The 72,089-nt window shown below is 38.5% G+C and overlaps 1 long non-coding RNA gene and 1 pseudogene across 1 annotated transcript in view; both read right to left on the bottom strand.

Annotated features, from left to right (window-relative positions):
* Positions 1-34,382: 34,382 nt before the first annotated feature.
* Positions 34,383-40,966, bottom strand: LOC102389516 (annotated as a pseudogene).
* Positions 40,967-71,427: 30,461 nt separating this feature from the next.
* LOC123330739 overlaps positions 71,428-72,089 on the bottom strand; it is a 4,103-nt gene continuing 3,441 nt past the window's right edge. Inside the window, exon 2 of the long non-coding RNA XR_006546830.2 lies at positions 71,428-71,809. This is a non-coding gene — a long non-coding RNA (uncharacterized LOC123330739). The remainder of the gene's footprint in view (positions 71,810-72,089) is intronic.

Genomic DNA, 72,089 nt, shown 5'->3' with positions numbered 1-72,089 from the left:
TTGTACCACTGTTGGAAGATCTTTCTACCTGTTGACTTTGAGGACATAAATAACCTAATGATCTTTCCTTCTTACACACAGTGAGTCTGCCAGATGGAGAAGTAAAATTTCTCATGGTATGGCTAACCTACACTTTGGGATTGTTGTTGGGGTTTTAAAGTCATATTTAAAGTGCATGTGTTTTTATTTCAGTGGAAGATATTGACAGAATACTTATTTTATCTTTTCAATGTGTTTCTCAGTATGAAGTCAGTGTTCATAATACACTTGTCAATGGTGTGTCTGCCCTTGAGGAGGTCTACTGCCTACATCCATGATACACTAAAAATGTAAGTGTTGGTTGCTCAGTCATGTCCGACTCTTTGTGACCACATGGACTGTAGCCCGCCAGGCTCCTCTGTCCATGGGATTCTCCAGGCAAGAATACTGGAGTGGGTTGCCATTTCCTTCTCCAGGGGATCTTCCTGACCCAGGGATCAAACCCAGGCCACCTGCATTGCAGGCCAATTCTTTACCTTCTGAGCTACTAAGGAAGTGTTACTGGAGCAAACTACAAGGGAAGAGTGAAATCAGCATTGAAATATCAAATGATGTGAATCATATAAGCATGTCTGTCTGTTCCCAGGGTCCCGTCACAACACTGGGATCAAAAGGCACTGACTACATGGTCAGAGTTTTACTCCCTTTAGTCTCTTTTATTAAACAAAACGAAGAATTAAATTATGTGTGTGAGAGTGAAGCCAGAAAAAGATGTCAGTACAATAGGACAAAGATGCTGAAGGAAAAATAAAGTGTAAATAGGGGTGATACCTTAATTTTTATCAAACAAATTGAAATCATGTTTTTGGTCTATGATCTACTGGAAGAATGTTTTCTATTGAGCCATTTGTAAGTCACTCCCATAAGTCTACCCAGATCACTGCTTGCTGCCATTCCCATTGCCTCCAGTAGTCCCTGTTCAAGCTCTTTAATGTAAAAAGACATGCAGAATGCAGCCAGGCAAGATTAAAGGTCTTCCCTGACGAGGAATAAAGAGGAATTACACAATTTACAAGAGAAGAGAGATAATAAAGGAGTGAGTCTATAGAAATACTTTGATGAATTATATAGAGGCAATTTTCTGACATTAGCAATGTAGAGCAGAAGACAATGTTTCTGATATATAGATGCAAATTCATCATCCAGACTCCATTAAAGAGAACTACAAAAGATGAGTTGATTTGAGCATTGCTTACAAGAGCTATTGGGTGATGTTAGCAGGCCCCTACCATGAAACTTGGACACTGTAATAAGTGAAGGCTCATAAATAGCAAGAAACTATATAATTCAGCCACCTGGATATATGACTGTAATGCCAATCCCGGGGTTTGACATTACATGTAAAAGTGCATATTTCACAAATATTACCCCTGACCACTGAATAATCTTGTACTACAGTGAAAGGCAGTAATTGTGTCTTTTAAAAAATGGTCATTGAAAACTTTCCTTTAAGACGCTGTGAGTCTCCTCCTCCCATTCATAGTCAACTTGAGAAAAATAATAATTCTAGATAGAAATTATATTCTTCAGTTGTCATGCCAATGATTTAATAGAATAACTGTAAGAATGCTTTCTTTTCTTTATTTCACTTTTAGTAGCAGAAAAAAAGGGGGGGTGCTGGGGGCTTCCCAGGGGGCTCAGACAGTAAAGAATCTGCCTCCAATGCAGGAGACCCAAGTTATGAGAAGAGATCCTTCTTCTAGGTAGAGATGTTTATTTTTTGAGTCATACCCTTTCCTTCTTCCAATTCCACCTGTGTTGCAATCATTTTGACGCTTGTCTATTTTTATAAAACAAAAGCACATGAGTCTGGGCAAGGCCATCAGATGTAGTCATTTTTTTCTGCATAGCAGGTTGAAAACTGTGTGTCTTAATTAGGTAAGTTGTTAACTTGTAAATTTTGTAAACTGATATATGTATACATATATTATATTTAAGTTGCTTACAGATGGAAACAGGGGCTTCCCTGGCTCAGATCACCAGGTAAAGAATCTATCTGCAATGCAGGAGACCCAGTTTCGATTCCTGGGTAGAGAAGATCCCCTGAAGACGGGAATGGCTACCCACTCCAGTATTCTTGCTTTGAGCATTCATGGACCGAAGGGCTTGGTGGGCTACAGTCCATGGGGTTGAAAGAGTTGGATGTGACTGAGTGACTAAGCATGAACGCACACATTTTATATTACCTTTTGCTTATCCTTGTTTATCCACTCATCCACTGATGGGCACTTGGGTTGCTTCTACAATTTGTCTACTGTGAATAATTATGTTAATAAAATTGGCATCCACATGTGCCTTTGTTTGAAATTCTTTTGGTTATATGCCCAGAAATGAAACTGCTGGATAATAGAGTAATTTTAATCTCTAACTTTTGAGGGACTGCCATGCTGTTTTTCATAGTGGTTTCACCATTTTATATTACAACCAGCAATGCACAGTGGTTCCAGTTTCTCTACAACTTTACCGATGCTGCTTCTTATTATCTGGGATTGTTTTCGTATTTGCTTGTTTTGCTAATAGTCACCCTAACAAGATATATGTGAAGCAGCGACTTCTTTTGGTTTTAATTTGCATTGCCCTCATGCTTAGTGATATTAAATATCTTTTCTTATGTTTTTTGTCCATTTGTATCTCTTCTGTGGAGAAATGTCTATCTAAGCCTTTTGCCCACAAAGATCAACTTAAAATGGACCAAAGACTTAAATGTAAGAGCTAAAATTCTAATACTCTTAGAAGAAAACATAAAAGAAAAGAGCTTCATCACATTAGATTTGGCAATGATTTTTTGGATATGATACCAAAGGCACAAGCCACAGAAGAAAAGTAGGCAAATTGACTTCACCAAACTGTAAAACTTTTGGGCATCAAAGGACACAACCAACAGAGTTAAAAGAATCATCCACAGAATGGGAGAAAATGTGTGCAAAACTCATATCTGAAAAAGAATTGAAATCCAGAATATACAGAGAACTCCTAAAACTCAACAATAAAATTTTAAATGTTGGACCAAGGGTAATCATGAGAGTATTTGAATATTATCCTTCATAGCAGCTATCATTTTTAAATTTTTTTTTTTTTTACTAAATTTGTGCTAGAAGCCTGAACTGGTGGGGTCTAAATTTTGAAGGGCAGAAGTATTGAAGGCATGCTAGAGTAAAAAACTTCATTTCCTTTGAGTTTTTTCCCAACATTTTCTTTCGACTATTACATATTAGAAGATAAATGAAACATTTATGACATGTTTATGGAATGAAACATATCTGCATATAGAAGTAGATCAGGCACTTGTTATTAGCAAAATGTATTGGGAAGTTAGAGCAAATAATTAAGAAGAAAAGCAGACAATGCCAGACAAAAGCTTCTGAAGGCCGGGAGCTATTTTAACTGGTGGTGGTGTGGTAGGATGGGACTGAAATCTTGATTCCTAGTCACTTGCTCTTGCGGTCACTATGACTGAAGACTGTCAAACTGTAACCAAAGGGATCGATCAGGAAAGGGGGAAGGAGAAAATTAGCCCAACCGTGGATGGAAATTACTGCCCAACTTTGGATGGACATTGCTACTCAACTTTATAGGACAGCAGGGAAGGGAGCTCACTGGGAGTGAGAGCTGGCGTAAGGAGAATGGTAAATCATGTGAGAACAACGCTGACACGTGTGTGGTTCTGCATTCAGCAAGATGGCCTCAGATCTGCATAGGATTACCTCCAATCTTATCATGATCGAACTGTAAAAAGACAGCCCTAGTCACATACCTACCCTTTTCCACATCTGTATTTTTAATCCAACGCATTGCTCTCACCCCCTTCCTACTAAAGGAAACCTAGTGAATTTCTTCTACACAAGCAGCACTTGCTCATCTGTTAAGCTAAGGGGTGTCCAAATGGTATTATCTATTGAGTGAATTGTTAAGCAAGATTGCAAGGGAAATTAACGAAGCACTGGAAAACCTGAAACTTAGAGGAATAATCTCCTTCCTCCATGAAAAGGGGTAACAGGATGTAATGTGGTTGACAGATCAAGCATGTTCACACTTTGATCCTCTATCTTGTGGCTTCTTTTCCAGTTTGAATCCTAGAAAAGTGGCATATGGTAACTTCTACAAATAAAAATGTATTGCCTGTAGAATTAACTATGTGGGCATAATAAGAAATAGCTAGAATTTCAGAAATATGCCATATATTTTCTTATTTTATGTATAGGAAATTAAGAATGTTAAATATTTATTTAATACTGGTAATAATTTAACCTTTTAATGTTTAAACCAAATGTCCATTCAAATGAGTTAATGAAAGGTTCAAAAATGTCTTATTCTTTCTTTATTACGTTTGAGTTATTCATAACCAAGGTTAGCATGAAATGACATAAGCATCCAATCTTTTTAAAATAATTCCCGTGATGACGCTTGTGATTATTCTCTCATAACAAGAAAACTCAAGGCTGTGCTGGTGCAAAAGATGTGACCTTTTTTTTTTCCAAGAAGGAATAACGAAGATGCGAGTTTCCTTGTGGAAGAAGATTCTTTTTGCCACCAAGCTGATTTTAATTTCCTGTTCCAAAGAGGCTAGATTGTCAATGTGACACTTTAATCAGCCAGCAATGTGACTGGGAAACACCGACTTCACAATCGATGTCAATGTATTTCATGTCTTCTCAACACTGCTTAGTCATTTCACTTCAGAAGTGCTCGAGGAGGGTCAATACATTTCATTAGTTTGTTTCATCTAAAAGCAAGCACAACATGAGAACTTTGATTATATTATAAGAATTGCCTTAATGTGACACCGATTCCTTGATTGTGCAATACCAGACATACAAGGGCTGGAGGGTAACCAAATTATCCTTCACCGAAACATTTATTTAGCCTACACCAGTCAAACGTGCTGCAGATGAAAGAAGAAAAGAGGAATCCAACTCAATTTACATAGTAGAGATGAGATTACATTGTCATAAATGCATTATAAAATAGGATCACGCAGAATAACTTGGAAGAATGTCAGGGAAAAGTATCAATTCTTTTCCACTGTCTAACTGTGGTAGTAAAAATGCTTATGACTCTAAAATTTAGTAGTTATTTTAACTGTATTGCCATATAATTAACATTTTTTTCTCAATGGAATTTATAAGTTCATGACTATGAAGTAAAAAAAAAAAAAAGTGAATGTGTTAGTCTATTCTAATTCTTTCCTTTAGAAATCTTCAATGGTACTTTAATCCCACAACTCTTCTCTAACTTACTTTTCCTCCTGACCACTTACTAAGGTGAAAAGATTACCACCTTTATATTTTTTTTAATGAAATGGATCTTAGGAAACATCTATTCATTTTGACTTTTATTATATATGATTTGGTACAAAGCTTCTTGTGGCTTGCTTTGTTTCATTTCTTCATTTGAGGCAACAGTATACTGTATATACTGTATACAGTATATACAGTTCTGAAGAACTGTCAATAAGAACATTTCTTTTTTACAAGTCGATTTCTGAATATAAGTTTCCTATCTGCTGAAATCGTCTGCTGTTAGTGAAGTCACCAGAGTTGTGCACTCTATGTCCCTTTCTAATTTTTGTTGCTTAGATTTGAATCCTTTACCCCAAAACCTTTCCTTGAAGTTTGCCATGTTAGCAATTCCTTGTTTTAAATTATTATGTGAGAGAGCATTTAACCAAAACTTTTGGTGCACCCTACCACTGAGTATCTTTTCTAGGACCTCTGAGTCTTCAGGAGTATATATAATTTTATAAATCTGAAATCACATTTTTCTTACTATCTTCATTCTATTTCTTGGGAAAAAATTGTATAATATATTCAATTTTTTCTTTATATAAATCAAGTGGTATTATTGACCTGTCATGAGTGTTATTTCTCCAAAATCTTAAAATAAATGCATTTTATATTGCACTGACCAATGCACTAGCATTAAAAACACAATTTTAAAGAAATCATACATCACTAATTTATTTTTCTACATTCATTTTATTTCATAAATGAAATCAGCATTCTTTTTTGGCCAGGAAATAAAGATTATGTAAAAGTGATAGTTTATGCAGTAATATAGTATACTCTTCCAAAAATATATTTATGAATTTTAAAATCCATTATGAAAAAGTAATTTGTACTATTGCTTGCTATTAGTCACTAAGTCATGCGTGACTCTTTGGAACCCCATGGACTGCAACACACCAGGCTTCTCTGTCCTTCACCATCTCCTGGAGTTTGCTCAAACTTATGTCCACTGAGTCAGTGATGCTATTCAACCATCTCATCCTGGGTCACTCCCTTCTCTTCCTGCCTTCAATCTTTCCCATCATCTTTTCCAGTGAGTCAGCTCTTTGCTTCAGGTGGCCAAAGTACTGGAGCTTCAGCATAAATCCTTCCAATGAATATTCAGGGTTGTTTTCCTTTAGCAATGACTGGTTTGATCTCTTTGCTGCCCAAGGGACTCTCAAGAGTATTTTCTAGCACCACAATTCAAAAGCATCAATTTTTCAGTGCTCAGGCTTCTTTATGGTCCAACTCTCACATCTACACATGATCACAGGAAAAACCATAGCTTTGATATAAAGACTTTTGTTAGCAAAGTAAAGTCTCTGCTTTTTAATATGCTGTTTAGGTTTGTCATAGTTTTTCTTCCAGGTTGCAAATTTCTTTCAATGTCATGGCTGCAGTCACTATCTGTAGTGATTTTGGAGCCCAAGAAAATAAAATCTGTCACTGTTTCCATTTTTTCCCCACTTATTTGTTATCAAGTGTTGGGACCAGATGCCATATACTATTACTACTGACCATTATCTCCACTATATCACAGTTTGAAAATATATACAGCTTGATACTGGTCACAATCTAAGATGACAAAAAAATGTATATTTTTAGCATAGATTCTGGTGAAGATCTGTGTCAGTCAACAAACAAAGACTGAGAACATTGATACTGTTTTAGAACTGAGGACAAAGGGAATGGAAAGTGCCCATTAAATGGAGAAGGCATGTAAAGTTTAAAAATAAAATAAAATTTAAAAAAATAAAAATAAAAAAACAAAGCAGGCAGCTCCATATAATGAATGGGTCAGTTTATTATACAGTAATTTATTCACAGGATAGGATTGAGATTGGGTGGGCAGTGATCTGGAAGCATTCAAAGCTGCAGTCCATATGCTGAAGGAGCCAGTCGGACAATTTTATAGTTAACCTAGGGTATGGAGGTAGGTTCTCGGACATGCGTAAGATATGATTTATGAATGGATTACTAGTATCATGGATGTCAAGAATATATCAGGCAAAGTTTTTGTCATTGTTTGGAGACTAACAGAAAATAAAGGCTACCTGGTCTTCAGTTCAGTCGCTCAGTCGTGTCTGACTCTTTGTGACCCCAAGAACTGCAGCACGTCAGGCCTCCCTGTCCATCACCAACTCCCACAGTTCACCCAAACCCATGTCCGTTGAGTCGGTGATGCCATCCAACCATCTCATCCTCTGTCATCCTCTTCTCCTCCTGCCCTCAATCTTTCCCAGCATCAGGGGCTTTTCCAATGAATCAGCTCTTTGCATGAGGTGGCCAAAGTATTGGAGTTTCAGCTTCAACATCAGTCCTTCCAATGAACACCTAGGACTGATCTCCTTTAGGATGGACTGGTTGGTTCTCTTTGCAATTCAAGGGACTCTCAAGAGTCTTCTCCAACACCATAGTTCAAAAGCATCAATTCTTCAGGGCTTAGCTTTCTTTATAGTCCAACTCTCACATCCATACATAAACACTGGAAAAACCATAGCCTTGACTAGACAGACCTTTGTTGACAAAGTAATGTCTCTGCTTTTGAATATGCTATCTAGGTTGGTCATAACTTTCCTTCCAAGGAGTAAACGTCTTTTAATTTCATGGCTGCAATCACCATCTGCAGTGATTTTGGAGCCCAGAAAAATAAAGTCTGACACTGTTTCCTCTGTTTCTCCATCTATTTCCCACGAAGTGATGGGACTGGATGCTATGATGTTAGTTTTCTGCATGTTGAGTTTTAAGCCAACATTTTCACTGCAGAGGCTCTTTAGTTCTTCTTCACTTTCTGCCATAAGGGTGGTGTCATCTGCATATCTGAGGTTATTGATATTTCTCCGGGCAATCTTGATTCCAGCTTGTACTTCCTCCAGCCCAGTGTTTCTCCTGATGTACTCTGAATAGAAGCTAAATAAGCAGGATGACAATATACAGCCTTGATGTACTCCTTTTCCAATTTGGAACCAGTCTGTTGTTCCATGTCCAGTTCTAACTGTTGCTTCCTGACCTGCATATAGGTTTCTCAAGAGGCAGGTCAGGTGGTCTGGTATTCCCATCTCTTTCAGAATTTTCCACAGTTTATTGTGATCCACACAGTCAAAGGCTTTGGCATAGTCAATAAAGCAGAAATAAATGTTTTTCTGGAACTCTCTTGCTTTTTTGATGATCCACCAGATGTTGACAATTTGATCTCTGGTTCCTCTGCCTGGTCTGAATGATTATTAAATAAATCTATTAACTACAAAGTCCTTGATGATAGAGAATTATTTCACTGCATAGTACACTTCCACGTAGGGTCAGATGAAGGACAAGAGGAACTGTCAGTGGCCAAGATGGCCTCAGTTATGCTACCGGCCATACAGATACAAAAAGAGATAATGTCTGTCTTATACACGGGGCACAGAGGGTATCTACTTACTTTTGGATGCTTGGTGCCTGGCAATACGGTGGAGTCTCTGTGAGTTCTAATGTCTTGGCTTTGAGTGACAAAACATTTAACCAAAACTCATGTAAAAGTTATCCTGGAGAAAGGATAGGCTATCCACTGTGGTATTCTTGGACTTCCCTGGTGGCTCAGATGGTAAAGATTCTACCCACAGTGTGGGAGATGGGGTTCTATCCTGGGTTGGGAAGACCTCCTGGAGGAGGGCATGGCAACCCACTCCAGTATTCTTGTCTGGAAAATTCCCATGGACAGAGGAGCCTGCTGGGCTACAGTCCATGTGATCACAAAGAGTCGGTCATGACTGAGCGACTAAGCACAGCATGTAAAGGTAAAAGCTATTCTTCACACATAGAAAGAAATCTGGAGGTTAGTGGACTGGATGTGGGACTGTGGCTCAAATACATCTTTTCCCCTTTGACCTATCGACCCTCAGCCATGCTGTCCATAACCTCATCATGTCAATAATTCAAGGCGGCTTCAATTATTTTAGCCTTACACAGCCATGTTCCGATGGAAGACGATCAACATGGGGCTCCCTCATGCACACCACCCCTTCTTTTTGGAAAGATACTTTCCCTAAACTCCCCTGGTGGACATTCATGTATAAGAACTGTGTCACATAACTAACCTTCTCACCAAGGGAAGATGGAGGGGGAGTAGTTATAAATGTCTGCTTCTATAATGAGATATAGGAAAAGGAAGATGGTCACAAAATAGATAATCAATACTGTGTTCTACAGCATGAGGGATATTCATCAGTAATAAGCAATAAGTAATAAAGTTTAGATCTAAGAAGAAAACTATAATTCTCAGTTCATTATAAAGTTTGGGGAACTGATTTTTATAATTTCAAATAAAAAAATAATATTAATTTTTAAAGGTTGAATTTAAGGTACAGATAATTAAATGGGATAAATGAGTTCTATAAAACAAAAAGAACTTCTTTTTCTTAATGTATAATTTTATTTTATTTTTAAACTTCACAAAATTGTATTAGTTTTGCCAAATATCAAAATGAATCTGCCACAGGTATACATAAATGCTATGCCAACTTTGAAAAGGATGAGACAAATCTCTAGATTCTTGTAAGGAACTCTCTGAAATATACCTTTATGGTTAAGCAAACATATGTACACAAATATATTACTGAAAACTGTAAAGTGCTTGCCAGCATAAAATATGCACACACAGCAAATATACCCACAGACAATTTATGCTTGCAAATGCATTGAAAGTCCCTCAAAAGTTACTAAATAAATTTGTAACAGTGCTTGAATCTAGAAACCTTTGATGCCTAGGGATTAAGGAGAGAAAGAGACTAATTTTTTGATAAATAGTTTTTTCATCTTTTGAATTTTATTCCACATTGATATCTGTTACTTATTAATGCATTTTATTTATTGTTATACACAGGTATGTATCTGTGTTTATCTGTGCTGGGCTCAGTCACGTCTGACTCTTTGCTACCCCATGTACTATAGCCCTCCAGGCTCCTCTGTACATGGAATTCTCCGGGCAAGAATAGTGAAGTGGGTTGCCGTTTCCTACTCCAGGAGATTTTCCCAACCCCTGGATCGAACCACATCTCTTGCTTCTCCTGCATTGGCAGGTGGACACTTTATCACTAGAGCACAGGTGTGTATATGTGTATGTGTAAAAATAAATACTAATATCATAAATACATAAATAGCATCATAATTAAATAAAATATTTATTTTCAAGGTGAGGGTGAGGAAAAGAGAAGAGATTTATCACAGCAAAGAGACCATGAGACTTTCCTATTGTGCAAGTTCAGAGCCAGGGCCAGCCAAAACCACAGCTTAATCTGAATGGTGGAAGCACAGTATCGCCCCATATGTGAGTTTATAGGAATAAACTGGCCTAAAGTAGACTAATGAGAAATTTCAGAATGATGTCTTCATATGCAGTATTAATTAATCCATGTCACCAGTTACAAAATGGTGATGATAATGATAGAACTTCAGGCATAGGAGGGATGATTTGAGAGAATAGCATTCACTGGAACATGTATATTACCATATGTGAGACAGATGACAAGTGCAAGTTGGATGCATGAAGCACGACACTCAAAGCCAGTGCTCTGAGACAATCCAGAGGGATGGGATGGGGACAGAGGTGGGAAAGGGGTTCAGGATGGGGGACACATGTATATCCACAGCTGATGCATGGTCAGTTCAGTCAGTTCAGTCACTCAGTCATGTCCGACTCTTTGTGACCCCATGAATCACAGCACGCCAGGCCTCCCTGTCCATCACCAACTCCCGGAGTTCACCCAGACTCATGTCCATCGAGTCAGTGATGCCATCCAGCCATCTCATCCTCTGTCGTCCCCTTCTCCTCCTGCCCCCAATCCCTGCCAGCATCAGAGTCTTTTCCAATGAGGCAACACTTCGCATGAGGTGGCCAAGGTACTGGAGTTTCAGCTTTAGCATCATTCCTTCCAAAGAAATCCCGGGGCTGATCTCCTTCAGAAGGGACTGGTTGGATCTCCTTGCAGTCCAAGGGACTCTCAAGAGTCTTCTCCAACACCACAGTTCAAAAGCATCAATTCTTCAGCACTCAGCCTTCTTCACAGTCCAACTCTCACATCCATACATGACCACAGGAAAAACCATAGCCTTGACTAGATGGACCTTTGTTGGCCAAGTAATGTCTCTGCTTTTGAATATGCTATCTAGGTTGGTCATAACTTTCCTTTCAAGGAGTAAGCGTCTTTTAATTTCATGGCTGCAGTCACCATCTGCAGTGATTTTGGAGCCCCCAAAAATAAAGTCTGACACTGTTTCCCCATCTATTTGCCATGAAGTGATGGGACCAGATGCCATGATCTTTGTTTTCTGAATGTTGAGCTTTAAGCCAACTTTTTCACTCCCGTCTTTCACTTTCATCAAGAGGCTTTTTAGTTCCTCTTCACTTTCTGCCATAAAGGTGGTGTCATCTGCATATCTGAGGTTATTGATATTTCTCCCGGCAATCTTGATTCCAGCTTGTGTTTCTTCCAGTCCAGCGTTTCTCATGATGTACTCTGCATATAAGTTAAATAAGCAGGGTGACAATATACAGCCTTGACGAACTCCTTTTCCTATTTGGAACCAGTCTGTTGTTCCATGTCCAGTTCTAACTGTTGCTTCCTGACCTGCATACAAATTTCTCAAGAGGCAGGTCATGTGGTCTGGTATTCCCATCTCTTTCAGAATTTTCCACAGTTTATTGTGATCCACACAATCAAAGGCTTTGGCAGAGTCAATAAAGCAGAAATAGATGCTTTTCTGGAACTCTCTTGCTTTTTCCATGATCCAGCGGATGTTGGCAATTTGATCTCTGGTTCCTCTGCCTCTTCTAAAACCAGCTTGAACATCAGGAAGTTCACGGTTCACATATTGCTGAAGCCTGGCTTGGAGAATTTTGAGCATTACTTTACTAGCGTGTGAGATGAGTGCAATTGTGCGGTAGTTTGAGCATTCTTTGGCATTGCCTTTCTTTGGGATTGGAATGAAAACTGACCTTTTCCAGTCCTGTGGCCACTGCTGAGTTTTCCTAGTTTGCTGGCATGTTGATTCATGGTGATGTATGGCAAAAACCAAAACAATTTTGTAAAGTAATTAGCTGCCAATTAAAATAAATTCAAAAAAACTTCACTGTTTATAAATCAATATTTCTTGGAAATATAGAAAAGTCCTTTGAATTAAAGTAAAATAATAAATTTAAACTAGGAAGATAAAGATTGAACCTATTAACTGTACTCCGAGGAAAAGAGTTTTCTTCACTCCTAATTGGAGTGAAATTTCACCCCTGAAATTTTAATATTTCAGGGAAGCTGTAAGAGAGAGAATCACATTTATGAGTGAATTTCTGGTTTAAGGTTCTTTTTTCTCTTTCTCTCCCTTCCCTTTCTTCCCTTTGCCTGCTTTTCTGCTTAATAATTAGCAGAGGGAAATTTTAAACAAACTCATCTTGAAATTGGTCATAAATGAGGATTTTTTATGACTTTCAGGTCTTTCTATTTCCAAAAGTTAGCCTCTTTATAAACTTGCTATATCCTGATATTATTGTTATTAGCAACAATAACTCTCAGCAAATATATCTCAAACCCTTCAGTTATAAGATCATTTCCAATTTTCACCATCAAGGGAACGTCCAAGGCATATTCCAGTTAAAGACTATTGCCGAGAAGTCTAGCTCTGTTCAAAGTTTGAACCATCATTTCTTCAAGGAATTCTGGAACTTTAACAGTTTAAACAAAAAGTGTTATACATTCTCATTTCCCATTGGGATATACTTCCTAAGCCTCAGAATCCAATAATATAAAATATCATAGGGGCCTAGATTCAATTTTATTTCATGCATGTTATATGTTTAAATGTCTATACATGCTTTCCACGTGGCATTTCTTTATAACAAAAATGCATTTAATGAGAGTCATAAAACAGAATAAAATAAGAATGTAAAATGGCCATGCTATTTTATTTTTTAATTGTTGCTTGAATGCCTGATTATCCAGTTGCATATCTCAGTCATACCCCCACCTCCAACTCTCAATTTGTTATTGTTAATATGACTTACTTTCCATTTAGCTACTCAATAGTCAGCAGTATCTTGAATCTTGAGAAAAATTCCTAAACTTTCTGTGACTTTTCAAAAGTAATTTAATTGACTCAGAACTTGACCTTCAAACTAGAGCAGGGAGATTAAATTGATGCGAAGCATAAACCACTGAAAAATTCTCAAAGCTCCCACAGAGGCCAGGTTTCCTGGTGCCCATAGTCTACCATGAGCCAAGTTTGGGGTGAGTTCCTTCCTGCACGATGAATGTGAAGGATTGTTCACTTGATTGAGAAAGTTGATGGACACAATGTGCTTTTAGGGTCTTCCATAGCAGTCAAAGGGTCTGTGTCTCCAACTGAGGGGAGGATTGGAACCTCCCCTTGGAAAGACTTGAAAGATAAGTCATATTCTCTGGAGCAAAGTAGGTTTATTATTTATTAATAGGCATTAACTTGTGAAGAATTGGAGTAATTAATATGCCCCATTGGTCAGAATTGGGGGGCAGGGAAAATTAGTTCAGGGCTTTAAAAATGCTTATGTGCATTTAGTGTCTTAGGGAGCAAGGTAACCTTAATAAATTAAGGATTTTGGTCTCTAAATATCATTTTCTAGCTAAAGCACTCCAAACTAACTTTTATATAACAAACACCAAGGATATTCTTGCTATTTACAATACATCAGTGGGGAGATGAGGCTTCATATAAGGTTTCTATACTTCCTTTTATGAAATAGCTTTTATAGCATAAGATATAGCTAGACTACCAGATGAATTACATGCATTAAGATGAAGGTTTGTGTTGAGTACAGAGCAAATGCACTTCGATTCAGATTCATTAATTAACTTAAGTTTAAGTCAATAGCAAGTCCAGCAAACTCTGAGTAGCTGTTATGACAAACTCTTCCAGGCCCATCACAAGCTTGTGGAATCATCTTCATGATGGCATTTAGAGCTCTGGAAAAGGAAAGGCACTGTGGAAATTCCAGGTTGGGTTTTATTACAGTTGGTGTTATTATAAAAACCCAATCAGCCAGAATAGGTTAGTTTAATTAAATTTTCAGTTTAACTGAGGCTGATCCAAAATGCTTTCTTATTTTAACAACTATAGCTTAAGGCTGCCTTATAGGTATTAATTCCTTTTCTTGTCATAGATAATGCAGACAAAAAGCAAAGTTTTAACTTTGCATTTTTGCAAAAACGTGGTTTTTCTTTCTGAATTTTCATTCAGAAATAACATTAAGTATAGGAAAGGAAAAGTAATAGAAGACACATCTTTGTCACTGGCTTGCTGTGTGTCTTGAGCATTTCCCATCTTGTAACTCAGCTTCCTCCTCTTTACAACTGAGAGAGTAACGCTTGACAGCCTACCCTCAAGAGTTGTCTGGAGGTTCACATTTGCAAAGAAATGTACATACACTTTGGTTAGCATATAACATTATAGAAATATTAAAAGTTCTGTGGTTAGAGAAATCACACTAATGCTAGAATTTTACCCTAAGAGGTTTTCTGCTTAGTTCACATTCAGTAGTTCTTTGCTACAGCATTAAATTTTTAATAAGCTGCATCTGTTACCTAAAAGGATAACTTGAAAATTATGTCTGTCAATAATCAGGATTTAACTTAGGTTCTCATTTTTAAAAGATTTTCTTGGCTGCCATGAAATGAGTACATGTTGTCTCCCAGATACATGTTACACAAACTATCTGTAACCTCACCTCCACCCAAGGAAGAACAAGAATCCTAATTGCCTGCTTATCAATGATTTAGAACTTTCCCCTATTCTTTCTTTGTAAAGGAGGTGGACAGTGTGAGACTTTTTAAAGGTACTATGCACATCCCTGTACTCTTCCAACAACCATTCTAGCCTTTCAAATTTTTTTTAATTTATTTTAATTGAAGGTTAATTACTTTACAATATTTTTATTAGAATTTATAATAAATGAAGAAGAAGAAGTGAAGCTTCTCAGTCATGTCCAACTCTGGGACCCCACAGACTGTAGCCCACCAGGCGCTCTGTCCATGGGATTTTCCAGGCAACCATACTGGAATGGTTTGCCATTTCCTTCTCCAGGGGCTCTTCTCAACCCTGAGATCGACCCCCAGTCTCCATGACTGCCTGCAGACTTTACCGTCTGAGCCAACAGGGAAGCCAATAAATAAAAATGAAATTTATTTTTTTTTAAAAAACTCTAATTGAGAGTCTGCTCATTGCCAGACACTATGTCAGTTGCAGAAGATGAAAAGAACCTCACATCAGTTGGGTAGCTGATTTTCTCAATGAGAGGAAAAATGACCGAAAAATAAATACAGTACAATGAAATAACAACTATGGTGGAGTTATGAGTGTTGTACTAGCAGGACATACATGAGGAAGTGACAAGGGCAGCCTACAGTAGTTGGGAGAGTTCTCACATTTCGTGGTTAAGTAATATTTGACAATTGGAGAAAGTGGAACATTTAGGATCCATGGAAGCATGGACATGAAGATGTGAATGTCTTCTTCAGGAGAATGGTTTCAGTTGTCTGTAATGGAGCTGGAGTTGAGGGCCTGGAGGTATATGATGAAAACAGCTTAGAGCCATATTGTGAAGAACCTTCTACACTGTTCTCAGAAATACGGATTAATACATTTAATGCAATGGGAAAACATACATTTTAGAAATGTGTCATGCAGTATGGAATCGGTTGATGTAGGGAGACTGGAAATTAATCTGTATTTTGAGACAAAGAAGGGGGGTCTAAATTAAGGCAGTTTTGAGACCTTTCAGTGGGCCATAAATAGAGCATGGTGATCTCTTTGCACCAAGATATGAGGGGCAGCAAGAAGTTCAGGTGCCAAAGGGCAACAGCTTAAGAGAGTGATGAATAATGATACTAACACTAATAACAAAGCAAGTGGGGGAGAAAATGTTTCCTTGGGACATAGTATCAGTAATGCTTAGAACATCATGTGGAAATGTCCGGGAAGCAACTAGAGATCTTGGTCTATAGCTCAGAAGTGGTGGATGAAGCAGAATCGCTCCAAAGCATGCTCCTTTAGCCTTTAGTTTGAAGAGACTAAAAATGCTCCTTTTGCCTAGAATCAATGGTTTCCCTAACAGAATAACACCTACTTTCTTTCTCATTCCCTTTTAAAAATTGGTATGATGTTAAATATTTTCTTTGCATGTGTCAACTAATACTAAGGTGACAATAAAACTTACTGTATAAATAAAGTTAGGGAGGGTATTAATATGGCAGGGAAATTGGTATAGACTGAGACTGTCCTTGGCACACTGAAACATATGATCACCTTAATTATTATCCCCCAATTATTTACAACTTGATCTTTCTCAGTGATCATAGGCATACCATCATTATCTTGGATTACAATTTTCCCATCTATATGCATTGCACTTTTACAGACATATTTTCCTCTTTATTTTTCCTCATAAAACTATTTTGTTTCCACTCCATAATTCTAAGGTTTGGATAAATTCTTTGCAAACTGTGCCTTAAATTTTAGGGTCTTTGTCAAGAAATTATTCATTAATAAATATGGAAAGCATATATATATGTGTATATATATATAAATATGGAAAGCATATATATGTGTGTGTGTATATATATATAATGTATATATATAATATATTATATTAGGATTATTACAGATGATTACTGCTTTAAAGTTATGCTTAATGTATGAACATTTATGGAAAGTCCTCAATGTAATTTATAGCTGGACTTCTGATTTCTGGTTTGACACTCGATTGTGTGACAATTAGAAACTGTCACCCAATTCTAACAACAAATACAAATCTGAACAAACTGAAAAATTAACAATCTTAGATCCATCAGAGAAGTGAGGTTACAGGGCAAACAACTGCCCCACAGATTGTAGAGACAGGCAGACATAAAAATTAAGGTTTACCAGAAAAATCTGTAGAAATTAGTCTGGTATAAGAAAACCAAAAACTGTAATTGAATAATTGCTGGAGTCTTATAGTGGACAAGTCTGAGAATTTAAAACTCCAGGAGACACAGCCATAGGGAAAACCATAATTTTATCAACTTTACCTCTAAGCTCTACTAGATGCTGCTGCTGCTGCTGCTGCATCACTGAAGTCGTGTCTGACTCTGCGCGACCCCATAGACAGCAGCCAACCGTCCCTGGGATTCTCCAGGCAAGAACACTGGGTTGCCATTTCCTTCTCCAATGCATGAAAGTGAAAAGTGAAAATGAAGTCGGTCAGTCGTGTCCGACTCCTAACGACCCCATGGACTGCAGCCTACCAGGCCCCTCCGTCCATGGGATTTGCCAGGCAAGAGTAATGGAGTAGGTCGCCGTTGCCTTCTCTGTTCTGCTAGATACTCACAATGAATATCAGAGAAAAATTCCCTTGTGTTTCCAGTAGGGGGAGGGAAAGAGGAGACATTTTGAAATACACTGGATCATTCCATTCTTCTTAATAATGCTTCACATTAAAAGAAATGATTTTATTAGTGCTAACCTGCTGGGTCTTTATTACAGCCTAATGTATCAGAGGAAAGGGAAACACCCAGCTAGAGCTCTCTCTAGTCTTCCTCTAGAGGAAGAGAAATACACAATTCTAGCCCTCTCTGAGCACCCTGTCACACACAAGGAGAGGAAATACCTGAGAAGTTTTACTGATGTTCACAGTCCAGGACCAGAAGCTCACCAAAAGTTTGAAAATTAATATAGGACAATAGGATGATTACCTTCACACTTAGCATTACAAGGCCTATTTATTGCAGTTCTCTTTACTAGGGCTTCTCTGGTGGTTCAACTGGTAAAGAATCCACTTGCAATAATGGGAGACCTGGGTTTGATCCCTGGGTTGGGATGATCCACTGGAGAAGGGAAAGGCTACCCACTCCAGTATTCTGGCCTGGAGAATTCCATGGACTGTATAGTCCATGAGGTGGCAAATAGTCAGGCATGACTGAGCAATTTTCACTTCACTTCTTTACCTAGTACAGGATGATCAACATTCAACAAAAAATAACAAGGTTCACAGAAAGACAAAAAACAGTTTGAAGAGACTAAACAAGTATCAGAAAAAGATTCAGACATGGCAGGAATGTTGGAATTATCAGGTTTAGGCATTTTTTAAAACTTTGATGATTATGCTACAAATTTTCTATTAATTTGTAATATAAAAAGTAGAAAGTATGTGAAAACACATGAGTAATATGAGCAGAGAAGTCAAAAAATTCTAAGAATCGAAATGAAATACTTGAAATAAAAAAATCTATATAACATAAAGAATGCCTTAGATAGCTTTATTAGTAACCTAGACACAGTTGAGGAAAGAATCTTTGAGCCTGAAGTTATGATAGTGGAAATTTCCAAAACTAAAAAGTGGAGAGAAAAAAAGACTGAAGGACAAAAAAAAAAAAAACAGAACAGAATATCAAAGGACTGTAGGAGAACCTCAAAAGTTGTAACATATGCATAATGTGAAACCCATAAAGAGAAGAAACAGAAAATAATAGAAGGAAAATTTGAAGCAACAATAACTAAAATTTTCTATGAAATAATATCAAACTGCAAACCACAGATGAAGGAAATTTGTAAAATATGGAACATTTCTATGCATAGAAAAAAATTACACTTCAGTCCATTATATTCTAACTACCTAAATCAAAGATGAAGAAAAAAATCTTGAAAGAGAGCAGGAGATGGAATCCTACCTATGAAAGAGCAAAGAATTACATCCAAATTCCAAACTATATCCATGCAAGTAAGAAGAGAGTTGAGTGAAATACTTAAAATGTTGAAAGAATAAAAGTGCCAAACTAGAAAGATGAACCTTACAAAATTATCATTCAAAATGAAGGACAGCTAAAGACTTTTCAGATAAACAAGAAGAGGAAATTTTTTCCAGTAGAATAACACTGCATGAAATATTAAAAGAAATTTCACAGACAGAAGGAAAATGATACGTCACAAATTGGATCTTCCCATGGAACAGACTGGTTCGAAATCGGGAAAGGCATATGTCAAGGTTGTATATTGCCACCCTGCTTATTTAACTTATATGCATCATGAGAAATGCTGCCTGAAAGAAGCACAAGCTGGAATCAAGAATGCTGGGAGAAATATCAATAACCTCAGATATGCAGATGGCAGACACCACCCTTATGGCAGAAAGTGAAGAAGAACTAAAGAGCCTCTTGATAAAAGTGAAAGAGGAGAGTGAAAAAGTTGGTTTAAAACTCAACATTCAAAAATTGAAGATCATGGCATCCGGTCCCATCACTTTATGGCAAATAGATGGGGAAACAATGGAAACAGGGACAGACTTTCTTTTCTTGGGTTCCAAAATCTCTGCAGATGGTGACTGCAGCCATGAAATTAAAAGATGCCTGCTCCTTGGAAGAAAAGTTATGACTAACCTAGACAGCGTATTAAAAAGCAGAGACATTACTTTGCCAAAAAACGTCTGTCTAGTCAAAGCCATGGTTTTTCCAGTAGTCATGTATGGATGGGAGTTGGACTATAAAGAAAGCTGAGAGCAGAATAATTGATGCTTTTGAACTGTGGTGTTGAAGAAGACTCTTGAGAGTCCCTTGGACTGCAAGGAGATCCAACCAGTCCATCCTGAAGGAGATCAGTCCTGGGTGTTCATTGGAAGGACTGATGTTGAAGCTGAAACTCCAATACTTTGGCCACCTGATGCAAAAAGCTGACTCATTTGAAAATACCCTGATTTGGGGAAAGATTGAATGCAGGAGGAGAAAGGTATGACAGAGGATGAGATGGTTGGATGGCATCACCGACTCAAAGGACATGAGTTTGAGTGAACTCAGGGAGCTGGTGATGGACAGGAAAGTCTGGCATGCTGCAGTCCATGAGGTTGCAAAGAGTCAGACACAACTGAGTGACTGAACTGAACTGAAAGAAAGGAAGAGTATTAGAAAATAAATAAGTGAAAGTAAAATTAAAACATTGTTTTCTTATCTTTGAGAAACTAATAAAAATGTGTTCAAAATAATAATGGCAACAATTATGTATTCTTATGCATTTGTATGCTTTTATATGCATAAACACATAAGTTAAATGAATGATAGCAATAATACAATGGATAGGAGGGAGGAATTTAAAATATTTTGTTACTATGAAGCATCTGTATTACCTGTAAAATGGTATAGTATTATTTGAAAGTGGATGTGGAGTTCATGAAATGCTTATGGCAAATTCCAAGCCAACCACTAAAAGAAGGTTAACACACACACACACACACACATACACACACACACAAGATGTACAATTGACACGTTAAGAAAGAAGACAAATGGAACTATTTAAAAGGCTCATTTTAAACTACAAAAGGAAAAAAAATGTACGGAAGACAAAAACAGAAATAATAACAAGAGCAAAAAGTAGAAAATAGTGACAAATATGGTAGGTGTTAATTTTTCCAGCAGTCATGTATGGATGTCCTACTTGGACCATAAAGAAGGACGGGTGCCAAAGAATTGATGCTTTCAAATCATGGTGCTGGAGAAGACTCTTAAGAGTCCTTTGGACTTCAAGGAAATCTAACCAGTCAATCCTGAAGGAAATTGACCCCAAATATTCATTGGAAGGACTGTTGTCGAAGCTGAAGCTTCAATACTTTGGCTACCTGATGCAAAGAGCTAACTCAGTGGAAAATACCCCAATTCTGAGAAAGACTGAAGGCAAAAGTAGCAGCAGCCGGCAGAGGATGTGATGGTTAGATAGCATCACTAATTCAATGAACATGAATTTGAGCAAACTCTGGGAGATATTGGAGAACAGAGGAGCCTGGCATGCTCCAGTCCATGGGGTCACAAAGAGTTGGACACAATTTAGCAACTGATTAATAACAACAATTAATCCAGTTATGTTAATAATCATTTAAATATCAATGGTCTAAATACACTAATTAAAAGAGAGATTACCAAAGAGATTACTTTGATCTACCAAAGTATATCAAAAAACAAGACCCAACTGTATGTCAATCGACAGGAAATTTACCTTAAATATAAAAATACATATATATTATAGAGATAAAGATATATGATTCAAACTCTCATCAGATAAAGTGGGAGTAGCTATATTAATTTCAGGCAGCGCAGACTTCAGAGCAAAGAAAGTTACCTGTGATAAAAAGGGTCATTACAAAGTGATAAAAGGTCAATACTTCAGGAAGATTTAATGACCTTTAATGTGAACTTAAAAGTAAAATATCAAAATATGTGGGGCAAATACTGCAAGTTGAAATGGATGAATCTATTATTATATTAGGTTTAATATTTTGAAAATTAATCCATTTAAACCATCACATCAGCAGATTAAAGAAAAATCACATGATCACACTCAATAGATACAGAAAAAAATTTTTTTTTACTTTATAGTCTTTCATTATTTTGACATCAACCAGAGCTGTACAATTTGATCATCTACCTCATTCAATAAACTTAGCTCCTAGAGATTTCAGACTATGACTAAAACTCAAATCTAACATCAAAGTTTGAAGAATTGACAAAGTTGAAGGTACACCAAATATTTCTTAACATATAGCATATAACCACTTAGATGAGGGTAGAACCAGTCATACCTGATCACTCCATCTTAGATGGTACCTTTCTTTATTTTCTATTACTTTTACCTTCATAGTTTTTCTTTTAATTTTAAAATACAAAATAGATCATATTCCTATATATCAGGAATGAACAAGTGAAATTTAAAACTGAAATATATTACCATTTAAAATAGCAACCGTGGATTCATTTTGATATTTGGCAAAACTAATACAATCATGTAAAGTTTAAAAATAAAAGAAAAAAAAAAATAGCAACCACCAAAGTGAAATATATATATATATATATAAATATGTACATGATCTATATGAGAAAAATTACAAAATGTTGAGAAACAAAATCAAAGAAGTAAACAAATGAAGAGATAGTCCATGTTCATGGTCAGAAAGATTCAATAATGTCAGTTCTTTCCAACTTGATCTGTAGTGTCAACGAAAAAAAAAAACCCAACAAGTTACTTTCTATATATCAACAAAATGATTCTAAAGTCTATTTGGAAAAACAAAGCACCCACAATAGCCCTATCAGTACTGAAGGAGAAGAATAGTTGGGAGAACTGACATGCCCAACTTTAAGACTCACTAAAAACTACTGTGATAAAGGTAGTACAGTATTAGCAAAAGAATAGATAAATAGATCAATAGAAGCAAGTAGAAAGCCCAGAAATAGGGTCACATAAATATACTCAACAGATCATTAGCAAAGGAACAAATGCAATAGAGTGGATCATAAATGATCTTCTGAACAAATGATGCTGAAACAATTGGACATCCACAAGCAAGACACAGATCTTACATCTTTCGTAAGAACTAACACAAAATGGATCACAGACACAACTATGAAATGAAAAACTATACACAAAACAGAAACATAGATCAACAGAACAGGATAGACAGTCCAGAGGAAAACCCCTGCACCTATGGTCACTTCATCTATGATAAAAGTGGCAGGAATATACAATGGAATAAAGACCATCTCATCAATAAGAGGCACTGGGAAAACTGAACAAGCTATATGTGAAAGAATGAAATTAGAACACATCCTAACAACATACAAAAAATAAATACAAAAAGAATTAAAGATCCAAATGTAAGACTGGACACTATAAAACTCTTGGAGAAAAACATAGGTAGAACACTCTCTGACATATATTGCAGCAACATCTTTTTTATTCCACTTCCTCAGTTCAGTTCAATCGCTCAGTCATGTCCAACTCTTTGTGACCCCATGGACTGCAGCATGTCAGGCTTCCCTATTCATATCCAACTCCCAGAGCTTACTCAAACTCATGTCCATCGAGTCCGTGATGCCATCCAACCATCTGATCCTGTCATACCCTTCTCTTCCTGCCTTCAATCTTTCCCAACATCAGTGTGTTTTCCAATAAGTCAGCTCTTCGCATCAGGTGGCCAAAGTATTGGAGTTTCAGCTTCAGCGTCAGTCCTTCCAATAAATATTCAGGACTGATTTACTTTAGGATTGACTGGTTTCATTTCCTTGCAGTCCAAGGGACTATCGAGAGTCTTCTTCCACATCACAGTTCAAAAGCATCAATTCTTCAGCTCTCAGCTTTCTTTATAGTCCAACTCTGACATCCATTCATGACTACTGGAAAAGCCAGAGCTTTCACTAGATGGACCTCTGTTGGCAAAGTAATATCTCTGCTTTTTAATATGCTGTCTAGGGTCTTCCAGAGAAGGCAATGGCAGCCCACTCCAGTACTCTTGCCCGGAAAATCTCATGGATGGAGGAGCCTGGTAGGCTGCAGTCCATGAGATCACTAAGAGTTGGACACGACTGATCGACTTAACTTTCACTTTTCACTTTCATGCATTGGAGAAGGAAATGGCAACCCACTCCACTGTTCTTGCCTGGAGAATCCCAGGGACAGGGGAGCCTGGTGGGCTGCCGTCTATGGGATCACACAGAGTCGGACACAACTGAAGCGACTTAGCAGCAGCAGCAGCAGCAGGCTCTTCCAAGGAGCAAGCATCTTTTAATTTCATGGCTGCAGTGATTTTGGAGCCCCCAAAATAAAGTCTGTCACTGTTTCCATTGTTTCCCCATCTATTTGCCATGAAGTGATGGGACCGGATGCCATAATCTTAGTTTGCAGAATGCTGAGTTTTAAGCCAACTTTTTTCACTCGCTTCTTTCACTTTCATCAAGAGGCTCTTTAGTTCTTTGCTTTCTGCCATGAGGGTGGTGTCATCTGTGTATCTGAGGTTATTGATGTTTCTCCTTGCGATCTTGATTCCAGCTTGTGCTTCATCCAGCCCCACATTCCACGTGATGTACTCTGCAAATAAGTTAAATAAGCAAGGTGACAATATACAGCCTTGATGTACTGCTTTCCTGATTTGGAACCAGTCTATTGTTCCTGATCACTGACCTAGAGCCAGACATCCTGGAATGTGAAGTCAAGTGGGCCTTAGAAAGCATCACTACAAACAAAGCTAGTGGAGGTGATGGAATTCCAGTTGAGCTATTCCAAATCCTGAAAGATGATGCTGTGAAAGTGCTGCACTCAATATGCCAGCAAATTTGGAAAACTCAGCAGTGGCCACAGGACTGGAAAAGGTCAGTTTTCATTCCAATCCCAAAGAAAGGCAATGCCAAAGAATGCTCAAACTACCACACAACTGCACTCATCTCACACACTAGTAAAGTAATGCTCAAAATTCTCCAAGCCAGGCTTCAGCAATATGTGAACTGTGAACTTCCAGATGTTCAAGCTGGTTTTAGAAAAGGCAGAAGAACCAGAGATCAAATTGCCAACATCCGTTGGATCATGGAAAAAGCAAGAGAGTTCCAGAAAAGCATCTATTTCTGCTTTATTGACTCTGCCAAAGCCTTTGACTGTGTGGATCACAATACACTGTGGAAAATTCTGAAAGAGATGGGAATACCAGACCACCTGATCTGCCTCTTGAGAAACCTATATGCAGGTCAGGAAGCAACAGTTAGAACTGGACATGGAACAACAGACTGGTTCCAAATAGGAAAAGGAGTTCGTCAAGGCTGTATATTGCCACCCTGTTTATTTAACTTATATGCAGAGTACATCATGAGAAATGCTGGACTGGAAGAAACACAAGCTGGAATCAAGATTGCCGGGAGAAATATCAATAACCTTAGATATGCAGATGACACCACCCTTATGGCAGAAAGTGAAGAGGAACTCAAAGCCTCTTGATGAAAGTAAAAGTGGAGATAGAAAAAGTTAACTTAAAGCTCAACATTCAGAAAACGAAGATCATGGCATCCGGTCCCACCACTTCATAGGAAATAGATGGGGAAACAGTGGAAACAGTGTCAGACTTTATTTTTCTGGGCTCCAAAATCACTACAGATGGTGACTGCAGCCATGAAATTAAAAGACGCTTGCTCCTTGGAAGGAAAGTTATGACCAACCTAGATAGCATATTCAAAAGCAGAGACATTACCTTGCCAACAAAGGTTCGTCTAGTCAAGGCTATGGTTTTTCCTGTGGTCATGTATGGATTTGAGAGTTGGACTATGAAGAAGGCTGAGCACCGAAGAATTGATGCTTTTGAACTGTGGTGTTGGAGAACACTCTTGAGAGTCCTTGGACTGCAAGGAGATCCAACCATTCCATTCTGAAGGAGATCAGCCCTGGGATTTCTTTGGAAGGAATGATGCTAAAGCTGAAACTCCAGTACCTTGGCCACCTCATGCGAAGAGTTGACTCATTGGAAAAGACTCTGATGCTGGGAGGCATTGGGGGCGGGAGGAGAAGGGGACGACAGAGGATGAGATGGCTGGATGGCATCACTGACTCGATGGACATGAGTTTGAGTGAACTCCGGGAGTTGGTGATGGACAGGGAGGCCTGGCGTGCTGCGATTCATGGGGTCGCAAAGAGTCGGACACGACTGAGTGACTGATCTGATCTTTTGTTCCAAGTTCAGTTCTAACTGGTGCTTCTTGGCCTGCATACAGGTTTCTCAAATGGCAGGTCAGGTGGTCTGGTATTCCCATCTCTTTAAGAATTTTCCACAGTCAATTGTGATCCATATAGTCACAGTCTTTGGCATAGTCAATAAAGCAGAAGTAGATGTTTTTCTGGAATTCTCTTGCTTTTTCAGTGATCCAACGGATGTTGGCAATTTGATCTCTGGTTCCTCTGCCTTTTCTAAACCCAGCTTGAACATCTGGAAGTTCACCATTCATGTACTGTTGAAGCCTGGCTTGGAGAATTTCAATCATGACTTTGCTAGCATGTGAGATGAGTGCAATTGTGCAGTAGTCTGAACATTCTTTGGCATTGCCTTTCTTTGGGATTGGAATGAAAACTGACCTTTTCCAGTCCTGTGGCCACTGCTGAGTTCTCCAAATTTGCTGGCATATTGAGTGCAGCACTTTCACAGCATCATCTTTTAAGATTTTCAATAGCTCAACTGGCCATGCTTAGCAAATCTTCAATCCAATTTTCTGATGATGGGTGGGCTGTGTGTCATCCCTGTAGTTTGGCCTGAGGCCAAACTGTGGTAGGGGCAATGGTGATCTCCTTCAAAATGACTTATGCCAGCACAGCTCTCAGGACTCTCGTAGTTAGTGTCCCTGACCCTGTAGCAGATCACTGTCGACCCACACCTCCACCAGAGACTCCCAGACACTCGCAGGCAAGTCTGGTTCAATCTCCTGTGGGGTCACTGCTCCTTTCTCCTGGGTTCTGGTGCACAAAAGGTTTTGTTGTGCTCTCCAAGACTCTGTTTCCCTGGGGGTTCTCAGTGCTTTTGCCAGATTTCCAGGTTGGGAAACATGTTGTAGGCCCTAGAACTTTTGCAACAGTGTGAGAACTTCTTTGGTATAGTTCTCTCCAGCTTATGAGTTGCCTCCTCGGCCACTCTATAGTGCTGCTAATGGCTACCTCCTTCAAGAGAACTCATGTCGCATGCGGTGCCTCCCAGAGCCCCTGTCCTTGTGGCGGGTCACTAGTGACCTGTGCCTCCACAGGAGACACTCAAACACTCAAAGGCAGGTCTGGCTCAGTCTCTTGCGGGGGTCACTGCTCCATTCTGGGTCACTGGGTTACTGCACCAGGACCCAGTTGGTCCTGGTGTGCACAAGGTTTTGTTTGCACCTTCTGAGTGTCTGGCAGGTCTGCGATTTGATTTTAAACCAGATTTCACCCTTCCTACTATCTTGTTGGGGCATCTCCTGCCGGGGTCCAGCCCCGGCTGATCCAGGGTATTCGAAGGAGAGACGGCTAGGCGACCTATTCAAATGTTAATTAGAGATAATAAAGAGTAATAAAATGAGGATAGCTCAGTAGGAAAATTCAGTGGAGAAAAGAAGCTGAGTGGCTTGGTTTACGCGGAAAATCAATATAACCCGTGACACCAGGTTAGCTCTGACCACGGAGGCCGCAGGCGCCCTCTCGAATAGTGGAAGGTGCCCCACCTTAGACACCTTCTCAAGTGGGTCTTAGAAGCCCAGGCAAATAAATGGTCGCAGAGGATATCCGCGCTCCAGATGGACACTCAGCTGGAAGTTAAAGGGAAGAATGACATGGGGAGACCAAGCGTTGGTGAGCAAGGCCCATAGCTTTATTTTCAACAGGGGCTTTTATACCCTAAGTTACACATAGAGGATAATAGGGGATGCAAAATCAGCAGTCTTTGATGCTTATCAAAAACCAGGGTTTCTTTCCTGCAGATTTATCGTATACAAATGGTTTAGGTGATTTACATCATCTTCTGGCCAGAGGCCTATTAACATTTTATGACTCTTGACAAGGACTTATCAACAAAGACTTATTTTCTCTAAGAGTAATTATTTTAAGGTTTGGCGCCATCTTCCGAAGATAAGATTACGTTCCTATAGGGTGGATGTGTAATGGGTTTACAAAGGAAAGAATTTACTACCTTAAGGGTCTAAAGTTACTAACACCAAGGCCACTACTTATTTTTTCTACATACCAACTATATTAATTAATGCACATTCAAGGATACAATTCAGGGGATGTGAAAACTTGGCAACAAACATTGGCTCATCAATGAAATCTTTTACTAGTTTTATTCTGACAGTTTCTAATTCTCTGAGAGGCTCTAAGCTATTTGAATCTCTTAAGCTTCCTGTGCCTCTGGAGGTTGGGAGACTGTAAACAATCGTATGCATAGCTGTAGGTGTCCGAGTAAACTTGTCAGGCGAGTTAGAGAGCCATCTGAGGGGTTTGGATTTAAACACTCCTAATTGCCCAGGAACTTTATTAATTGGAGCTGTAAGTTAACTCTTTGACAGAGAGAGTGAGATGGTGGTGGGGGACAGCCCCCAGTAAAGTCAGAGGTGAGAGCACAAAGCAATAAAGTAGGCAGACTCTGGTTTTTTTGGGGGTAGATGCTCGAGAATATCCGGGGGCACTCCCGAGGCTCGATCCCGCCTTTGCGTATGCCGAGCCTCCTTCCTCATGACCTTTGTCACGAGTGGAATGTCTCTCGCCGGCTCCCGGCAATCTCCTTTGCTGCTGGACGTGGAGTATACTTTTTGAGTGGGATCCGACATTTTCCTGTTGATGGTTGTCCAGCAGCTAGTTGTGATTTTGGTGTTCCTGAAGGAGAAGATGAGTGCATATCCTTCTACTCTGCAATCTTGGGTGACATACATACATTTAGTGTTGCAACAATGTTTCATTAACTGTTATGAGTTGCTTGTCTTGAGTTTGGTCCTGTGCCAACCTCCATATGGAAGTGCTCAATGATGTGCTATTATTCTCTCTTCCACTCTGCTGTTTTCTTCAACATGCCAGGCACTGATTCACTGTAGGGTCTTTGCTCTATGAAAAGGCAAAATGATATGACACTGAAAGATGAACTCCCCAGGTCAGTAGGTACCCCATATGCTACTGGAGAAGAGCAGAGAAATAGCTCCAGAAGGAATGAAGAAGCTGAGACAAAGTGGAAGCAAAGCCTAGTTGTGGACATGTCTGGTGTTGAAAGTAAAGTCTGATGCTGTAAAGAACAATATTGCATAGGAACCTGGAATGCTAAGTTCATGAATCAATGTAAATTGGAAGTGGTCAAATAGGAGATGGCAAGAATGAACATCAACATTTTAGGAATCAGCAAACTAAAATGGAACGGAAGGGGTGAATTTAATTCAGATGATCATTATATCTACTACTGTGGGCAAGAATCCCTTAGAAGAAATTGAGTAGCCCTCATAGTCAACAAAAGAATCTGAAATGTGGTACTTGGGTATAATCTCAAAAACGGCAGAATGATCTCTGATGTTTCTAAGAAAAATCATTTATTACCATAATAATCCAAGTCTATGCCCCAGCCATTAATGCTTAAGAAGCTGGATTTGAACGGTTCTATGAAGGCCTACAAGACCCTTTAGAACTCACACCAAAAAGAGATGTCCTTTTCATCATAGGGGATTGGAATGCAAAAATAGGAAGAGATACCTGGAGTAACAGGCAAGTTTGGCCTTGGAGTACAAAATGAAGCTGGGCAAGGCCAACAGAGTTTTGCCAAGAGAATGTACTGGTCATAGCTAACACCCTCTTTCAACAACACAAGAGACAATTCTAGACAAGGACATCAGCAGATGGCCAATACTGAAATCAGCTTGATTATATTCTTTGCAGTCAAAGATGGAGAAGCTCTATACAGTCAGCAAAAACAAGACTGGGAGTTCACTGTGGCTCAGATCATGAAAACCTTGTTGCAAAATTCAGACTTAAATTGAAGAGAGTAGGGAAAACCACTAGACCATTCAGGTATGACCTAAATCAAATCCCTTATGATTATACAGTGGAAGTGAACAAATAGATTTAAGGGGTTAGATCTGATAGAAAGAGTGCCTGAAGAGCTATGGATGGAGGTTCATGACATTGTACAGGAGGTAGTGATCAAAACCATCCCAAAGAAAAAGAAATGCAAAAAGGCAAAATGGCTGTCTGAGGAGGGCTTACAAATAGCTGAGAAAAAAAGAGAAGTGAAAGACAAAGGAGAAATGAAAAGATACCCGTCTGAATGAAAGAATAGCAAGGAGAGATAGGAAAGCCTTCCTGAGTGAGCAATGCAAAGAAATAGATGAAAACAATGGAATGGGAAAGACTAGTTATCACTTCAAGAAAATTAGAGATACCAAGGGAACATTTAATGCAAATATAGGTACAATAAAGGACAGAAATAGTATGAACCTAACAGAAGCAGAAGAGATTAAGAAGAGGTGGCAAGAATACACAGAACTGTACAAAAAAGATCTTAATGACCCAGATAACCACAATGATGTGATCACTCATCTAGAGTGAAATATCTTGGAGTGCAAAGTAGAGTGGGCCTTAGGAAGCATCACTACAAACAAAGCTGGTGGAGGTGAAGGAATTTCAGCTGAGCTATTTCAAATCCTAAAAGATGCTGCTGTGAAAGTGCTGCACTCAAGATGCCAGTAAATATGGAAAACTCCGCAGGGGCCGCAGGACTGGAAAAGGCCAGTTTGTTTTCATTCCAATATCAAAGAAGGGCAATGACAAAGACAGTTCAGACTACCTCACAATTGCACTCATTTCACATGCCAGCAAAGTTGTGCTCAAAATTCTCCAAGCAAGTCTTCAACATTAAGTGAAGCAAGAAGTTCCAGATATTCAAGCTGGATTTAGAAAAGGCAGAGGAACCAGAAATCAAATTCCCAATATCTGTTGGATCATAGAAAAAACAACAGAATTCCAGAAAAACATGTACCTCTGCTTCACTGGCCATGATAAAGTCTTTGACTGTGTGGATCACACAACAACCTGTGGAAAATTCTGAAAGAGATGGGAATACCAGGCCACCTGACCTGCCTCCTGAGAAACCTGTATGCAGGTCAAGAAGCACCAGTCAGAACTGGGCATGGAACAATGGACTGGTTCAAAATTGGGAAAGGAATATGTCAAGGGTGTATCTGTCATTCTGCTTATTTAACTCATATGTGGAGTATATCATGTGGAATGCAGGGCTGGATGAAGTACAAGCTGGAATCAACACTGCTGGAAGAATATCAATGACTTCAGGTATGTAGATGACACCTTCCTTATGGAGGAAAGTGAAGAGGAACTAAAGAGCCTCTTGATGAAGATGTAAGAGGAGAATAGAAAAGCTGACCTAAAATCAACATCCAAAAATTGAAGATCATGGCATCTTGTCCCATCACTTCATGGCAAATAGATGGAGAAACAATGGAAACAGTGACAGACTTTATTTTGGGGGCTCTAAAATCACTGTGGATGGTGACTGCAGCCATGACATTCAAAGATGCTTGCTCCTTGGAAGAAACACTATGACCAACCTAGACAGCATATTAAAAAGCAGAGACATTACTTTGCCAACAAAGGTCCATCTAGTCAAAGCTATGGTTTTTCCAGTAGTCATGTATGGATGTGAGTGCTGGACTATAAAAAAGGCTCAGTGCTGAAGAACTGATGCTTTTGAGCTGTGGTGTTGAAGAAGACTCTTGAGAGTCCCTTGGACTGCAAGGAGATCAAACCCATCAATCATAAAGGAAATCAATCCTGAATATCCATTAAAAGGACTGATGCTGATGCTGAAGCTACAGTGCTTTGACCACTGATGTGAAGAGCTGACTGATTGAAAAAATCCCTGATGCTGGGAAAAATTGATGGCAGGAGGAGAAGAGGAAGACAGGGAACGAGATGTTTGGATGGCATCGCTGACTCAATGGACATGAGTTTGAGTAAGTTCTGGGAGATGGTGAGGGAGAGGGAAACATGGTGTGCTGCAGTCCATGGGTTCTCAAAGAGTCAGACACACTGAACAACAACAACGCTTAAACTTACAAGCATTTGCATAGGAAAGAAAACCATAAACAAAACAAAAGGACTACAGTCAGAATGGGAGAAAATATTTGCAAATGAAGCAACCGACAAGGGATTAATCTACAAAATATGCAAACAGCTCGTGGAGCACAGTATCAAAAAACACACCAAAAAACCCAGGCAAAAAATGGGCAGAAGATCTAAATACACATTCCAAAGAAGATCTACAGTTGGTTATAAAGCATATTAAAAGATGCTCAACATCACTAATTATTAGGGAAATGCAAATCAAAACTATAATGAAGTACCACCTCACATCAATCAGAATGGCCATCATCAAAAAATATACAAACAATAAATGTTGGAGAGGTTGTAGAGAAAAGGGAACCCTCTTATACTGCTGCTGGAAATTTAAACGGATATAGACACTGTTGAAAATACTCTATGGAGTTTCCTTAAGAAGCTAGAAATAGAGCTACCATATGATCCAGCACTCCCACACCAGGGCATGTATCTGGGGAAAATCATAATTCAAAAAGATTCATGCACCCCAGTGTTCATTGCAGCACTATTTACAATAGCCAGGGCATGGAAGCAACATAAATGCCCAAATGTCTATCAACAGAGTAATGGATAAAGAAGATGCAGTATATATATATATATATATATATATATATATATATATACACACACACACACACACATATATAATGGAATATTACTCAACCATAAAAAAGAACAAAATCATGCCATTTGCTGCAACACGGTTGGACCTAGAGATTGTTATACTGACAATAAGAAGTCAGTCAGACAGAGGAAAACAAATATCATATGACATTGCTTTTATGTGGAATCTAAAAAAGGGCTACAAATGAATTTATCTATAAAATGGAAATAGAGTTACAGATTAGAAAATAAACTTGTGCTTGCCAGGGCATAAGGGAGGGGAGGCATAAATTGGAAGATTGGGCTTGACACATACACACTGATATATTGATATATATAAAACAGATATTTAAGAAGGGCCTACTAATATATATATATATATATATATATATATATAGTAAAGGGAACTCTACTCAATACTCTGTAATGTCCTATACAGCAAAATAATCTAAAAAAGAGTGGGCATTTGTTTATGTATAATGGATTCACTTTGCTATATACCTGAAACTAATACAACATTGTAAACCAACTATAACTCAATAAAAATTTTAAAACATAAAAAATAAAACACCCAGAAAATAACATAGGAGAAAATATATGTGACTTTGGATATAGCAATGACTTTTTAGATGCAGCACCAAAATACAATACATAGGAAAAAAAATTCAAAATTTGGAATTCATTAAATTTGAAAAATTTTGCTTTGTGAAGTAGTGTCAAGTGAATGAGAAGACAGGGAAAAAATATTCATCTGATGAAAGATTGTTGTCCAAAGCATACAAAGAACTCTTAAAACCCAACAATAAGAAAATGAGCAACCATTTACAAAATGGGCAAAAGACTTGAACAGACATTTTACCCAACAAGATATACGGATGACATATAAGCAGCCACATATGTCATTCAGTTCAGTTTTCAGTTCAGTCATTCAGTCATGTCTGACTCTTTGCAACCCCATGAATCGCAGCACACCAGGCCTCCCTGTCCATCACCAACTCCCGCAGTTCACTCAGACTCACGTCCATCGAGTTGGTAATACCATCCAGCCATCTCATCCTCTGTCATCCCCTTCTCCTCCTGCCCCCAATTCCTCCCAGCGTCAGAGTATTTTCCAATGAGTCAACTCTTTGCATGAGGTGGCCAAAGTACTGGAGTTTCAGCTTTAACATCATTCCTTCCAAAGAACACCCAGGGCTGATCTCCTTTAGAATGGACTGGTTGGATCTCCTTGCAGTCCAAGGACTCTCAAGAGTCTTCTCCAGCACCACAGTTTAAAAGCATTAATTCTTCGGCACTCAGCTTTCTTCACAGTCCAACTCTCACATCCATACATGACCACTGGAAAAACCATAGCCTTGACTAGATGGACCTTTGTTGGCAAAGTAATGTCTCTGCTTTTCAATATGCTATCTAGGTTGGTCATAACTTTCTTCCAAGGAGTCATATGTCATTAGGGCATTACAAATTATAACAATGATGCCTCTACATACATATTCAGTTCAGTTCAGTTCAGTTCAGTCTGTCAGTCATGCCCGACTCTGTGACACCATGAATCGCAGCACGCCAGGCCTCCCTGTCCATCATCAACTCCCAGAGTTCACTCAAACTCATGTCCATCGAGTCAGTGGTGCCATGCAGCCATCTCATGTTCTGTTGTCCCCTTCTCTTCCTGCCCCCAATTCCTCCCGGCATCAGGGTCTTTTCCAATGAGTCAACTCTTCGCATGAGGTGGCCAAAGTACTGGAGTTTCATCTTTAGCATCATTCCTTCCAATGAACACCCAGGACTAATCTCCTTTAGAATGGTAGAATGACAAAAATCCAAATCACTAAAAAGAGGAATTCTCCTTTATTGCTGGTGGGAATTCAAAATATGATATAACTACTTTCGAAGACAGTTTAGTGGTTTCTTACAAAACTAACATATTCTTTTTTTTTTTTTTAAGACATTGAGTACATTTTATTGAGCCTTTTAGTTTACAACATGAGGTAAAAGGCAAATCAGTCCTCTTTAAGTGATATTTTACACAACTGTAGTAAATATTTTAAAGTTCAAGGGTTTATAATGGATTACATTTCTTAAAAGTCGAGGGATCAAGTAAACATGTTCTAACTTGAATTTTCCAGTTGACTCTTCGCTTAACAATAGTAACCAGCTCTAATTAGATACATACGTTTCTTCATGGCCATGTTTTATTGTTGATGGTTTCTTAACTATTTCAGTCAATATCCACTAATTCCACTTCAAAAATAAGTTTTGCGTTTGGTGGAATTTTGGCATCAGGCTCCCTTTCTTTTCATAAGCCCATTCTGGTTCAATCTCCAGTCGAGCCTTTTCTCCTTTACTCATAGTCAAGAGTGCTTCATCCCATCCTCGGATAACTTTGCCTATCCCAACCTTAAAACTTAAAGGCTTGGCATTTTTCTTCTTCTTTGAACTCGTGTGAATATTAGTATCAAAAAGAGTCCCATCTTGTAGTGTTCCTGTATACCAGCAGTGAACAACATCTCCCTTTTTGGGAAAGTTGGTTTTATCTCCTTTTTTAAGAACAGATTTTGTATATTTTGGTGGACCCTCATCCAGAGTCTCTTCAGACTTGGTTTCTTTGGGTTTATCTTCATTAAGCTTCACATTTTTCACCTGCTCAGACACTTTACTTATACTTTCAGTACCCTTGAAACGCTTACTTTCGAAAAGATGGTTATAGGCTGTAACCAAACGGTCCTTATTAGCTATCTTGGCCACATTTTTAATGTTTCCTAGAAATTTATGTTCTGCAAGAAACGAATCTGAACCGTGATCCTGCAGAAACTTGATAATGTCCTTCTTGGGCAGCTGCTCGCTGCGCAGCTGCTCCACGGTCCAGGCCCGCTGCGGAACGGCCACCGCCGTCTTCCCCCACTATTCTTAACCATGCAATCCAGCAACTGCAGTCCTCACATTTACCCAAATGAATTGAAAACTTGTGTCCAATAAAAACCTACATTTGGAAGTCAGCCATAATCACCAAAACAAGAAAACAAGGAAGACATTCTTCAGTCGTGATTGGATAAGTAAACTGTGATATATCCTGAGGATCAAATATTATTCATCACTAAATAATGAGCTAATAAGCCATGACAACACATGGTGGTAATTTAAATGCACACTACTAATTGAAAGAAGCCAATTTAAGAGACTACATACTGTATGACCCAACTACACAACATTCTTGGAAAGACAAAACTGTAAAAACAGCAAAAAGATTAGTAGTTGCATGGTTAGAGAGGAGAATGGTATGAATATGTAGAATACAGACAATTTTTAGGGCAGTGAATGGTGAAACATGAAATTATACATGTGTCAAAACTCACATAATATACAAAGTCAAGAGTGAACCCTAATGTAAAGTAAGGACTTTGGCTGATGTGTCAACTGTAAATTCATCAATTGCAACAAACATACCACTGTTGTGCAGGATGTTGCTAGAGGGGGACATTGTGTACATGCAACCATAAGGGGTATATGAAACTCTTTGTACTTCCTCAATTTTACTGTGAGCCTAAAACTGCTCTAAAAATAAGGTTTATTTATTAAGATATTAAAAAAATTGAACGAAAACAAAAGAAAAAAATTCATGGAGGTTGCTTTGTATATGTTATGATGAGTGTCATTTCACTTTAGCAAACGCCATCGATGAAGACTAAATACAGTGAAACCACCTTCAGGCACAGCTTCTAACATTTTGCCTCTGAGCTAAGCCCCTAACAGGAATGATACTTAAATAATGGATCGATACCTATTCATTTTCAAATGCTTCAAATTAGCACCCTTCTCCAATTATGGGCCTCCAAGACAATCTGTTCCCCAAAGAAACAGTATAAATCGTCAACATGGGTTCAACAGACTATAACATGTGTGTCCCAAATTGCTGGATTTAGGTCATTATATTTTTCCAGGCAGCTAATTTTCTCCTTTGAAATGCTCACAGAAGGTCAGAAGCAGTTGAAGCATCAAAGCTTTATGAATTAAACAGTTTCATTGTGAATGGAGGGAAGGCGACTGGCCTGCAGAAAGACAATTGTGAGTATCCCTGGCTAACCTTCAACTAGGACACATTCCACGGTAGGAGATCAATAGCCTACAGTCACCCAGAACGGACTTCAAGTCTCCGAGCACAGCTGACCCTTTACAAAGAAAATACTCACATCTCTAAGTTCGTAATGCTGGTGATTCTATATCTTTTCTGCTTACTGATTAATTTACAGGAAAATATGGTTGTAGAGGAGATCAAGGTAAGTGTGTTTCATAAGCCCTGGGCAATTTTCTCAAATAACAACCCAGACACTGTAAAATCTTATGAGGTCTATTACGTATGTTCTTTTCCGCAGAGTTGGTTTACCACAGCACATTCCCTTGCTCCCTGGTGCTAAATCCGGTCCTTCACAGGATGAAATGCCTTCACTGTGAGCCTGATTTTTGTTTGTTCCTGGGAGAGAGGATCTCACAGTTTCATTAAACACACTTGGTTGTAATCATATAATGAAAAATGGGGATTGAAATCTAGTATTATTGGTATTTTATTTGGTTAAATGTCTGCATCTCCTGTTGACTAGTGATATTTAATGATGGAGGGCATACAGAACTGTCTAAAATGGATGAACTATCTTCATAGTAATATTATTTTTATTTTTTTTTTTTTGCACTTGGAGACTATCATAAATCACTCTTAGTTTCTAGTTCTCAGTATTTTCCTAGTTCTTCAGTTTTCCATTTGTCATTGTCTTGTTTCATGAAAATTTTCTTCTTGAATCAACTTCTCTTTTTAGTCATATGTTACAGACACATCCCAGAAGACATCCTTATGGTCCTTGTGGGTGGAAAGGCTGTGAGCTTTGAATTGTCTTCTACTGTGACTGGGTACTTTCTTGGTAGTTTCAGGCAAGTCTTGAGCTCTCATAGGAACTCATTTTCCTTGTCCATTAAGTGGAGGCATTGTGATGATTAAATTAAATGAAGAACATGAAATCGTTCAGTAAAGTTATCTTTGTTACTGTCAGTTTAACTCTTGTGAGATGTTGTAAACAATTTTTCAAAATCTCCAGCAAGCATTCCTCCAACTACACCTTGATTACCTTGATTACCTCCACTAATGAATCAGCCCTAGACTGCTCAAATTATTTAAAAAATATGTTTTATAGAAATAAAACATGCTTCCTTTTAGTTTCTGCCAATTGTTTGTGTCTTCTCTTTGAAGGAACAAATGAAACAAATCTATACTTTTCCATTTAGTAGTATTTCATAAGATTTTTAAAAAATATTTAAGTATCTAAACTTTGTTATGGGTAGTTCTAAAATCAGAAAATTTGCAAGGATACTATAGAGCTTCCATATACAGTACACCCAATTTCTCCTATCATTAACACCTTATATGACTATGGAACATTTGTCACAACTAAGAAATAATATTGTTACAATTAATGAAATGAAAATAACTAATTATTATGAATTACATTATTTTTTTCTAATGACCCTTTTCTATTTCAGTATCCCATCCAGGATACGACATTACATTTAGACAGCATAGCTTCTGAGCACCTGAGCTATGATGGTTTCTTAGATGTTCCTTATTTTGGATGACTTTAACAGTTTTGAGGAGTACTGATCAAGTATTTTTGAAGACTGCCCCTCAGTTGGGATTTGTTTGATGATTTTATCTTGGTTAGAGTGGAGTTAAGTGTTTCTGGGAAAAAGACTATAGAGGTAAATTACCATGTCAAGAGTATATGCTATCAACATGACTTATGACTGTTGATGTTGCCATTGGGCATCCGGCTGAGGTTTGCCAGGTTTTTCCACTGAAAGTTACTTTTGTTTCCTTCCATACTTTGCTTGGGGCTTTCCAGGTGGCTCAGTGGTAAAGAACCTACCTGCCAATGTAGGAGACACAAGAGATGCAGGTTTCATCCCTGGGTTGGGAAGATCTTCTGCAGAAGGAAATGGCAACCCATTCCAGTATTCTTGCCTGGAAATTTTCATGGACAGAAGAGCCTGACGAGCTACAGTCCATGGGGTCCATGAGGGTCTGACATGACTCAGCCCGCATACCTCACCCTTTGAAAGGAAGTCAGAGGAGCCCACACTTAAGGGGTGGGGAGCTATACTTCATCTTCTTGAGGAAGAGGGATATTTACATAAATTATATGAAATTTCTGCATGAACGATTTATTTTTTCTCCTCCATGTATGTATTTATTTGACCATGTAAACGACTCTGCCTTCCCCTGTTTTGATTCTGACCCCAGTATATTTGGCAGCTATTTCTTTTACTCTAGCTGGCAGGAATTTTTACCTAGTTTTATGAAACATGAACAATTCTTCTATTTTTTATTCTTTTCAGTTGGTTCGAGAAGAATGTAGAATAAAAAAAAAAACACCTTTACTTCATCATTCTTAACCACATATCTTCTCAAATAATTATATTTTAATAACTCATTGTATAGATGTATTTTAATTTAACAAATATCTTACTGATGAGCTCTTTAGTTAGCTTCCAAGAGTTTTCAATTACTATTCTGAAAAAAAAAAAAAAAAGAAACTTTGTGATCTTTTCTTACCAAGATAAATTTCTAGGTTTGGAAGCATATGTGTATTTAAAATTTTTATTATTTGAAATAGAATTGTATGCATCCACCATCATCAATGAGAGAAAATGTCAATTGCCTCACACTTCACCAAATACAGAGTAAAATCATTATAGGCATTTTTATGGAATATATTATATGCTGCTATTTTCATTATTATTAACAATGTTGGGCATTCTTTGTACATGTTCACTGGCTATTTGCATTTTTTCTCATGTGAACTATCTGTTCAGAACTATCTGTTCATTTTGTCATTGATCACTGAGCAATCTTGCTTTTCACAGAACGGAACCACATTCATAATCAGGGCAGGCAAGAGAACTTTAGAATAACACTATATACAGTACACACTAAATATAGGTCATATATTTTTCTGCATTAAAAATTGTAACACCAAATATTTATAATGCAAAACCATAGTGAAATAAATAATAAGATTCTTAGCATAGAAATAACTCATCAGCCTCTGGCCATTTTGGAGCCAGTACAAGCACAGAAAACAGTAGACACAGAGAAATAAATAGCCATTCATGAGGTAGATAAAAATTAATATATATGATATCATACCTTAAAACTATAAATATATCTTATTCTTAAATGTTCATGAAATTTAAAAATTGATTTTATAATATACTTCAAAGAACATTTCAATAAATTATAAAATGTGGAAATAGTGCAAATCAGATTCAGAACAAATAAAATTTAAAAATAAATTTATAACAGAATTGGAAATTAACAACGATCTTAAATAAAATTCTCAATTTTTTGATAAAGAAGAAAGAAAATTCAAAATTATGGAATGTACAGAATGTAATTAAAACAAAATTGCTAAAATTTAAAACCATAGGATAAATCTAAAGGAAAGTTTTATAGCCTTTAAAATATGCATTTTTAGATAAGCAAGCAAAATAAACAAACCAATTAAATATTTAATTCAATGTTAGAAAATGTAGTAAGATAACCCTAAAGAAAGTACAAGGAAAAATTAGTATGCATAAGTGTCTAAATTAATTCATTAGAAGAGATGAGTAATTCCAAGGAAGTATCTTTAAGTAAATCAATAAAAGAAAAATCATTATCTAAATTTACAACATAGGTTTCTTTAGAGTCAAGCAACACAACTAATGTTAGTTATTTCAGATAGGTAAAACAGGGTTTTTCCAGTGGTCATGGAGGATGTGAGAGTTGGACTATAAAGAAAGCTGAGCGCCGAAGAATTGATGCTCTTGAACTCTGGTATTGGAGAAGACTCTTGAGAGTCCCTTGGACTGCAAGGAGATCCAACCAGTCCATCCTAAAGGAGATCAGTCCTGGGTGTTCATTGGTAGGACTGATTTTGAAGCTGAAACTCCAATACTTTGGCCAACCGATGCGAAGAGCTGACTCATTTGAAAGACTCTGATGTTGAGAAAGATTGAGGGCAGAAGGAGAAGGGGACGATAGAGGATGAGATGGTTGGATGGCATCACCGACTCAATGGACATGGGTTTGGGTGGACTCCGGGAGTTGGTGATGGACAGGGAGGTCTGGCGTGCTGATTCATGGGGTCGTGAAGAGTCGGACACGACTGAGCAACTGAACTGAACTGAAAACAGGGGAAAGTTTTCACTGCACACTGAAGAACTACAAAATGAAAAATTGGAGGGGAAGAGAAGGCAGCAAGAGTGATCACAGTGACAGGAACTGAAGAGCGCTGCTGGGGCGGCTCTGCCTAAGCCGCCTCCTGAGCGCAGCACATTTCACGGTTTTGCAAGACAGTCCGATTGACCTAGCTTTGGTCACATGCCCACCCCTAACACAAAACCCTGTTAGATGAGGTATGTTTCTGTGATTGATCCAGTCTATCTAGATTAAGTGTTCATTATTCTGACTAGGATGCATGCACATGTACCCTGATCGTCACCATCACCAGATCCACATTGGAAAGGAAAAGTATAAGTATGGGAAGGAAAGGGATTAAGTCACCAGAAATGGAAAGGTGACGAATTGGCGAATTCGTCATTCGTAATTGACGAAGAGGGGCACATGCTTTTTAAATCTACTTCCTTGAGAATCTACCACATGCACACACACACACACACACACACAAACATTGTATCATTCAATTGATTTTATGTCCCAAATTAAAAATTGACAATGGCCTAAAAAAGGTTATTTTTAACTTATTCAAGCAAGCACTTCACGTGTTTACATGCTGGTTGGGTTATTACCTTGTGTTATCTTCATCAGGAAACAGGTTGATGGAGCATCTATCATTTGGAACATATCCAATAACCATCACAGAAAGAAAGGAAGCTCTCACCAGCTATTTAAGTTTTACCCAAAAAATGACCAATCTTACTTTTGCTAACATTTCTATGGCCAGAGAAAGTCAGGTAGCCATGTGTGGTTTCAAAAGGATTGGAATTACAATTCTATGATAAAGTCTACAGGAACACAGAGGATTTTTTGAGCACTGAAACTATTTTGTTTGATACTACAGTGCTATATCGGAGAAGGCAATGGCACCCCACTCCAGTGCTCTTGCCTGGAAAATCCCATGGATGGAGGAGCCTGGGAGGCTGCAGTCCAGGGGGTCGCTAAGAGTCAGACACGACTGAGCGACTTCACTTTCACTTTTCACTTTCATGCATTGGAGAAGGAAATGGCAACCCACTCCAGTGTTCTTGCCTGGAGAATCCCAGGGACGGGGGAGCCTGGTGGGCTGCCGTCTATGGGGTCACAGAGAGTCAGACACTACTGAAGTGACTTAGCATAGCATAGCATAGTGCTGCTGCTGCTGCTGCTAAGTCGCTTCAGTCGTGTCCGACTCTGTGCGACCCCATAGACGGCAGCCCACCAGGCTCCCCCATCCCTGGGATTCTCCAGGCAAGAACTAGATACAAGTAATTACACATTTGTCAAAAACTATAGAATGTCTAACACCAAGAGTGAACCCTTATGTAAATCATGGCCTTTGAATGATAATGCCATGTCCATATATGTTTATTGACTGTAAAAAAGTACCACTCTGCTTGGTGGGGGATGTTGGTAATGAAGGCGGATTGTGGAGAGATAGGAAGTGTGTGGGAACACTTTGTACTCTCTGCTCAAATTTTTACTGCTGCAAAAATTTTATTTAAAAGGACAAAAGAAAGGAAATAACAGAGCCTCAGGACCAGTGAGGCAAGAATAATAATCTGACAGCAGTGTCAACATAACCCCAGAAAAGGGAAGAAGTAACAGAGATGAAAAATATTAGAGGGAATATCAGCTTCTAAAATATGATGAAAGACAAAACATTAGCAAATTCAAGAAGCTAAGTAAACTCCAGACAGATTAAATTTGAATAATGTCCATACACAATATAATCAAATTTCTGAAGCCTAAAAATAACTATATATACTTAAAAGTAGTTACTTAAAATATACAAAAATATACTTTAAAAGCATATTGAGAGAAATATTGTTCACATGTTTATCTGAAGAAAATGAAAATACTAATTCAAAAAGATATATGCACCTCTAGGTTCATTGTAGCCAAATGTGCAATGAACAGTAACCAAGATAAGGATGCAACAAAATCTACACAAGGTCTTCCAGAAAATAGAAGACATATATAACTTAATGGGGCCAGCATTGGTTTGATATGCAAACTGAACAAAAATAGTATTTAAAAAGCAAAACATCAACCAATATCTCATGTGACTATAAACTCAAAATCTGAAACAAAATCTAAACAAATTAATATACAATATATAAAAAGAATAATGCATGCCAACCAAAAGATGTTTACTGCAGAAATGCAAGAGTTGTTCAGTATTTAAAACTCAAACAATATATTCAACCACAATAATAGTTTAAAGGAAAAAAAAACCGTGTGGTCATCTTAATTGATACAGAGAGAATTGGAAAAAATTCAACAACCATACAGAGAAAATATTTATGCATTATGAATAGATGGAGCACTTCCTCAACTTCACAAAGAGGATCTAAATAATCTACAGCTAATATTGCATTTAATGGTGAAAAATCGACTGCTGCCCTCACACAGTTTAAGAACGAGGCAAAGACATCTACTCTCACTACACCTGAGAATCTTAGCAGGTGCAACAAAGCAAGGAAAGAAAATGATAAATGTACAGATTAGAATAGAATAGATAAAACTTGTCTCTCCTTGGAGATGACATGCTTTTCTATGAAGAAAATCACAAAGAATATACCAAAAAATAAACCCTTCTAGAACTAATAAGTAAGTTCAGTAAGTTCATAGGATACAAGATCAACACATACACACACAATATCAATTTTATTTTTGTATACTAACAATGAACGTGTAGACACAAAAATAGAAAGACAGTATATCTTTTACAATAGTTCCAAAATTATGAAATCATTTGATGTAAATCTAACTAAACACAAACAGCATGCATATGCTGAAAACTACAAATGGTGATGAAAGACATGAAATCTAAGTAAATTGAGAGAAAAACTGTATTCATGGTTTTGAAGATTCAATATAGTAAAATGTCAATTTTCCCTAAATCAGTTTAATGTAATTCTTATCTAAAACACATCATGATTCTTTATAGATTCTTTATAGATCTTGTAAAGCTGACTCTAAAGTGTATATGAGAGATAAAGGAATTAGATGAGATAAAGATTGTAAACAGAAATCTATATTTCTCAAAAAAAAGTGGTATTAGTGGAAAGAGAGCTGCATAGATCAATGAGTGGAAAAGAGAGACATATTTTGTCACATAGTGACAAACTTTTGATATTTCACAAAGTTGCAAAAGAAATTCAGTGTAGAAGGAATAGACTTTTCAACATATGCTGTTGGAAGAAATGGACATCCATTGGCAAAAAATTTAAACTTGACCTAAACCAAACATCATATACAACAATTTATTAAAATTGCATCAAAATTTAAACTATAAAACTTTAGAAGAAAACTTAGAAAATCTTTGTAACTTAGGGACAGATTCTTAGGTATGTATAAAAAATAGAATCCTTAAGAGTATTACATAATTAAATAGGACTACATTGAAATTAAATAGTTTATTTATTTATTTATGCTACTTAGTGGGGTATATGGATCTTAATTCTCTGACCAGGGATCAAATCTGTACTCCCTATATTGGAAGCATGGAGTCATACCCCCCAGGACACCAGGGAAATCTCTTAAACACGTTTGTTGTATAAACATTCTAAGACAATCAGTGGATAAGCCACATTCTTGGAAGCTATATTTACAATATCTGACAAATGGCTTGTTTCTCGAGTAAACAACTCTCTGAGTTCAGTAGTGAGAAATCCATTCAATTAGAAATTGGTAAAATACTTAGATAGTTCACCAAACAGAACACAAGGATGGCAAATAAGCATATAGAAAAGTCTCAACATTAATAATCATTAGGAAAATGTCAGTTAAAGCCATGAATAGATACCACTCACATATATTGCTGCTGCTGCTAAGTCACTTCAGTGTGTCCGACTCTGTGCTACCCCATAGACGTCCTCCCACCAGGCTCCCCCATCCCTGGAATTCTCCAGGCAAGAACACTGGAGTGGGTTGCCATTTCCTTCTCCAATGCATGAAAGTGAAAAGTGAAAGGGAAGTTGCTCAGTCGTGTCTGACTCTTCGCAACCTCATGGACTGCAGCCTACCAGGCTCCTCCACCCATGGGATTTTCCAGGAAAGAGTGCTGGAGTGGGGTGCCATTTAGAGTGATTCAAATAACATATCAACAATACTATGTGCAGATAAGGATGCAGAGCCAATTGTTATCACATCCATTGCTTGTGAGAAAATGTTAGAGCCACTGCGGAAAACTGTTGAGTATTTTCTTACAAAGTTAAAAGCACATTTATACTATGGCCCAGAAATTGTCTGAGTATGTACCCTGGAGAAAGTAAAACTTAAATTCACCAAAAAAACTTTGCAAATGAATGTTTCTACTAGATTTATTTGTAATAACCTCAAACTGGAAACAACACAAATATCTTTCTCTGGGTTTAGAAGGTTGAATAACAACCCTTAAAGATATGAAATATTAATCCCTGGACCTCATAAATATTATTTTATTTGGAAGAGGTTCTTACTATAAGTGATAAAGAATAGTAACATGAGAAATTATCCTGGATTATCCAAGTGGGTGCTAGTTGTATCCACATGCAACCTTATAAAGAGACAGAGACAGATTTGACACATAGATGAAAGGTAAGGGCAGAAATTGAAGTGATGCAGCCACAAGTCAGCTATGCCAGAAGCCAACAGAAACTGAAATAAGCAAAAAGACAAAATGCCAGCCGAAGTACAAAGAGGGTGGGCAGCCTCACTGACACCTTGATTTCTCTCCAATGATACTGATTTTGTCCATCCAGCCTCTCGAACTATAAGAGAATAAATTTCTACCGAGTTAAGCCTCCACGTTTGTGCTAAATTGTTATAGCTGCTACAGGAAAATAATACACTGGGTGAGTGAAAAACAGTGGTACATCTATTCAAAGGAATATTACTCTGCAAAAAAAAAGGGAACAAACAACTGGAGTGTGTAGTAAATTCCATGGATCTTGAGGGAATTATACTAAATAAAAGATGTCCTTTTCATAATGCTGCACACTGTGAGCCAATTTTTTTTGTTGCTGTTGTTCAGTTGCTAAGATGTTTCTGACTCTTTGCAACCCTGTGGACTATAGCACTCCAGGTTCCTCTGTCTTCCACTATCTCCCAGAGTTGGCACAAATTCATTTCCATTGAGTCAGTGATGCATAATGTTATCTAATCATCTCATACTCTGCCACCTCTTACTCCTTTCGTCTTCAATATTCCCGAGCATTAGGGTCTTCCCCAATGAGTCAGCTCTTAGCATCAAGTGGCCAAAGTACTAGAGCTTCAGCTCCAGTCCTTTTAAAAAATATTCAGGATTTATTTCCTTTAGGACTGACTGGTTTGATCTGCTTGCTGTCCAAGTGAATCTCAAGAGTCTTCTCCAGGACCACAATTCAAAAGCATAAATTCTTTAGCAATCAGCCTTCTTTATGGACTAACTTTTACATTGGTACATGACTACTGGAAAAACCATAGCTTTGACTATATATATCTTTGCCAGCAAAGTGACCTCTCTGCTTTTAATATGCTATCTAGTTTTGTCATAGCATTCCTTCCATCGATTAAGCATCTTTTAATTTCATGGCTGCAGTCACCATCCACAGTAATTTTGGAGCCCAAGAAAATAAAATCTGTATTGCTTCCACTTTTCCCACTTTTTGCCATGAAGTGATGGGACTGGATGTCATGATCTTAGTTTTTGAATGCTGAGTTTCAAGACAGCTTTCTCACTCTCCTCTTTCACCCTCATCAAGAGGCTCTTTACCTCCTCTTCACATTCTGCCATTAGAGTGGTATCATCTGCATATCTGAGATTGTTTATATTTCTCCCAGCAATCTTGATTCCACCTTATTCATCCAGCCTGGCATTTTGCATAATATACACTGCATATAAGTTAAATAAGCACAGTGACGATATACAGCCATGGCATGCTCCTTTCACATTTCTAAAGCAGTCAGTTGTTCCATGGCTGGTTTTAACCATTGCTTCTTGACCTGTGCGCAGGTTTCTCAGGAGGCAGGTAAGGTGGTCTGGTACTCCCATTTCTTTAAGAATTTTTCACAGTTTGCTTTTATCCACACAAAGGCTTTCACATTGCTAATGAAGGAGAAATAGATGTTTTTCTGGATCTCTCTTGCTTTCTCCATGATCCAGTGAATGTTGGCAATTTGATCTCTGATTCCTTTGCATTTTCTAAATCCAACTTGTACATCTGAAAATTCTCAGTTCACATACTGTTGAAGTGTAGCTTGAAGGATTTTGAGCATTACCTTGATAACATGTGAAAAGAGCACAGTTGTATAGTAGTTTGAACATTCTTTGGCACTGCCTTTCTTTGAGATTTAAATGAAAACTGATCTATCTCAGTTCTGGTGTCATTGCTGAGTTTTCCCAATTTGATAGTCTATTGAGTGCAGCACTTTAACAGAATCATCTTTTAGGATTTGAAATAGCTCACCTGGAATTCCATCACCTCCACTAGCTTTGTTTGTAGTGAGGCTTCCTAAGACCCATTTGACTTCACACTCTAGGATGTTGGTCTCTAGGTGAGTGACCACACCATCGTGGTTATCTTGGTCATTAAGACCTTTTTTGTACAGTTTTCTGTGTATTCTTGCCACCTCCTCTTTATCTTTCCTGTTTTTGTTAGGTCCTTGCCATTTCTGTCCTCTACTATTCCCATCAATCCATGGCATGTTTCCTTGGTGTTTGTAATTTTCTTGAAGAAATCTCTATAGTCTTTCCCATTCTGTTGTTTTCCTCTATTTCTTTGCATTGTTCCCCTAAGAAAGCTTTCTTATCTCTCCTTGCTATTCTCTGGAACTATGCATTCAGTTAGATATGCCTTTCCTTTTCTCCTTTGCCTTTCACTTCTCTTTTCTCAACTATTTGTAAGTCCTCCTCAGATAACCATTTTGCCTTCTTGCATTTTTTTCCCTCTTGGGTATGGTTTTGGTCACCACCTCCTGCACAGTGTTACAACCCTCCATCCAAAGTTTCTCAGGCATTCTGTCTACCAAATCTAATCCCTTGCACCTATTTGTCAACTTCAGTATATAATCATAAAGGATTTGATTAAAGTCATACATGAATGGCCTAGTGGTTTTTCCTACTTCAATTTAAGTCTGTATTTTGCAATAACGAGGTCATGATCTGAGCCATAGTGATCTCCAGGTATTTTTTTCCTGGCTGTATAGAACTTCTCCATCTTCTGCTGCAAAGAATAGAATCAGTCTGAGTTTGGTACTGACCTTCTGGTGATGTCCATGTGCAGAGTCATCTCTTGTGTTGGTGGAAAAGGGTGTTTGCTATGACCAATGGGTTCACTTGGCAAAACTCTGGTAGCCTTTGCCCTGCTTTATTCTGTACTCCAAAACCAAACTTGCCTGCTACTCCAGGTATCTCTTGATTTCCTACTTTTGCATTTCAATCTTCTAGGACAATATTGTAAAGTAATTATTCTACTATTTAAAATAAAGTTAAATTTACAAATAATAAATAAATAAAGAACTAACAATAAAAAAGAAAGTTAAACTGCCACATAACAATACATAGGTGATATATGCAAAACATGTGCTGCAAAAATGAAATTTAAAATAATTAATTATAGAATTCAAAAGGAAATATGGTGGTACTATATATACATAGAATGACAATATTTCCTAAAGTACCTGGGTCATTTTCAGACTATGCCTGTTTATCAGCATAATTAGTAAATGGTTATCATCCCATTTCACTAAAAAACAAAAGAAAAACTAAATATATTCTTACCATATGATCTGGCAACCAAATTCCTTGGCATCTATCCAAAAGAGTGAAAAATATGTCAGTATAGACACTTGCACAGAGATACTTATAGAAGCTTTATTCATAATCACCAAAATGTAGAAACAACCAAGATGCTCTTCAGTAGGTGAGTCAATAAACTGACATACCTAGAGACAATAGAATATAATTCACACTGAAAAGAAATGAGATATCAAGCCATGAAAAGACACAGAGGTAACTCCGTGCATGTTTCTAAGTGAACAGAACCATTCTGAAAAGTTTACTTGCTGTATGGTGTGGGAGACCTGGGTTTGACGCCTGGATTGGGAAAATCCCCCAGAGGGGGCATGACAACCCACTCCAGTATTCTTGCCTGGAGAATCCCCATGAACGGAGGAGCCTGGCAGGCTAAAGTCTGTGGGGTTGCAAAGAGTCAGACATGACTGAGTCTCTGACAGCACACACGACATTCTATAAAAGGTGAAATTATGGAGACAGTGAAAAGATCAGGTTGTCAGGGGTTGGATGGGAAGGAATAAATAAGAGGAACACAAGGTCTATAGTGCAGTGTTGATATTCTGTTTGATGCTATTTTGATGGATACATGTCATCATACCTTTGTCCAAAGCCAGAGAGAACCCTAATGTAACCTATGGACTTGGGGTGATTGTGATGTGCCAGTTTAGATTCACAAGTCATAACAAGTGTGCTACCACGGTGGGGAATGTTGATAATGGAGGAGGCTATGAATGTGTGGGGGACAGAGGATATATGGAAAATCTTTGTACCTTCCCCTCAAATTTACTACTAACTTTAAACCTCTCTTTAAAAGTCTTTATACCAAAAAAAAAAAAGAGAGAGAGATGAAATCCAAGTAAGTTATGCAGTCAATATCTGCTTTTTATAATTGTACTAGTATAATTATATAAATATATCACTGAAAGAAGCTAGGTGATAGGCACACAGGAATCCTCTGAACTATTTTTTCTTCTTGAATCTAAAATTATTTCAAAGTAAAAAGTTAAAAACAGACCAACAATTGTAATTCATATTTATGAGGATTTTCTTTATGTAGGTATTACCCTAAGTTTATTGGCTCATCTAATCTTTATAACCTAAAGAGATAAGAATGAAAATCTTGTCTATTCTGAGGCATGGACTGGTTCAGTTTCCTATAATTACAAAGTAGAAGCAAGTCAGAAACTCATGGAGCCCACTTCCAAAATACTCTCATAACTGCCACTCTGCAATGCCCCTTGTGTTAAGACATCCTCGTGGCCATGTCTGTAAGAGAAAGAAAATGAAAAGCAGAAACAAGAAAATACACGAACAGTAGCAGCAGCTGGAAGAAATCTGTAACTCAGTCAGTCAAAGACATATGAATTTTCAAACAAACAAAACACATTACTACCAAATTTTAAAAATTAAGGTAATAAGATATGAAAGGTATTCCAAGGCATGTTATAAAGTGAGATAAAACAAGTGAAATAAAGCATGCTAATCTTTATAATATGCAGTGATTTGTATGGGAGAAAAGACAAGAAAGAGAAACAGTGGAAAGCATCATATATGTGGGTGGATGAGTTGTGTGTGTTTGCCTGTGTGTGTGTGCACACACATACATACAGCATGCTTGCATGTGGAACTGTTTTGTATATGAGAAATTGTCGACCTTGGTTAAAAGCGGGAATTTCTGGGAAATTAAGCAAAGCATGTGTAAGGAAGGACTTATAGCACACATTGTTCATTAGGACATGGTATCCATTTTCCTTCTTTTCTTTTACTTAGAGAATCCTAGATTTTATCTGGGCACATAGCTACTCATCTAAATCATCTTTTGAAGTTGGCAATGGTCATATGACAAGTTCGGAGCAATGAGAGGTAAGTGGAGGTGAGGTCTGAGGCTCTGGATTGTTTCTTTGGAGATGCATAGTTCTTCAGGACTTCTTCACTTCCCATAGGCTGACGAGTGGATGTGACCGGCACCCAAGCTTCAGTCATAACCACCAAGGCAATCTGGTAGGGAAGATGGTAGAGAAATAAGATGGACCTTCTGGAATATAGCAGTTACATTTCTATCCATGCACTGCTTACATAGAGACTATCTGGCAAGAAAAAATTCACTTCTATTTCTTTTAAGCCAGTTTATATTTGGATCTCTTCATGTAATAGTTTAGCCTGCATCGCAATTAGTACAGATTCAATTTCCCTTGTGGTTCAGCTGGTAAAGAATCTGTCTGCAATGTGGGAGACCTGGGTTTGATTCCTGGGTGTGGAAGATCCCCTGGAGAAGGAAATGGCAACCCACTCCAGTACTCTTGCCTGGAGAATCCCATGGACAGAGGAGCGGGACAGGCTGCAGTCCATGGAACCACAAAGAGTTGGACATGACTGTGTGACTAACTTTCAATTTTTTTCATTTTTTAATTTCTACTGAATTTTCTTTGTTTACTCATATAACATATATGCATTAACAGAGTTTGTTGTTGTTCAGCTGCTAAGTCGTGTCCAGCTCTTTGTGATCCCATGGACTGTAGCCCACCAGGCTCCTCTGCCCATGGAATTTTCCAGGCAAGAATACTGGAGTAGGTTGCCATTGCCTTCTCCAGGGGATCTTCCTGACACAGGGATCAAATCCATGTCTCCTGCATTGGCCGGTGTGTTATCACTGAGCCAATAGGGAAGCCCATTAACACAGTTTAGATTTCAGAAGTGCAGAGAAACATAGAAAATTCCTCACCCATAGAAAGGAATGAAATTGTGTCATTTGTATAGATTGAATAGACCTAGAAACTGTCACTCAAAGTGAAGTAAGAAAGTGAAGAACAAATATCATATTTCAATGCATATAAGTGGAATCTCTGGAGAAGGAAATGGCAACCCGCTCCAGTATTCCTGCCTGGAGAATCCCATGGATAGAGGAGCCTGGTGGGCTACAGCCCATGGGGTTGCAAGAGTCGGACACAACTTAGTGACTGAACCACCACCACCAAGTGGAATCCAGAAAAAATAGTATAGATTAATTGATTTGCAAAGCAGAAATAGAGACACAGATTTAGAGAACAAATGTATGGATACCAAATGGCAGGGGGAAGGGAGGTTGGGATGGTTGGGAGATTGGAATTGGCATGAGAAATGACTGTATAGCAGAAGAAACTCTTTCAATGTTTAGGTCTTTGGTCTAAAGGGGAAGGAAGTCCAAGGAAGAAGGGATATATATATATGTGTGTGGGTATATAGCAGTAAAAATACTACAATGTCATAAAGCAACTATGCTCCAATAAAATAAAATAAACATAAATATGAAATTGCCACTTTGGTGAGAGCCCTAAAGGGATGAACATAGTACAAAGAGTCAATAATAGTTTGGGCAGTTCTTGTCAATTAGGGAAGGTTAAATTGAGAAAGTGATGGTTAACCTGAGATTTGAGGAATGAGAAGGAACTTCCTGGGCAGGAGATATGGGGAGTTCACCAGGCAGTACAGCATATACAAATGTCCTGGGGCAAGGAATACAGTCTTAGTAAGAAGGACAGAAAGAAAACCAGTACAAATGGAGGGCTAATCATTGTTGGAGAAGAAGAAAATTAGATAGGGGGAAATCATTCAGGGTCTTAGAACTCATGTTAAGGAATTTTATCTTTATCCAAAAGAGGCTCTTAGGAAGTTTTAAGTGAATTGAGTCTTAATATATCATGTTTGTATCATGCGAAAAGGATAGGCAGGGGCTAAACGTCAGTGCAGGTAGAAAAAGGAGAAGGTGTTTGCATGGACTAGACAAGTGTAGATGGGCTCGAGTGTCTGTGGCAAAGATGGAAAATAAAAGAGAGTATGGATCTGGAGAGAGGTCTCAGCAATAAATCAGATGTGAGAAGTTAGGGAAGCAGTAGTATTGACTATGACTCTTGGCTGTATGTTGGGAACACAGGAGAAAACAGTCTCAGAAAGAAAGAAGATCAGAAATTTAGTTTCGAACATATTAATTTTAAGGTTCCTTTGAGCCTCATTTGGTTCTGACTGGAATTTTTAACAGTTTCTATGTTATATTCATATAAATTAAAACATGAGGCACAATAATTGTCTTGTCCTTTAAATGCTGCACTGTGCAAATCTTCTCTTTTATTCTGCATTTAAATCCCTTGAAGGCATAAACATTTCAAACTTCTTAAGTATCCTCAAATTGTTTACTTGATATAATGATATGTGAATCTTAAAAGATGTTTGTAGACATATTTGGTATTTGATTAAAAAGCAAGAATAAAACTCTAGCAACTGCTACTGGATGGAGGGACGGAGGAAGGCTTACCACAAGGTAAGAGTCTGTTTGAGTATGTCTTCCATCCTTCAGAGGAGTTTAAGCTTGAGAAGGGGTGGAGAGTTAAATAGATATTTTAATTGTATGAGAGAATCAGCAAAGACCTGGTGGGTGGGGTGGTGCCTATATATATATATATATATAGGCATGGGGTCAAAGTGGATAGGCTCAGAATTTATAAACCAGGACAGTGCTGGCTCAAAACCCACTCTAGGATGGAGCAATAGAAGTTGGGAACATTCATACCAACGTTCAGATACAAATTAATAGAAAACTGTCTAACTAATCATTTGGCCTACAAAGCACACAATACTGGGAGCACTTTACACATAACCAACAGCACATCAGTGTTTTTGAAACTAATTAATATTTTTCCACTTTAAGAATGAATGAAAGTTGCTCAGTCGTGTCCAACTCTTTGCAACCTCATGGACTGTAGCCCACCAGGCTCCTCTGTCCATGGGATTCTCCAGGCCAGAATACTGGAGTGGGTAGCCTTTCCCTTCTCCAGGGGATCTTCCCAACCCAGGGATCAAACCCAGGTCTCTTGCATTGCAGGTGGATTCTTTACCATCTGGGCCACCAGGAAAGTCCAGTTTAAGAATACATGAACATATATACATGCATTATGGATGTATTTATATTGTCAACAGCAAAATCTTCAAAGTAAATTATGTACATTTGAAATAATCACAAAAATAATATACTTTAAATTTATCTATTTTTTAAATTTCTTATTTTTTATCTGAAGATACATATGAAATATCAATTTGTTTTATTCATTCTCTGATTTTGTGACACAGGAATTAATGCAAAGAAAGCTGAACATATTCTTTAAAACACAGAGGAAGACGTGCACACTAGCATACACTGCACCTCACTTTTTATCTGATGTGAATAATACCTTTGGAGGATTGCTGCTCTCACTCTGTGCCTCCATGAATTTGCAGCCTTAGTAGCTAATCACTGCTTTAAACTCCATCTGTACTGACCTTCTGGACGCGGTTCCCCTCTGGAAGGTGACGATCGGAAATCCCACTGTGATAATGTCACTCTTCAGGTTGTTGAAAATCACTGTAAAATGCCCGTGTAGTAAGACAGTGTGACAGCAAGACACGAGCCCCAGAGTGGCCCGCGGCCTAAATGATAGATTCCAGGAAGCATCCCAAGTGCAGTGTGTGAGGACCAGAATGTTTGCACTTAGATAGAGCGACTCACAGCCTGCTATGATATTGGGAGTTCTCGTTTTCACAAATATGATAGGATACTGATTGCATTATTTCCTACGTACTCTCATGTTTGTATGCATGAAAGTAGTAGAAAGGTTAAAAATAAAGCAAAGGCAGTCCTACTTTATTGCTGAACACCTCTCTGTGATGCAGTGAAACGAATATTTTATATTTAATTTTATTTTTCTCTAAGCAAACACTGCATACAAAAGTATGACTTTTTGCAATAGAATTACTGAGGACTGGCAGGAGAGGGAGAAGCATTAAAAGAGCCTATGAATAAAGGGCCATAACTGACCGAACATTGGAAAAGAAGAATCAGTTGAATCATGTAAGTTAATGGCACGAGGAGTCCATCTCACGTGGGTGTTTGCTTTTTAGTAAGGACGCAGCCATCATATCACATCATTTCAATCACCTTCTTGCACTGATGATAAGGCATATACCTCTCTATTCATTAGTCACATAAAGATTGAAACGTGGTATATGTGTGTGTGTGTGTGTGTGCGCACGCATGCATTGCATACATATCTTTGAGTTTCTCTTCATTGCCTTCACCTTATCCTCTTGGATAAATATAGAACAGTCTTATGGACTCTGTGGGAGAGGGAGAGGGTGGGAAGATTTGGGAGTATGGCATTGAAACATGTAAAATATCATGTATGAAACGAGTTGCCAGTCCAGGTTCGATGCACGATACTGGATGCTTGGGGCTAGTGCACTGGGACAACCCAGAGGGAGGGTATGGGGAGGGAGGAGGGAGGAGGGTTCAGGGTGGGGAACACATGTATACCTGTGGTGGATTCATTTTGATATTTGGCAAAACTAATACAATTATGTAAAGTTTAAAAATAAAATAAAATTTTAAAAAAAGTTAAAAAAATGAATATAAAAATTATATACATATATTCTACACATGAGAATAAATACTTTGGGAAGATGCCATAAGGGATTCTTAGCCATGTGAAGTCAAGGAAGTAGAAATTATTCTTGACAGGGAAGACATTTGACCTGAGCCCTGAAAGGCAGGTGGGATTTGCTCACGTGGAGATGAAGGAAAGGGCTTGTCAGGCATGAGAGTAAGGGGGAGACCAGGGACCTTTATAGGAAACAGAAGGAATTCAATTTGTCTGGAGCAGAGGGCATGGAAAGAGCAGGGGCTGGGGCTGCAAATTCAAGTCATGATTACTATGTTCAGTACTGAAAAGGTTTAGAAATTTCAGAAGCCTCAGAATGGCCTAGTTGGAGCATTTTTCTGGGACAGTGACTGTTAGTATATCAGAGGCATCAAAAAGAGGAGGAAGCCGGGACATACTGTTGAGAATGCTATTGCGGTGGGCATAGTGAACCACGCCCTCCATAATCTATGTCAGAGAAGCTTCAGTCAGTTCAGTTCAGTTGCTCAGGCATGTCTGACTCTTTGCGACCCCATAGACTGCAGCACGCTAGGCCTCCCTGTCCATCACCAACTCCCAGATAAGTTTAGAGCAGCATTTAACTAAAACAGCTACAAATTCAGGGAACTTGGTCATACCAAAATACATGTAGGCTTGTCAATTCTCTCTCTCTCTTTTTTTTTTTGCACTAAAGTTAAATAAAATTAAATTTTATTAATTTGCTCATTTCAACTCCTTTGTTCTTTCAAACGAGTATATTAAGATAATTGTATTATGTGTTGCTCCCACGGTTAAAGCATGAGATACAAATAGCTATAATTTCCAAAAGATTATATATCACCATAAGCAAAATTTATGAACTATTGTTTTTCCAGGCTTATCCATTCTTATTGGCATATTTTGACTGCTCACTTGACTTTCGTAACAATAGTTTTATACTACATGGAAATGAAGTAGAAGCTTTCTGAGGGATGTGTTCAGTTAATTTTGCTCATCTCTGTGTTTCCAGCCTGGTGAATTGCACTGAATGAATTGTAGATTCAATGTTTCTTTTGCCAACATGGCATTGCCATACCTGAAACTTTAATGCTTGAAACATGAAATTGATAAGTGGTTCTTGACCATATCAAAACAATGATCCATGAAGAGTTACTGAGATAGTTCATATATTCTGCAGCCAGTGGGAATTTAATTACTCACATATGCCTTATTCCCACTGCTTGAAACTGTGCATGTTTAAGAAATTAAGAAGCCAAAATAAAATAAGATGAACATGAGTACTCATGCCAAAATGAGTTATTTAAATGATTCTATCTGTTCTGACTAATTCAAGACTGTGATCATTTCTAATGCCCCTTTCAGGTTTTATGTGCTATACCTATGTAAAATGAATAGCAATATCAATATAAATAACTAATGTGTATTAAGTACAATAACAATAATAAATACTGTTTATTAAGCCCTTGAAAAGCCACAGACCCTCCTCTGAAAACTTTATAAATGTATCATTTAGTCTTCACAATAACCCCGTGACATACATATAAATATATATGCCATAATAACACAAGGTTATTGTAACATATATATATAATTGACATTTAAAGGAGATGATGAACTTTATCAAAGCAGTGGTCAATGCTGTAATTCGGGTTGTCACAAATTTCACCCCAGAGAAGAATCTGCCATGGATTCAGCTTGCTGCTGCTAAGTCGCTTCAGTCGTGTCCGACTCTGTGCAACCCCACAGACAGCAGCCCACCAGGCTCCCCCGTCCCTGGGATTCTCCAGGCAAGAACACTGGAGTGGGTTGCCATTTCCTTCTCCAATGCATGGAAGTGAAAAGTGAAAGTGAAGTCACTCAGTCGTGTCCGACTCTTTGCGACCCCATGGACTGCAGACTACCAGGCTCCTCCATCCATGGGATTATTGAGGCAAGAGTACTGGAGTGGGCTGCCATTGCCTTCTCCGGATTCAGCTCAGCTGACCTGAAAAGAGTGCAGTACATGTTGCCTATGAGCTTTGAAGAGACACGAACCTGCTGTGATCTGCCATCCTGGCCCTCCACCACTCAGCAATACCGAAGCTCTGAGGCAGGGGCATCCTGGGAGATTTCTAGACCTCATTAAACCTTAATAACAAGACCTTTTTGCTTTTTCTTATACTAGTGCCTGGATGACTGTAGGGAAGCCTAGTGATTCTGGGAAACTCTGGGAACTGCAGAAGCAAATTAAGTGTCATGCCTTCTCCTACCATTCCTCAGTGAGCCACGGAGCAGGCATCCTCCAGCCTCCTGGTTAACCTCCATCTCTCAACCTAGCTTCTGAGATGTTCCTACTATCTCTATCTCTTTGGGGTCTCTTCACTGTTTTGACTCTTCAGTCTGCTTCCCTGCCTGTTGGGTTTTCACCCAAGCTAGGTCTTTCACAAATCTTCTCATGGAAGCAGTAGTCTTGTCAATGCATGGAAGTACTAGAAAAAGTACGTAAATTTTAATTCCTTTTGTTGAAGAACAGGAAGAGCTTTCAGTCAAGTAAAGTTGGAAGATACTCTATGCTTAATTACCCCTCAAAACTTTATGCAGGAGTAAGATATACCCAGGTCTCCTGCATTGCAGGTAGATTCTTTACCAGCAGAGCCACAAGGCAAGCCCAAGAATACTGGCGTGTGTAGCCTATCCTTTCTCTAGCAGATCTTCCCAACCCAGGAATTGAATTGGGGTCTCCTGCATTGCAGGTGGATTCTTTACCAACTGAGCTATCAGGGAAGCCCATAAGATAAAAACTGAGAAATCTTCCCACAAAGAGACTGTTAACTTTTTCACAGAGAAAGGGTGAAAGTAGTGACAGATTTCCTCTTCTTGGGCTCTGAGATCACTGTGTCTGGTGACTGAAGCCATGAAATCAGAAGATGATTGCTTCTTGGCAGGAAAGCTATGACAGACCTAGACAGTGTGCTAAAAAGCAGAGACATTACTCCGCTGACAAAGGTCTCTACAGTCAAGGCTATGGTCTTCCCAGTGGTCATGTACGGTTGTGAGAGCTGGATGGTAAAGAAGGCAGAACGTCAAAGAATTGATGCTGCCTTCTAACCGTGGTACTGGAGAAAACTCCTGAAAGTCCCCTGGACAGCAAGGATATCAAATCAGTCACTCTTAAGGGAAATTAACCCTGAATACTCATTGGAAGGACTGATGCTGAAGCCAAAGCTCCAGTATTTTGGTCATCTGATGGGAACAGCCAACTCATTGGAAAAGTCCCTGATGCCGGGAAAGATTGAGGGCAGAAGGAGAAGAGGGCATCAGAGGATGAAATAGCTAGATGGCATCACCGATGCAACGGACATGAACTTGGGCAGACTTTGGGAGGTGGTGAGGGACAGGGAGGCCTGGCGTGCTGCAGCCCATGGGGTCACAAAGAGTCAGACACAACTGAGCGACTGAACAATAACAAAAGATATAAACTGAGAAACCTTCCCATAAAGAGACCTACTAAATTTTAAGATTTTCCAAACTCATTTTATCATGAAGCATTCTGTGCAAGGAACACTTATTAGTCTCTAATGAAGGACACACCTTGGAAATGCTGGACAATAATGTCTAATGACTAAACTCCTGGACCATGAACCTACTAACAACAACAACATTTACTCCTGGAAGGCTGACAGCTGTTAGTTGAGAGGAATTTGTGAAATTTTATCTTTATCCAGGACTAGTGATAAAGTTACATTTGAAAATATAAAGAAATGATTTAGATTTAGGCTAAAGTCTTAAAAAATAGACAAAGGACATATGAAAGATGGCAAAAATGATAGTTCAACCATGCCAAAGTGTACGATTCATAAATTCATACATCTTGTGAGAGATGTTTTGCTGAAAGTTTTCACTTTAGTCTCAGGTTCAAAGGATTTGTTAACAAAATAAGCCACTCATTACATACAAATAAATAATATCAATATTTAGTAGAGAATTACCTAGCTTACTTTCAATATACTAACATTAAAAGAGAAAAGAAATAGAAACAGCAGAGATTACATCACCAAATTGCATTTTGACCAACATCCAGATTCAAACAGCACTGGTAAGTCCTGTGACACAGCATATCTGGAGTCCCAACTGAGAAAAGGTCCCAGGCAGCGCGTCCACTCTGTGGGTGAGACTTCAGAGATCACAGTTCGGGTTCCCACTTATAATCCCAGAATGCAAACTGATAGCATTAGTCCATGAGTAAATTGCAGCTCAGATTTCATGTTAATGCATAAAACTGGAATGCTGTTAAGCCCAGGACTTGGTTAGTCCGACCCTCTCCAGGGGCTCAACAATCTCAAGATTTGTCCCCTATCTTGCCTATGGAGCTGCAAGTCTTACGCTCACAGCAGGAAGTCAGGGCACTCAACTTTCAGGGCAGTGTCCAGGCAGGTGAGAAGCAAAGTCAGACCTGCTCTGCTTTGTCTCTGAAGGCTAAGCAAGACTATCTATTTAATTTCCCTAACAGGAGGTACCAGCTTACTGAAGTAGCTTAGATGTATTAGAGATAAATGTTTCTCTCTCTTAAATCCCAACTTATTAACTTTACCAAAGGATGGGAATAAAGCTGTCCCCCTCTTCTCTCTCTTATACCTTGTCTCCTCTTGCCTTCTTTTCCACTTCTTTTAAGTAAGATAAACTTATTTTAGATTCTCTAGTTATAAAAACAGTACACGTGCGCTATACAGGACAGAAAGACTTTTTAAACTGAAGGAAAAAAATAACAAAGCATAAACCCATACTAAGAAAGATTTTTTAAAATATATTTTGGTATATTTCCCATCAATCTTCTGCATTTTTCCCGACCCAGGGATTGAACCTGGGTCTCCCACATTGTAGGCAGATGCTTTTACCATCTGAGCCACCAGGGAAGCCCTTAATTAAATAATAACTAACCAAAAACACAAATTGATAGGAAAAAACAACTTATTTTCAGGTACACATTATCTTATCCATCTAAAATTATGACATAAATATAAATTTTACAAATATTCTAATGCTGCTAAAAATTCCTGGCAAACTTTTTAACAACTACATAATCACTTTTAAAGTTTGTCTAAGATACATATATATAACTTTCCAAAGTTAGAGATACAGTTGTTACTGCCTTCTTGCCGTTATAAATAATACTTTTTTTAAATTATGCTTTTATTTTTTTAATTGGAAGATAGTTATTTTATAATGCTGTTAGTCTGTGCTTTACAATAATGTGACTCAATATATAAGTACACGTGTATCCCCTTCTTCTTCAGCCTCCCCACCCCATCTCATCCCTCTAGGTCATCACGGAGCACTGATCTGAGCATCCTGTGTTATACAGCATAAAAAAGGAACAAAATTAGGTAATTTGTAGTGATGTAGATAAGCCTAGAGTTTGTCATACATAGTGAAGTCAGAGAGAAAAGCAAATATCATATTAACACATATATGGATTCTAAATAATGCTTTAATGAATATCTTTGTTCCAGCAAGAGTTGTCTTCATTTTAGATTTTTTAATTGTTCACCTTTAATTTTTTTTTCTTTGGCCAGGCTCCTAGACTTTCTTAGACTGTGGATAAAAAGGATATTAATCAAATTATATTAAGCATTTTAGTGAATTGTAGCACATATACTCATTAAAAGCTGATACGCACATAACATAGGATTTTAAAATAATTGAGCTATCTTTTCTAATAAACATAGATCCAGTGAGAAGAGTAAGAAAATAATAAATCTTAGTTCTAGGTGGCAAAGACAGACCAATATAAATACTAAAATATTCGTTTAGGCACATGCTTATTTAAGTAAAATTCCATTTCTTAAATTTTCTCTTTCCTCCTGCTCACTACAAATTGTATTTAGGGGAATCAGGCTTATATGACCCCCAGATGGCTGAGAATTGGGGAAAGTGAAAGTCAGGCTAAACCCGACTGGATTCCCTGGTATGGCAAGACTGGCCCATGCTTGGCCTGGGCACCAGCAGGACATTTTCAGCTTTTCTCAGCCAGGTGACGATGTCTACAGCCTCAGTCCACGGGCTTCTGCAGCTAGATGCCACATCCTGGGGCCTCTTTCCTTGCGTCCCAGGCCTCTGCTCTGTTTCCCCACTGCTTCCTCTCACCATTCCTGCCACCGCTTCTGTATCGGGTAGGAAGTGACTGCGCCTGGAGAATCTCCAAGAGAAACCGTGATTCCATCTCTCTAGTGCTCCTATACCACTACCACCATGTCCCCTCTTCCCATGCACAATGAGGTTTAGAAGGAAATTAAGAACCAGTTTTCCCATGCCCTCACTTTCTATTGTTTCCCAGCTTTTGCCCGTATTCCTCTGGCTTAGAAGTGATGAGTTAAGGGCTTTCATTTCCTCATCCATTGCCTCGTCCCAGTAAAACTCTTAAGACCAAGAGTCAGGCTGTCCATTGCTTGAGGTGGAAGGAATGGAACACTTTTCTTCCCCAGATGACAAAGTCAGAATTTCAAGCATGTTGCCCTGAATGAAGACAAAGATCCCCTATTGGATGTCAAAGAAGGAACATGAACTTTCTCCTCTCCTTTCTGTGCTAGCACTTCTAATTCTCTTTTACTATCAGAATGACAGCTTGAAATGATTAGGGAAAAAGCTAAAATACCTGAAACTGCATGAGAAAAATCCCATTACAATGTTTAAAAATATTATCATCATTTATAGTCAACCACTCCAGTGCTCTGTAAGAATGCCCATGGCTTGCAAAGCTCCTAGCTTATCTGGCCAGTTCACGTTCCAGAAGCCCCATGCCTCTCGTGCTCATCAACGATGCTCCGACCTCTGTGAATTTACTGTCACCAGTTCTCCTGCCAAGAATACCCGGCCTTTCTACTGTCTTCAGCCCTGCCTCTTCTTTCTTTCTAAGAGTATCTAGTTGTACTAGCCATTTATTCTACTGTTCAGCTGTCTTTAGTGCTCTGATGCCACCTTTAATTCCATTTCTTTTTGAAGAATTAATTGTTCTTCCTCTAGGAAGATATAAGGGGGCATCTCCTATCCATCCACGTATCCCCAGAGATTCATGCCCCTGCAGTGAACAAGTGCTCACTAAATATTTGCTAAATGAATGAATAAAACAAGTACAGATTGTGGCAGAAAAAGAATCCTAAGTGGTAGATGTCTGTAGTTTCTGTGTTTTGAGCAGCCCCCAAATGATAACAATGATAGCAAAAGGCAACAAAGAATAGACTTGCTGCCAAATACCCACATGCAAACAATCCTCAGGCCAACCATGCTCATGGCTGGAGTGCGTGAACTTGCCTGAACTGTTTCAGCCCATCTCTAATGGAAATCTAATGGAAATCATAAATTACCGAAACAGGTCCACAGGTGCTGAAATTTACTACTGTGTTGACTGCTGGCAAGGTCTGAAACTAAAGAACAATGCACGATGTGCTACAAAAATGAAATATTTATTACATTCATATTTTCCCTCAAGCTTTTTTTTAAGCTCTCTTCTTGGTGGCAAAATAACAAAGCACCAGAATTTCAAGACAAACCAATTTGCACTGGCATTTTTAGAAATTTTGTTAAATAATTCTCTTTAATGGTTCAAAGCTTTTTAGTAGAGACACAACTTCATGAATTCTAAATAAACCTTAAAGCCAAAGGGAAAAGGGTAGAAGTGCTCTATCTCACAAATTAATCTGCACTTTACTCCTCACCAGACACGGTATACAATTGTTTCAGCCTCACCAGTTCCTAACCTCTCGGAGCCAAATTAGTCACCAAGGAATTGAATAAACTTGGTTATAGCACCACCTTAAAGAACATATGAGGAGCCAGCATCCTGAACTAGTTCATAAAGAAAGGGATATCAGTTGGCTTGGAACAAGGTCATGGAGAGGGCTCTAAATAAAAAGAGTGAAAGGAAAGAAGACACTGGAATCTGTGATTGGAGAGTCTAGGGTGGGGAGGGAGGTCATGGAGGTGCAGAAGCTTCATTTCACAGCATCTCTCTTCCCTACAGGACCTCAGGCAACACCAGCTGAGCCCAGTGCTGCCTTCTTGGGATAGGAAATTGAGTTTAACACAGTGTTTCCCAAAATGTTGGAATCACCTATAGTCAATTATTAGAAATGGTACTTCAATAAGACCTGAAATAAATGGTAAATCAAGAGGTAAATAGCAAGTTTCCTTTCAAAGATGCTTGCATCTTTCTGGCTATCTCAAAAGGAAGGCTCTTTTTGATACTTGTCTTTTGAAAATGTGATCATTTTTCTCTTGCTCAAATGGAGACCTCAGGCTCAGAGCTTATAGTTAGAGTATATAGCTTAAACTGAGCAACTTTGCTTTGATTTCACTGTATTTTTTTATGGCTAGCCATCCTTTAGTTAAGATAAGGGTAGTTGTTTTTCATTTGATTAGTCACAAAATCATTTTTTTAAATATACTTGAATATTTTTTGAAATGACCCAATATCATACACACAAACAGTTAATAAGAATGTAGGTGGCACTTGACATGGCAAAATCACGTTTGAACATGGGGGAAAACTTGTTTAGTGGATACATCTGTGTCTATTTCCAAGGAAAGGACAGCAAGCTGAGTGAGAAAGAGCCAGGTAACAACCTTCAACCTACAAACCAGGAAACACAGCTGGTCAGGTTCTAATTTCCTGAACTGGGCCAGGATCGGAGAAGTAATCAGATACAAGACTTACACCTTAGACCCAAACGCTCAGCTGAGGGTCAGGCTCTTCTAAAGAACTCAGTTAGCCCTACTGTGAACTGGACCTCAGTGAAATTTTTCACAAGCAACAGATGGAAACCACATGGGAAGAAAAAGAATAATAAAAATGCATGTTGGGATGCTGATGGCCCTTTTACCCCAGAAATTCACAGATACCCCTTTGTTAGGACTTTCCCAAGTGTCCTTCTTTTGTTAACATCATCATCATCACTATTATTATTGATTTCATTTATTTTTGTCTTCAACATTGGTGCATATATATCGGTGACATAAACCAATAAAAGTAAGGAAACATAACTAGGTAGCAGTTTTGTTTTGCTTTTTTTCCCCTGATAGAACATAAAGGGAAAATAAAAATGATTCAGTCTAACTAAGTAAGCATTTTTTAAAAAATGACATTCAGGACATAAAATCATTTAACCAAGTATTTTAAATATAAATTTTAAATCAATTCAAGTTCTCAACATCTAAAAGAGAATGAGTAGGAAATAAATTAATGTTACCCATTTTCTGGTAGGCTTTTCTAACCCTAGAATATCAGCCTGCCTCTCACCCCTTGGTGGACTTGTAACCTGTAGAAGAAGAAGGCCTGATGGAAGGTTGGGTATTTGCTCATTTGTGACTAATATGTGAGTGAAAGTCAAAAGGTACAGAATAAAGTTTTGTATTTTGTCCACATGGTATCCCGCAACTGAACATAGCTATGGAAAATGCTTCACAAAGCAATGGTCTGTATCAAAAATGAAATTGAGCTCTAAAAATTAAGGATTAAAATAAACATGAGAATAAGCCATCACTCTTAAAATAATACATCTTCTAACATAGCTATTTAACATCAGAAGAAGAAAAATCCTCAGGAAAAAAAATAGTCTGACCATTTGAAAACCACATGTATACCTGTGGCGGATTCATTTTGATATTTGGCAAAACTAATACAATTATGTAAAGTTTAAAAATAAAATAAAATCAAAGAGGAAAAAAAATGAAAAAAGTAAAATAAATCTTAAATACAAATGTACAGATCATTTTCAACAGGACTATCCCGTCTTATATTCAGAAGACCATCTAAATGACTTGAGGAAGTGGAAATGAGCAGAGGAAACTTCCAGTTTCAGTTTGTCTATGGTATTGACTTTTGGGTATCAGTGAAAGAACCTTCAGAAGAGTAGGACACATTTTAAGGATAAGGTTGTGAACACAGACCAGAAAGATCATCAAGCCAGTTCCAGGGTACTTGCTATGTTAAAATGATGATGACCATCGAATGCCCCATCTTCTTTAGTGACACCATGAAGGGGATTCTGGAAACTTCTATATTAAGCACATTCACCCCAACAATCTCTCCCTGTGTTACATTCTCCTGTAGTGTCTCCCCACACTGTTCCAATGTTTCCGTCTTTTGGTCCCCCACAGCTGTCGTGAGAACACACTCACTACCCTAGTGAAACGATGTAAAAGACACGTGGAAAAGACGGGGCCGTTGCTGTTGAGATCAGTGTAGACTAGCCAGCCCCAGTTAACCAGCCGAACTTGGACTCATAAATGAGCCAAAGCCAAACTGAGAACTACTCAATTGTCCTGAAAACTCATAAGAGGTAATAAGTAGTTATTGCTTTAAGCCCCTGAATTTTGAATTTTAGGGTAATATGTTACCCAACATGGGTGGTTACCACCAGAGTAGCGAGCAACTACAAACAGAACATTGTTTTGTTCACAATGATCTTAAATACAACCTTGTAAATTTACAGAAATCCTAGAACAATGGAAATTTACAACAGAGAGATATTTACAACAGACAATCTCAATTCTAAAGCAATTCTTTTACTATGACAACCCCACAGGCCGTGATTCCATTTCAATGGATAGCATTACCATTCTCCTAGTCATCCAAGTTTGAATGCCCTTAAGAACCTCAAAGTCATTAAGTCTATTTTCATTTCAGTGTCTTTGAGTCAGTTCTTTTTCTCTTCAAAAACCATTTTAAAATGCTGAACGCCTAATTTCTAGACTTCTTAGTCTTGTGTTAATTTCTCAGTCCAAAGAGAGGTTGCAAAGAGTTGGACATGCCTGAGCAACTGAACTGAACTGAATCGCTCAGTCATGTCTTTGCGATCCCATGGGCTGTAGCCCACCAGGCTCCTCTGTCCATGGGGATTCTTCAGGCTAAAATATTTGAATGGGTTGCCATTCCCTTCTCCAGGAGATCTTCCCAACCCAGATATCAAACCCAGGTCTCCTGTACTGCAGGCAGATGCAAACTATAATACAGTTTTTTCCCATTGAAATTTATCCTGCTTTACATAATAGTTTTTATAAAAAACAGTATAATCATGGTAAACTTCTACCCTCAAAACCATGGACAATTTCCCTTTTACAGGATCTTAGTGAGTGATAGTCACTCAGTCGTGTCCAACTCTTTGTGACCCCATGGACTATATAGTCCATAGAATTCTCCAGGCCAGAATACTGGAATGGGTAGCCATTCCCTTCTCCAGAAGATCTTCCCAACCTAGGGATCAAACCCAGGTCTCCCACATTGCAAGTAGATTCTTGACCAACTGAGCCACCAGGGAAGCCCTTTTACAGGATAAAAGCCATCATATATTTTGTAATGTAATCTACATTACATGTAATCTACATCTCTAAAATTATCTTCTCAAGGTATACACCAGAATCCAGAAAGTTGATGTAATCCAGGCCTCACCAAATTAAGCAAAAGTTTATATGAACCCAGGATCACTTAGTTTCATCTCTCTCTCTCTGAATGCCCTATCCCAAGCTGCCTTTGACCTGCATGCCATGAGCCAACCTGGCATGTATTCTTCACCTTACACTCTCATTAACATTCATTTCAGCCATGAAAGATATCAACTTGATGCAACACATTATTTCCTTTAAATCTCCCCTTCGCATGTCTCAATTTCAGTGTTACTTTTCAACTTAGAAGCATACTATCATAGAATATCTGAGGCCTACTCAGCCCTAGAGTGGATAAGAACCACTCAGTCTTCTGAATCTAACCTGCTATTTTTCAAAATGCGTTAAATATGATAGATCAGTCCTCCATATTCATTACCAACTCTTTCCAGTGTGTCTTCCTAAACTACAGAGGTTGCAAAGCCCAAAACTTCGTTTCTTATCTCTCCAAATAGGAATTAGGTCCCACCAGTAAAGTGCACTTTTAAACAAATTCTGAAGAAGTCTATCAGGTGGAGGCCAATTCCTGATGTCTGTTGGCTCTTCCTGCGACAGAAGGTTATGGGAAAGTGTTGCTGCTTCTCCTGCCACCGCAGTGCGGCTTCCCTGTTCATCTTCCACATCACGCAATGGCAGGTGCGGCAGTGGTGGTTACAAAAGCCATAAGGCATCTTTGTGATTCTTAGGTCACAGATCAACACTGTGTGCTCCTGAACACACCCAGCTTTCCAGTGCCAATATCCAGAACTCCCACCTCCCTGGGATTCCTCAGAGAGTCATAGCTTCCCAGGCATATCAAGCATGCAAGCCCCTTGGAATCACTCCTAAGGTCAAAACTGAAAGTTTGTTCTTTGGTCTTAAAAGTACCCAATCCTCTACCTTAAATCCTTTCTAGTTAAAATGCTCAGAATTTTATTTTATGCATGGAAATCCTGTATCTTAAAACTCTTAAGAGCAAATGAACATATCATTTGAAAGTTTGTGGTGGTTGTTCAGTCGCTAAGTTGTGTCCAACTCTTTGTGACCCCATAGAGTGTATCACTGAGTATACCTTTGTGAGGGCAACAGATTGGGCTTCCCAGATGATGCTAGTGGTAAAGAACCCACCTGCCAAGGCAGGAGACATGAGATGCGAGTTCAATCCCTGGGTCAGGAAGATCCCCTGGAGGAGGGCATAGTGACCCACTCTAGTATTCTTGTCTGGAGAATCTCATGGACAGAGGAACCTGGTGGGCTACAGTCCACAGAGTTGCAAAGAGTTGTGCATGACTGAAGGGACTTAGCAGCAAGCACAGAGACAACAGATTACAACTGTTGTCAATTATATACATTGAATATAATTTTCTTTCCTGAAATGACATTGTATAGAACTAGTCAGACCTGAACACACGTTATATTTATCTCCATTACCCTCAAACATCTATAATTAATTAGGTATAGTCATCAGTCGATAATTGCATAGATGTTTCCAAATGCTGCTCTAAAGCACAAGTATTTCATACCTGTTTTACAAAAGAATATTAACAGGTATTTTGTATCAAAAACACTTCAGTAACAAGTTTCAAAGTGCAGCTCATTATAGCCCCATTTATAGAACCACAAGGATCACTAACAAAGGACTGATAAGTCTGCTGTAGAGAAAGGTCTTTACTGGTATTCAAAAACTTTTCAGATATACTTACAAGTGAAAAGTCTGTGGAGGGAAAATTGTATTAATATTTCACTCAAGATAATGTTTCATTGGGAAATAATGAATTACATCTGTATCTTTATCATAGGCAGGAAAAGTTGGAATCTGAGAACAACATACCAATATCTCCAGCGATTTGGACAAAATGTTGTCAAGGACCAAAAGAACATCAGAGAACTCATTATAGATTGTTTAAATTTTTTAATTCAAAAGAAATTACACAGAGCAATAAGCAATTAATTTTTATAGGAAAGAATTCATAAAGAAATATTTGATTGACTTCTTCAAAGAAAGATGACAAGATAAGAAATTATTTGGGTGTAAGAAACTTTCATTTTGATTGTAGTATTTCCAACTCTCAGTTTTCAAAGTAAATGAGTATTTTACTATATATAAGCTGCAATTCTTGTACATCCATTTTCTTCCAACTGCATTGATCAGTACAGGAAAAAAATGCTTTAAGTAGGGCAGTTGAGCTTCATTAGTCTGACTTTCAGGAAAAACTCATGTATGATTTTTGATTACTTAGAAAAATTTTGAAATAAAAGAATGAAAAAGAGCAATTTTAAAAGGTCATAATGAGCTTTGTGGATGCATAATAGATATACCAGTCTATGTCAGATAAGCACAGTTGACAAAACACTGGAATCTGGGAGTCATAAATATTTTCCAAATCTTTTGTTAATTGGGGAAAGAAAATAAAAAGCACCAAATACAATTGTGTGACTTTTTTCATCTATAATTTCCTCAACATAGAAAACTTCCAAAGGATGTGGTTAAATAAAAGGCAGTTGCAACTGCCTCTGGAGTCAGACCTGGGCTCACACTGCATATTGACCTCTTAAAGCGGTGTGACCTTGAACACAGGACTTCTCCCCCTGTGCCTCAGTTTTCCCACATATCTAGTGGGTTCACAAGTTTGTCTGTCTGACAGAACAGTTGCCAGAATTAAATAGGATTCCCAGATAGCAAAGATTCCCAGTGGTAAAGAACCCACCTGCCAATGCAGGAGACCCAGGAGATGCGGGTGTGACCTCTGGGTCAGGAAGATCCCCTGGAGGAGGAAATGGCAACCCATTTCAGTATTCTTGCCTGGAGAATCTCATGGACAGAGGAGCCTGGCAGGCTACAGTCCATAGGGTTGCAAAGAATGGAATACGACTAGAGCGACTTCACATGTAATACAGTGTTCAGTATGTAGTTAAATCTGTTAGCTATTATTATCATTACATTACTGAACCAGAAAGGACAGAGAGATCTTTTAAACCACACTCTTAACAAGAATGTGACAGAACAGAAGAGTAGTTAAGAGCAAGCGACCTGATCATACTCAGTTCAACAGTCACTGCTGCTGCTGCTAAGTCGCTTCATTCGTGTCTGACTCTGTGCGACCCCATAGACGGCAGCCCACCAGGCTCCCCCGTCCCTGGGATTCTCCAGGCAAGAACACTGGAGTGGGTTGCCATTTCCTTCTCCAATGCATGAAAGTGAAAAGTGAAAGTGAAGTCGCTCAGTCGTGTCCGACTCTTCACAACCCCATGGACTGCAGCCTACCAGGCTCCTCCATCCATGGGATTTTCCAGGCAAGAGTACTGGAGTAGGGTGCCATTGCCCTCTCCACCAACACTCACTAACCCAATCCAAACGCAACCAAGCCTAACTCCAGGTAACTAATCTGGTTGCATGATGTTGGCAAATTACCTAAACTCTCTCTGATGCAGTTTTCTAATTAATAAAGCTAGGACAATGATAGTATTTGTTCTGAGGTTATAAGAATTAAATGTGTAAATCGGTCTAAAGTGCGTACAACAGTTCCAGCACATGAAACATTAGCTTTTATTATTCACTAAACATCAGCATGTTTTACTATGGTCCAATATCTGATAACATCATTAGAATGAATACCTGTGTTATACTTCTATACTCATGGATCCCTTAAGAAATTGCCATGAAAATGAGCAACATTTAGAAAATTCCCTTCTGGGGAGAAGTCTGGAATCTTCAGAATTCAGACCTGGAAGTAAGAGCAACAAATGTCTGAGAGTTCGCTAAGGTGGCCTCAGTTTTCATGCGGGCCCACAATTCCTGTTTTCTTCTTGTGAGATGTCACATGTGCTCAGAAACCTTTGAGAGGCTTTGCTTAGTGAGCTACAGCAGCTTCTTTTCTCTGCTATCTTTAATACTCAGCAAGATTAAAATATCAACCCAGTACTCCATAAAATCTGTAAAGCGTGGGTTATTTCCAACCACAGTGTTTGGACTAATTCCAGTAAATCAGCACCGCAAAGCACATGCTTGCTTACGATGTAAACCAAGAAGGAAGCATATAGTATTTGTTTTGACAAGTTTGGCCCCACGGTGTTTGAGAATATGCTACTCTTGCTGTCTCAACCTTGGAGACTGGAACTATTATTAATGTAATAGTAGAAATCAGCTCTGCATGCTAAGACCCTTGGTAGCTTTTCACTGCCTGGAGGATGATGTCTGTCTTAATCAAGTATTTAAGAATTCCTGTCTATTAGCTCAATTTCCCTTCCTCCCTGCAGCAACATTTTCTACAATGTCTATAACCTTTTCCTGATAAAGGGACTGTAAAAAACAAAACGAACATTTGACAAATTAGTTTGGGAAACACATATTCTAAGTTTCCCTGTTATCTCATTGTGCTTTAACATGTTGAAGGCTCTGAAAAGTCCTGCCTTAAAGAAACTGACTTGAATTCATTTAATTCAAACTTTCCATACATTTCGAATATAAACCAGTTAGTTGGACAGACATCGTCTTCAAAGAAAACTTCATTTCATGAGACTTAGCTACTTTCTGTCAAATGACACACGTACGCCCCCATTTTCTGTGTGTGGACATGTGTGTGCTTATGTGCGTGCATGTGAATGCTCGTGTTTTCTGAAGTTGACCACCTCCGTAGCCACCAGGAATCCCCATCTCCAACAACAAAAAATGTGCTTTACCATATCCTTATGAAAATCCCTGTCATGTCTAAGCTGACAATGACTGTTGCCCTGGGGAAGATATCTTTGGCCCCTGCCTATATATGTCACCTGCCATTTACATCTGGTATCACACCGCTTGCCATCTTTTATAAATCCAAGTTGGGAATATAAGTTTCTTGAAATCATCAGTTACTGTTTAGTAAAAAAAAATAAATAAATAACCCACTCCAGTATTCTTGCCTGGAGAATCCCATGAACAGGGGAGCCTGCTGGGGTTGCAAAGAGTTGGACACAACTGATGTGACTTTGCACACACACACACACACACACACACACACACACACACACACATTGACTTTACAGTCAAGCAGATGGATGCAGCATCACAGCCCAATTCTGTTTTTGGTGGTAGAGATTCAGACAAGCCTTTCGTCTCAGAGTCCCACTGTTGTCCGCGTCTGTGGATTCACTATCAGGACAAAGTAAGACTTTGTGTGAATATCCTGAGGACACTCCACAAATATCATCACTCTAAGGTCTGTCTCCCTCCCATGATGCCCAGCGTTGGGCCTTTATAGTCACATAGTCACAGGACAATTTTAGTCATTGGTTTAATTAACGTAATGATACTGTTTGCTCTCTGAAAAGTTCTTCAGCTTCTGTCATCCCATCTGTAATTCTGTAATCTGTAATCAAGCAATAGGCATAGGCGCTCTGGAGATCAGAACGTGCAAAGCATGTTGCAGGGATGAGACAGGAGCTGTGTGTGGGGAGAGGGCCCGGGGAGGTGGCACCGGGCTGCCCAGGGCTTTTGGAGCTGAGCCCTGTCCTGCTTTGCAGCGCACTCGGCCGCTGCTCTGCCCAAGTGTCTTGAAAATAGCATACACTCTCTTGTCTTCCACACTGTTTCTGCTTCTTGATCTAAAGTGCCTGAAGACCATGCCAATTTGCTCTTACCCTCATCAGGCAAAGGGAATGATGGTGGAACCTAAAAGGAATAGCATGCCTTGTCATTTTAATAGCTCAAATACCTCTTTTCCCCTGATGCAGAATCTTCGTGAGAAAATAGTGGCCCTCATTAATGCCTTGCATACAGACTCCTCATTGTTTTTACTTGTGCGATTTCTTTGCAGTTGGATATAGAAGCAATAAATTTCCAGGGAAATGAAACTCACTTATCAGATTACCCAGCATCAAGTTTCATATTAGGAACGAAAAAATCAGTCTAACTGAACTCAATATAGCTGTAAACCAATATATGTAAGCCG

Source organism: Bubalus bubalis, chromosome 20 (assembly GCF_019923935.1).
Source record: "Bubalus bubalis isolate 160015118507 breed Murrah chromosome 20, NDDB_SH_1, whole genome shotgun sequence".
Classification (NCBI taxonomy): domain Eukaryota; kingdom Metazoa; phylum Chordata; class Mammalia; order Artiodactyla; family Bovidae; genus Bubalus; species Bubalus bubalis.
The sequence above is the reverse complement of the archived record's forward strand: the minus strand, read 5'-3'. Positions and strand labels throughout refer to the sequence as shown.